The sequence below is a fragment of the Pan troglodytes genome, chromosome 20 (genome assembly GCF_028858775.2).
Source record: "Pan troglodytes isolate AG18354 chromosome 20, NHGRI_mPanTro3-v2.0_pri, whole genome shotgun sequence".
In the NCBI taxonomy this organism is placed as follows: Eukaryota; Metazoa; Chordata; class Mammalia; order Primates; family Hominidae; genus Pan; species Pan troglodytes.
Genome location: NC_072418.2, coordinates 29,156,554 through 29,228,642, shown reverse-complemented (window position 1 = coordinate 29,228,642; position 72,089 = coordinate 29,156,554).

Sequence of the window (72,089 nt, the reverse complement as noted above, 5' to 3'; positions counted from 1 at the left end):
TAAACGAGGATATTTCCTTTACTACAATTGGCCTCAAATCGCTTGAAATCTCCACTTGTAAAATCCACAAAAAGAGTGTTTCAAATCTGCTCTGTCTAAAGAAAGGTTCAACTCTGTGAGTTGAATACACACAACACAAAGAAGTTACTGAGAATTCATGTGTCTAGCTGTAGATGAAGAAATCCCGTTTCCAACGAAGGCGTCAAAGAGGTCTAAATATCCCCTTGCAGACGTAACAAACAGAGTGTTTCCAAACTGCTCTATGAAAAGAAAGGTTGAACTCTGTGAGTGGAACGCACACAACACAAAGTAGTTTCTGAGAATGGTTCTGTCTAGTTTTTATACAAAGATATTTCCCTTTCTAAGATTGGCCTGAAATCGCTTGAAATCTCCACTTGCAAATTCCACAAAAAGAGTGTTTGCAAACTGCTCTGTCTAAAGGAAGGTTCAACTCTGGCAGTTGAACAGACACAACACAAAGAAGTTACTGGGAATTCATCTGTCTAGCATTATCCTGAGAAATCCCGTTTCCAACGAAGGCCTCAAAGTGGTCCAAATATCCTCTTGCAAACTTAACAAACAGAGTGTTTCCCAACTGCTCTATGAAAAGAAAGGTGAAACTCTGTGAGTTGAACGCACACATCACACAGTAGTTTCTGAGAATGATTCTGTCTAGTTTTTAAACGAGGATATTTCCTTTACTACAATTGGCCTCAAATCGCTTGAAATCTCCACTTGTAAAATCCACAAAAAGAGTGTTTCAAATCTGCTCTGTCTAAAGAAAGGTTCAACTCTGTGAGTTGAATACACACAACACAAAGAAGTTACTGAGAATTCATGTGTCTAGCTGTAGATGAAGAAATCCCGTTTCCAACGAAGGCGTCAAAGAGGTCTAAATATCCCCTTGCAGACTTAACAAACAGAGTGTTTCCAAACTGCTCTATGAAAAGAAAGGTTGAACTCTGTGAGTGGAACGCACACAACACAAAGTAGTTTCTGAGAATGGTTCTGTCTAGTTTTTATACAAAGATATTTCCCTTTCTAAGATTGGCCTGAAGTCGCTTGAAATCTCCACTTGCAAATTCCATAAAAAGAGTGTTTGCAAACTGCTCTGTCTAAAGGAAGGTTCAACTCTGGCAGTTGAACAGACACAACACAAAGAAGTTACTGGGAATTCATCTGTCTAGCATTATACTGAGAAATCCCGTTTCCAACGAAGGCCTCAAAGTGGTCCAAATATCCTCTTGCAAACTTAACAAACAGAGTGTTTCCCAACTGCTCTATGAAAAGAAAGGTGAAACTCTGTGAGTTGAACGCACACATCACACAGTAGTTTCTGAGAATGATTCTGTCTAGTTTTTAAACGAGGATATTTCCTTTACTACAATTGGCCTCAAATCGCTTGAAATCTCCACTTGTAAAATCCACAAAAAGAGTGTTTCAAATCTGCTCTGTCTAAAGAAAGGTTCAACTCTGTGAGTTGAATACACACAACACAAAGAAGTTACTGAGAATTCATGTGTCTAGCTGTAGATGAAGAAATCCCGTTTCCAACGAAGGCGTCAAAGAGGTCTAAATATCCCCTTGCAGACGTAACAAACAGAGTGTTTCCAAACTGCTCTATGAAAAGAAAGGTTGAACTCTGTGAGTGGAACGCACACAACACAAAGTAGTTTCTGAGAATGGTTCTGTCTAGTTTTTATACAAAGATATTTCCCTTTCTAAGATTGGCCTGAAATCGCTTGAAATCTCCACTTGCAAATTCCACAAAAAGAGTGTTTGCAAACTGCTCTGTCTAAAGGAAGGTTCAACTCTGGCAGTTGAACAGACACAACACAAAGAAGTTACTGGGAATTCATCTGTCTAGCATTATCCTGAGAAATCCCGTTTCCAACGAAGGCCTCAAAGTGGTCCAAATATCCTCTTGCAAACTTAACAAACAGAGTGTTTCCCAACTGCTCTATGAAAAGAAAGGTGAAACTCTGTGAGTTGAACGCACACATCACACAGTAGTTTCTGAGAATGATTCTGTCTAGTTTTTAAACGAGGATATTTCCTTTACTACAATTGGCCTCAAATCGCTTGAAATCTCCACTTGTAAAATCCACAAAAAGAGTGTTTCAAATCTGCTCTGTCTAAAGAAAGGTTCAACTCTGTGAGTTGAATACACACAACACAAAGAAGTTACTGAGAATTCATGTGTCTAGCTGTAGATGAAGAAATCCCGTTTCCAACGAAGGCGTCAAAGAGGTCTAAATATCCCCTTGCAGACTTAACAAACAGAGTGTTTCCAAACTGCTCTATGAAAAGAAAGGTTGAACTCTGTGAGTGGAACGCACACAACACAAAGTAGTTTCTGAGAATGGTTCTGTCTAGTTTTTATACAAAGATATTTCCCTTTCTAAGATTGGCCTGAAATCGCTTGAAATCTCCACTTGCAAATTCCATAAAAAGAGTGTTTGCAAACTGCTCTGTCTAAAGGAAGGTTCAACTCTGGCAGTTGAACAGACACAACACAAAGAAGTTACTGGGAATTCATCTGTCTAGCATTATACTGAGAAATCCCGTTTCCAACGAAGGCCTCAAAGTGGTCCAAATATCCTCTTGCAAACTTAACAAACAGAGTGTTTCCCAACTGCTCTATGAAAAGAAAGGTGAAACTCTGTGAGTTGAACGCACACATCACACAGTAGTTTCTGAGAATGATTCTGTCTAGTTTTGAAACGAGGATATTTCCTTTACTACAATTGGCCTCAAATCGCTTGAAATCTCCACTTGTAAAATCCACAAAAAGAGTGTTTCAAATCTGCTCTGTCTAAAGAAAGGTTCAACTCTGTGAGTTGAATACACACAACACAAAGAAGTTACTGAGAATTCATGTGTCTAGCTGTAGATGAAGAAATCCCGTTTCCAACGAAGGCGTCAAACAGGTCTAAATATCCCCTTGCAGACTTAAGAAACAGAGTGTTTCCAAACTGCTCTATGAAAAGAAAGGTTGAACTCTGTGAGTGGAACGCACACAACACAAAGTAGTTTCTGAGAATGATTCTGTCTAGTTTTTATACAAAGATATTTCCCTTTCTAAGATTGGCCTGAAATCGCTTGAAATCTCCACTTGCAAATTCCACAAAAAGAGTGTTTGCAAACTGCTCTGTCTAAAGGAAGGTTCAACTCTGTGAGTTGAATAGACACAACACAAAGAAGTTACTGGGAATTCATCTGTCTAGCATTATACTGAGAAATCCCGTTTCCAACGAAGGCCTCAAAGTGGTCCAAATATCCTCTTGCAAACTTAACAAACAGAGTGTTTCCAAACCGCTCTATGAAAAGAAAGGTGAAACTCTGTGAGTTGAACGCACACATCACACAGTAGTTTCTGAGAATGATTCTGTCTAGTTTTTAAACGAGGATATTTCCTTTACTACAATTGGCCTGAAATCGCTTGAAATCTCCACTTGTAAAATCCACAAAAAGAGTGTTTCAAATCTGCTCTGTCTAAAGAAAGGTTCAACTCTGTGAGTTGAATACACACAACACAAAGAAGTTACTGAGAATTCATGTGTCTAGCTGTAGATGAAGAAATCCCGTTTCCAACGAAGGCGTCAAAGAGGTCTAAATATCCCCTTGCAGACTTAACAAACAGAGTGTTTCCAAACTGCTCTATGAAAAGAAAGGTTGAACTCTGTGAGTGGAACGCACACAACACAAAGTAGTTTCTGAGAATGATTCTGTCTAGTTTTTATACAAAGATATTTCCCTTTCTAAGATTGGCCTGAAATCGCTTGAAATCTCCACTTGCAAATTCCACAAAAAGAGTGTTTGCAAACTTCTCTGGTTAAAGGAAGGTTCAACTCTGGCAGTTGAACAGACACAACACAAAGAAGTTACTGGGAATTCATCTGTCTAGCATTATCCTGAGAAATCCCGTTTCCAACGAAGGCCTCAAAGTGGTCCAAATATCCTCTTGCAAACTTAACAAACAGAGTGTTTCCAAACTGCTCTATGAAAAGAAAGGTGAAACTCTGTGAGTTGAACGCACACATCACACAGTAGTTTCTGAGAATGATTCTGTCTAGTTTTTAAACGAGGATATTTCCTTTACTACAATTGGCCTCAAATCGCTTGAAATCTCCACTTGTAAAATCCACAAAAAGAGTGTTTCAAATCTGCTCTGTCTAAAGAAAGGTTCAACTCTGTGAGTTGAATACACACAACACAAAGAAGTGACTGAGAATTCATGTGTCTAGCTGTAGATGAAGAAATCTCGTTTCCAACGAAGGCGTCAAAGAGGTCTAAATATCCCCTTGCAGACTTAACAAACAGAGTGTTTCCAAACTGCTCTATGAAAAGAAAGGTTGAACTCTGTGAGTGGAACGCACACAACACAAAGTAGTTTCTGAGAATGGTTCTGTCTATTTTTTATACAAAGATATTTCCCTTTCTAAGATTGGCCTGAAATCGCTTGAAATCTCCACTTGCAAATTCCACAAAAAGAGTGTTTGCAAACTGCTCTGTCTAAAGGAAGGTTCAACTCTGGCAGTTGAACAGACACAACACAAAGAAGTTACTGGGAATTCATCTGTCTAGCATTATCCTGAGAAATCCCGTTTCCAACGAAGGCCTCAAAGTGGTCCAAATATCCTCTTGCAAACTTAATAAACAGAGTGTTTCCAAACTGCTCTATGAAAAGAAAGGTGAAACTCTGTGAGTTGAACGCGCACATCACACAGTAGTTTCTGAGAATTATTCTGTCTAATTTTTAAACGAGGATATTTCCTTTACTACAATTGGCCTCAAATCGCTTGAAATCTCCACTTGTAAAATCCACAAAAAGAGTGTTTCAAATCTGCTCTGTCTAAAGAAAGGTTCAACTCTGTGAGTTTAATACACACAATACAAAGAAGTTACTGCGAATTCATGTGTCTAGCTGTATATGAAGAAATCCCGTTTCCAACGAAGGCGTCAAAGAGGTCTAAATATCCCCTTGCAGACTTAACAAACAGAGTGTTTCCAAACTGCTCTATGAAAAGAAAGGTTAAACTCTGTGAGTGGAACGCACACAACACAAAGTAGTTTCTGAGAATGATTCTGTCTAGTTTTTATACAAAGATATTTCCCTTTCTAAGACTCGCCGGAAATCGCTTGAAATCTCCACTTGCAAATTCCACAAAAACAGTGTTTGCAAACTGCTCTGTCTAAAGGAAGGTTCAACTCTGTGAGTTGAATAGACACAACACAAAGAAGTTACTGGGAATTCATCTGTCTAGCATTATACTGAGAAATCCCGTTTCCAACGAAGGCCTCAAAGTGGTCCAAATATCCTCTTGCAAACTTAACAAACAGAGTGTTTCCAAACTGCTCTATGAAAAGAAAGGTGAAACTCTGTGAGTTGAACGCACACATCACACAGTAGTTTCTGAGAATGATTCTGTCTAGTTTTTAAACGAGGATATTTCCTTTACTACAATTGGCCTCAAATCGCTTGAAATCTCCACTTGTAAAATCCACAAAAAGAGTGTTTCAAATCTGCTCTGTCTAAAGAAAGGTTCAACTCTGTGAGTTGAATACACACAACACAAAGAAGTTACTGAGAATTCATGTGTCTAGCTGTAGATGAAGAAATCCCGTTTCCAACGAAGGCGTCAAACAGGTCTAAATATCCCCTTGCAGACTTAACAAACAGAGTGTTTCCAAACTGCTCTATGAAAAGAAAGGTTGAACTCTGTGAGTGGAACGCACACAACACAAAGTAGTTTCTGAGAATGGTTCTGTCTAGTTTTTATACAAAGATATTTCCCTTTCTAAGATTGGCCTGAAATCGCTTGAAATCTCCACTTGCAAATTCCACAAAAAGAGTGTTTGCAAACTGCTCTGTCTAAAGGAAGGTTCAACTCTGGCAGTTGAACAGACACAACACAAAGAAGTTACTGGGAATTCATCTGTCTAGCATTATACTGAGAAATCCCGTTTCCAACGAAGGCCTCAAAGTGGTCCAAATATCCTCTTGCAAACTTAACAAACAGAGTGTTTCCAAACCGCTCTATGAAAAGAAAGGTGAAACTCTGTGAGTTGAACGCACACATCACACAGTAGTTTCTGAGAATGATTCTGTCTAGTTTTTAAACGAGGGTATTTCCTTTACTACAATTGGCCTCAAATCGCTTGAAATCTCCACTTGTAAAATCCACAAAAAGAGTGTTTCAAATCTGCTCTGTCTAAAGAAAGGTTCAACTCTGTGAGTTGAATACACACAACACAAAGAAGTTACTGAGAATTCATGTGTCTAGCTGTAGATGAAGAAATCCCGTTTCCAACGAAGGCGTCAAAGAGGTCTAAATATCCCCTTGCAGACTTAACAAACAGAGTGTTTCCAAACTGCTCTATGAAAAGAAAGGTTGAACTCTGTGAGTGGAACGCACACAACACAAAGTAGTTTCTGAGAATGATTCTGTCTAGTTTTTATACAAAGATATTTCCCTTTCTAAGATTGGCCTGAAATCGCTTGAAATCTCCACTTGCAAATTCCACAAAAAGAGTGTTTGCAAACTTCTCTGGTTAAAGGAAGGTTCAACTCTGGCAGTTGAACAGACACAACACAAAGAAGTTACTGGGAATTCATCTGTCTAGCATTATCCTGAGAAATCCCGTTTCCAACGAAGGCCTCAAAGTGGTCCAAATATCCTCTTGCAAACTTAACAAACAGAGTGTTTCCAAACTGCTCTATGAAAAGAAAGGTGAAACTCTGTGAGTTGAACGCACACATCACACAGTAGTTTCTGAGAATGATTCTGTCTAGTTTTTAAACGAGGATATTTCCTTTACTACAATTGGCCTCAAATCGCTTGAAATCTCCACTTGTAAAATCCACAAAAAGAGTGTTTCAAATCTGCTCTGTCTAAAGAAAGGTTCAACTCTGTGAGTTGAATACACACAACACAAAGAAGTTACTGAGAATTCATGTGTCTAGCTGTAGATGAAGAAATCCCGTATCCAACGAAGGCGTCAAAGAGGTCTAAATATCCCCTTGCAGACTTAACAAACAGAGTGTTTCCAAACTGCTCTATGAAAAGAAAGGTTGAACTCTGTGAGTGGAACGCACACAACACAAAGTAGTTTCTGAGAATGGTTCTGTCTATTTTTTATACAAAGATATTTCCCTTTCTAAGATTGGCCTGAAATCGCTTGAAATCTCCACTTGCAAATTCCACAAAAAGAGTGTTTGCAAACTGCTCTGTCTAAAGGAAGGTTCAACTCTGGCAGTTGAACAGACACAACACAAAGAAGTTACTGGGAATTCATCTGTCTAGCATTATCCTGAGAAATCCCGTTTCCAACGAAGGCCTCAAAGTGGTCCAAATATCCTCTTGCAAACTTAATAAACAGAGTGTTTCCAAACTGCTCTATGAAAAGAAAGGTGAAACTCTGTGAGTTGAACGCGCACATCACACAGTAGTTTCTGAGAATTATTCTGTCTAATTTTTAAACGAGGATATTTCCTTTACTACAATTGGCCTCAAATCGCTTGAAATCTCCACTTGTAAAATCCACAAAAAGAGTGTTTCAAATCTGCTCTGTCTAAAGAAAGGTTCAACTCTGTGAGTTTAATACACACAATACAAAGAAGTTACTGCGAATTCATGTGTCTAGCTGTATATGAAGAAATCCCGTTTCCAACGAAGGCGTCAAAGAGGTCTAAATATCCCCTTGCAGACTTAACAAACAGAGTGTTTCCAAACTGCTCTATGAAAAGAAAGGTTAAACTCTGTGAGTGGAACGCACACAACACAAAGTAGTTTCTGAGAATGATTCTGTCTAGTTTTTATACAAAGATATTTCCCTTTCTAAGACTGGCCGGAAATCGCTTGAAATCTCCACTTGCAAATTCCACAAAAACAGTGTTTGCAAACTGCTCTGTCTAAAGGAAGGTTCAACTCTGTGAGTTGAATAGACACAACACAAAGAAGTTACTGGGAATTCATCTGTCTAGCATTATACTGAGAAATCCCGTTTCCAACGAAGGCCTCAAAGTGGTCCAAATATCCTCTTGCAAACTTAACAAACAGAGTGTTTCCAAACTGCTCTATGAAAAGAAAGGTGAAACTCTGTGAGTTGAACGCACACATCACACAGTAGTTTCTGAGAATGATTCTGTCTAGTTTTTAAACGAGGATATTTCCTTTACTACAATTGGCCTCAAATCGCTTGAAATCTCCACTTGTAAAATCCACAAAAAGAGTGTTTCAAATCTGCTCTGTCTAAAGAAAGGTTCAACTCTGTGAGTTGAATACACACAACACAAAGAAGTTACTGAGAATTCATGTGTCTAGCTGTAGATGAAGAAATCCCGTTTCCAACGAAGGCGTCAAAGAGGTCTAAATATCCCCTTGCAGACTTAAGAAACAGAGTGTTTCCAAACTGCTCTATGAAAAGAAAGGTGGAACTCTGTGAGTGGAACGCACACAACACAAAGTAGTTTCTGAGAATGATTCTGTCTAGTTTTTATACAAAGAGATTTCCCTTTCTAAGATTGGCCTGAAATCGCTTGAAATCTCCACTTGCAAATTCCACAAAAAGAGTGTTTGCAAACTGCTCTGTCTAAAGGAAGGTTCAACTCTGTGAGTTGAATAGACACAACACAAAGAAGTTACTGGGAATTCATCTGTCTAGCCTTATCCTGAGAAATCCCGTTTCCAACGAAGGCCTCAAAGTGCTCCAAATATCCTCTTGCAAACTTAACAAACAGAGTGTTTCCAAACTACTCTATGAAAAGAAAGGTGAAACTCTGTGAGTTGAACGCACACATCACAAAGTAGTTTCTGAGAATGATTTTGTCTACTTTTTAAACGAGGATACTTCCTTTACTACAATTGGCCTCAAATCGCTTGAAATCTCTACTTGTAAAATCCACAAAAAGAGTGTTTCAAATCTGCTCTGCTGAAGAAAGGTTCAACTCTGTGAGTTGAATACACACAACACAAAGAAGTTACTGAGAATTCATGTGTCTAGCTGTAGATGAAGAAATCCCGTTTCCAACGAAGGCGTCAAAGAGGTCTAAATATCCCCTTGCAGACTTAACAAACAGAGTGTTTCCAAACTGCTCTATGAAAAGAAAGGTTAAACTCTGTGAGTGGAACGCACACAACACAAAGTAGTTTCTGAGAATGATTCTGTCTAGTTTTTATACAAAGATATTTCCCTTTCTAAGATTGGCCTGAAATCGCTTGAAATCTCCACTTGCAAATTCCACAAAAACAGTGTTTGCAAACTGCTCTGTCTAAAGGAAGGTTCAACTCTGTGAGTTGAATAGACACAACACAAAGAAGTTACTGGGAATTCATCTGTCTAGCATTATACTGAGAAATCCCGTTTCCAACGAAGGCCTCAAAGTGGTCCAAATATCCTCTTGCAAACTTAACAAACAGAGGGTTTCCAAACTGCTCTATGAAAAGAAAGGTGAAACTCTGTGAGTTGAACGCACACATCACACAGTAGTTTCTGAGAATGATTCTGTCTAGTTTTTAAACGAGGATATTTCCTTTACTACAATTGGCCTCAAATCGCTTGAAATCTCCACTTGTAAAATCCACAAAAAGAGTGTTTCAAATCTGCTCTGTCTAAAGAAAGGTTCAACTCTGTGAGTTGAATACACACAACACAAAGAAGTTACTGAGAATTCATGTGTCTAGCTGTAGATGAAGAAATCCCGTTTCCAACGAAGGCGTCAAAGAGGTCTAAATATCCCCTTGCAGACTTAACAAACAGAGTGTTTCCAAACTGCTCTATGAAAAGAAAGGTTGAACTCTGTGAGTGGAACGCACACAACACAAAGTAGTTTCTGAGAATGATTCTGTCTAGTTTTTATACAAAGAGATTTCCCTTTCTAAGATTGGCCTGAAATCGCTTGAAATCTCCACTTGCAAATTCCACAAAAAGAGTGTTTGCAAACTGCTCTGTCTAAAGGAAGGTTCAACTCTGTGAGTTTAATAGACACAACACAAAGAAGTTACTGGGAATTCATCTGTCTAGCCTTATCCTGAGAAATCCCGTTTCCAACGAAGGCCTCAAAGTGCTCCAAATATCCTCTTGCAAACTTAACAAACAGAGTGTTTCCAAACTACTCTATGAAAAGAAAGGTGAAACTCTGTGAGTTGAACGCACACATCACAAAGTAGTTTCTGAGAATGATTTTGTCTACTTTTTAAACGAGGATATTTCCTTTACTACAATTGGCCTCAAATCGCTTGAAATCTCTACTTGTAAAATCCACAAAAAGAGTGTTTCAAATCTGCTCTGCTGAAGAAAGGTTCAACTCTGTGAGTTGAATACACACAACACAAAGAAGTTACTGAGAATTCATGTGTCTAGCTGTAGATGAAGAAATCCCGTTTCCAACGAAGGCGTCAAAGAGGTCTAAATATCCCCTTGCAGACTTAACAAACAGAGTGTTTCCAAACTGCTCTATGAAAAGAAAGGTTAAACTCTGTGAGTGGAACGCACACAACACAAAGTAGTTTCTGAGAATGATTCTGTCTAGTTTTTATACAAAGATATTTCCCTTTCTAAGATTGGCCTGAAATCGCTTGAAATCTCCACTTGCAAATTCCACAAAAACAGTGTTTGCAAACTGCTCTGTCTAAAGGAAGGTTCAACTCTGTGAGTTGAATAGACACAACACAAAGAAGTTACTGGGAATTCATCTGTCTAGCATTATACTGAGAAATCCCGTTTCCAACGAAGGCCTCAAAGTGGTCCAAATATCCTCTTGCAAACTTAACAAACAGAGGGTTTCCAAACTGCTCTATGAAAAGAAAGGTGAAACTCTGTGAGTTGAACGCACACATCACACAGTAGTTTCTGAGAATGATTCTGTCTAGTTTTTAAACGAGGATATTTCCTTTACTACAATTGGCCTCAAATCGCTTGAAATCTCCACTTGTAAAATCCACAAAAAGAGTGTTTCAAATCTGCTCTGTCTAAAGAAAGGTTCAACTCTGTGAGTTGAATACACACAACACAAAGAAGTTACTGAGAATTCATGTGTCTAGCTGTAGATGAAGAAATCCCGTTTCCAACGAAGGCGTCAAACAGGTCTAAATATCCCCTTGCAGACTTAACAAACAGAGTGTTTCCAAACTGCTCTATGAAAAGAAAGGTTGAACTCTGTGAGTGGAACGCACACAACACAAAGTAGTTTCTGAGAATGGTTCTGTCTAGTTTTTATACAAAGATATTTCCCTTTCTAAGATTGGCCTGAAATCGCTTGAAATCTCCACTTGCAAATTCCACAAAAAGAGTGTTTGCAAACTGCTCTGTCTAAAGGAAGGTTCAACTCTGGCAGTTGAACAGACACAACACAAAGAAGTTACTGGGAATTCATCTTTCTAGCATTATCCTGAGAAATCCCGTTTCCAACGAAGGCCTCAAAGTGGTCCAAATATCCTCTTGAAAACTTAACAAACAGAGTGTTTCCCAACTGCTCTATGAAAAGAAAGGTGAAACTCTGTGAGTTGAACGCACACATCACACAGTAGTTTCTGAGAATGATTCTGTCTAGTTTTGAAACGAGGATATTTCCTTTACTACAATTGGCCTCAAATCGCTTGAAATCTCCACTTGTAAAATCCACAAAAAGAGTGTTTCAAATCTGCTCTGTCTAAAGAAAGGTTCAACTCTGTGAGTTGAATACAGACAACACAAAGAAGTTACTGAGAATTCATGTGTCTAGCTGTATATGAAGAAATCCCGTTTCCAAAGAAGGCGTCAAAGAGGTCTAAATATCCCCTTGCAGACTTAACAAACAGAGTGTTTCCAAACTGCTCTATGAAAAGAAAGGTTAAACTCTGTGAGTGGAACGCACACAACACAAAGTAGTTTCTGAGAATGATTCTGTCTAGTTTTTATACAAAGATATTTCCCTTTCTAAGATTGGCCTGAAATCGCTTGAAATCTCCACTTGCAAATTCCACAAAAACAGTGTTTGCAAACTGCTCTGTCTAAAGGAAGGTTCAACTCTGGGAGTTGAATAGACACAACACAAAGAAGTTACTGGGAATTCATCTGTCTAGCATTATACTGAGAAATCCCGTTTCCAACGAAGGCCTCAAAGTGGTCCAAATATCCTCTTGCAAACATAACAAACAGAGTGTTTCCAAACTGCTCTATGAAAAGAAAGGTGAAACTCTGTGAGTTGAACGCACACATCACACAGTAGTTTCTGAGAATGATTCTGTCTAGTTTTTAAACGAGGATATTTCCTTTACTACAATTGGCCTCAAATCGCTTGAAATCTCCACTTGTAAAATCCACAAAAAGAGTGTTTCAAATCTGCTCTGTCTAAAGAAAGGTTCAACTCTGTGAGTTGAATACACACAACACAAAGAAGTTACTGAGAATTCATGTGTCTAGCTGTAGATGAAGAAATCCCGTTTCCAACAAAGGCGTCAAACAGGTCTAAATATCCCCTTGCAGACTTAACAAACAGAGTGTTGCCAAACTGCTCTATGAAAAGAAAGGTTGAACTCTGTGAGTGGAACGCACACAACACAAAGTAGTTTCTGAGAATGGTTCTGTCTAGTTTTTATACAAAGATATTTCCCTTTCTAAGATTGGCCTGAAACCGCTTGAAATCTCCACTTGCAAATTCCACAAAAAGAGTGTTTGCAAACTGCTCTGTCTAAAGGAAGGTTCAACTCTGGCAGTTGAACAGACAAAACACAAAGAAGTTACTGGGAATTCATGTGTCTAGCATTATCCTGAGAAATCCCGTTTCCAACGAAGACCTCAAAGTGGTCCAAATATCCTCTTGCAAACTTAACAAACAGAGTGTTTCCCAACTGCTCTATGAAAAGAAAGGTGAAACTCTGTGAGTTGAACACACACATCACACAGTAGTTTCTGAGAATGATTCTGTCTAGTTTTTAAACGAGGATATTTCCTTTACTACAATTGGCCTCAAATCGCTTGAAATCTCCACTTGTAAAATCCACAAAAAGAGTGTTTCAAATCTGCTCTGTCTAAAGAAAGGTTCAACTCTGTGAGTTGAATACACACAACACAAAGAAGTTACTGAGAATTCATGTGTCTAGCTGTAGATGAAGAAATCCCGTTTCCAACGAAGGCGTCAAAGAGGTCTAAATATCCCCTCGCAGACTTAACAGAGTGTTTCCAAACTGCTCTATGAAAAGAAAGGTTAAACTCTGTGAGTGGAACGCACACAACACAAAGTAGTTTCTGAGAATGATTCTGTCTAGTTTTTATACAAAGATATTTCCCTTTCTAAGATTGGCCTGAAATCGCTTGAAATCTCCACTTGCAAATTCCACAAAAACAGTGTTTGCAAACTGCTCTGTCTAAAGGAAGGTTCAACTCTGGGAGTTGAATAGACACAACACAAAGAAGTTACTGGGAATTCATCTGTCTAGCATTATACTGAGTAATCCCGTTTCCAACGAAGGCCTCAAAGTGGTCCAAATATCCTCTTGCAAACTTAAGAAACAGAGTGTTTCCCAACTGCTCTATGAAAAGAAAGGTGAAACTCTGTGAGTTGAACGCACACATCACAAAGTAGTTTCTAAGAATGATTCTGTCTAGTTTTGAAACGAGGATATTTCCTTTACTACAATTGGCCTCAAATCGCTTGAAATCTCCACTTGTAAAATCCACAAAAAGAGTGTTTCAAATCTGCTCTGTCTAAAGAAAGGTTCAACTCTGTGAGTTGAATACACACAACACAAAGAAGTTACTGAGAATTCATGTGTCTAGCTGTAGATGAAGAAATCCCGTTTCCAACGAAGGCGTCAAAGAGGTCTAAATATCCCCTTGCAGACTTAAGAAACAGAGTGTTTCCAAACTGCTCTATGAAAAGAAAGGTGGAACTCTGTGAGTGGAACGCACACAACACAAAGTAGTTTCTGAGAATGATTCTGTCTAGTTTTTATACAAAGAGATTTCCCTTTCTAAGATTGGCCTGAAATCGCTTGAAATCTCCACTTGCAAATTCCACAAAAAGAGTGTTTGCAAACTGCTCTGTCTAAAGGAAGGTTCAACTCTGTGAGTTGAATAGACACAACACAAAGAAGTTACTGGGAATTCATCTGTCTAGCCTTATCCTGAGAAATCCCGTTTCCAACGAAGGCCTCAAAGTGCTCCAAATATCCTCTTGCAAACTTAACAAACAGAGTGTTTCCAAACTACTCTATGAAAAGAAAGGTGAAACTCTGTGAGTTGAACGCACACATCACAAAGTAGTTTCTGAGAATGATTTTGTCTACTTTTTAAACGAGGATACTTCCTTTACTACAATTGGCCTCAAATCGCTTGAAATCTCTACTTGTAAAATCCACAAAAAGAGTGTTTCAAATCTGCTCTGCTGAAGAAAGGTTCAACTCTGTGAGTTGAATACACACAACACAAAGAAGTTACTGAGAATTCATGTGTCTAGCTGTAGATGAAGAAATCCCGTTTCCAACGAAGGCGTCAAAGAGGTCTAAATATCCCCTTGCAGACTTAACAAACAGAGTGTTTCCAAACTGCTCTATGAAAAGAAAGGTTAAACTCTGTGAGTGGAACGCACACAACACAAAGTAGTTTCTGAGAATGATTCTGTCTAGTTTTTATACAAAGATATTTCCCTTTCTAAGATTGGCCTGAAATCGCTTGAAATCTCCACTTGCAAATTCCACAAAAACAGTGTTTGCAAACTGCTCTGTCTAAAGGAAGGTTCAACTCTGTGAGTTGAATAGACACAACACAAAGAAGTTACTGGGAATTCATCTGTCTAGCATTATACTGAGAAATCCCGTTTCCAACGAAGGCCTCAAAGTGGTCCAAATATCCTCTTGCAAACTTAACAAACAGAGGGTTTCCAAACTGCTCTATGAAAAGAAAGGTGAAACTCTGTGAGTTGAACGCACACATCACACAGTAGTTTCTGAGAATGATTCTGTCTAGTTTTTAAACGAGGATATTTCCTTTACTACAATTGGCCTCAAATCGCTTGAAATCTCCACTTGTAAAATCCACAAAAAGAGTGTTTCAAATCTGCTCTGTCTAAAGAAAGGTTCAACTCTGTGAGTTGAATACACACAACACAAAGAAGTTACTGAGAATTCATGTGTCTAGCTGTATATGAAGAAATCCCGTTTCCAACGAAGGCGTCAAAGAGGTCTAAATATCCCCTTGCAGACTTAACAAACAGAGTGTTTCCAAACTGCTCTATGAAAAGAAAGGTTGAACTCTGTGAGTGGAACGCACACAACACAAAGTAGTTTCTGAGAATGATTCTGTCTAGTTTTTATACAAAGAGATTTCCCTTTCTAAGATTGGCCTGAAATCGCTTGAAATCTCCACTTGCAAATTCCACAAAAAGAGTGTTTGCAAACTGCTCTGTCTAAAGGAAGGTTCAACTCTGTGAGTTTAATAGACACAACACAAAGAAGTTACTGGGAATTCATCTGTCTAGCCTTATCCTGAGAAATCCCGTTTCCAACGAAGGCCTCAAAGTGCTCCAAATATCCTCTTGCAAACTTAACAAACAGAGTGTTTCCAAACTACTCTATGAAAAGAAAGGTGAAACTCTGTGAGTTGAACGCACACATCACAAAGTAGTTTCTGAGAATGATTTTGTCTACTTTTTAAACGAGGATATTTCCTTTACTACAATTGGCCTCAAATCGCTTGAAATCTCTACTTGTAAAATCCACAAAAAGAGTGTTTCAAATCTGCTCTGCTGAAGAAAGGTTCAACTCTGTGAGTTGAATACACACAACACAAAGAAGTTACTGAGAATTCATGTGTCTAGCTGTAGATGAAGAAATCCCGTTTCCAACGAAGGCGTCAAAGAGGTCTAAATATCCCCTTGCAGACTTAACAAACAGAGTGTTTCCAAACTGCTCTATGAAAAGAAAGGTTAAACTCTGTGAGTGGAACGCACACAACACAAAGTAGTTTCTGAGAATGATTCTGTCTAGTTTTTATACAAAGATATTTCCCTTTCTAAGATTGGCCTGAAATCGCTTGAAATCTCCACTTGCAAATTCCACAAAAACAGTGTTTGCAAACTGCTCTGTCTAAAGGAAGGTTCAACTCTGTGAGTTGAATAGACACAACACAAAGAAGTTACTGGGAATTCATCTGTCTAGCATTATACTGAGAAATCCCGTTTCCAACGAAGGCCTCAAAGTGGTCCAAATATCCTCTTGCAAACTTAACAAACAGAGGGTTTCCAAACTGCTCTATGAAAAGAAAGGTGAAACTCTGTGAGTTGAACGCACACATCACACAGTAGTTTCTGAGAATGATTCTGTCTAGTTTTTAAACGAGGATATTTCCTTTACTACAATTGGCCTCAAATCGCTTGAAATCTCCACTTGTAAAATCCACAAAAAGAGTGTTTCAAATCTGCTCTGTCTAAAGAAAGGTTCAACTCTGTGAGTTGAATACACACAACACAAAGAAGTTACTGAGAATTCATGTGTCTAGCTGTAGATGAAGAAATCCCGTTTCCAACGAAGGCGTCAAACAGGTCTAAATATCCCCTTGCAGACTTAACAAACAGAGTGTTTCCAAACTGCTCTATGAAAAGAAAGGTTGAACTCTGTGAGTGGAACGCACACAACACAAAGTAGTTTCTGAGAATGGTTCTGTCTAGTTTTTATACAAAGATATTTCCCTTTCTAAGATTGGCCTGAAATCGCTTGAAATCTCCACTTGCAAATTCCACAAAAAGAGTGTTTGCAAACTGCTCTGTCTAAAGGAAGGTTCAACTCTGGCAGTTGAACAGACACAACACAAAGAAGTTACTGGGAATTCATCTTTCTAGCATTATCCTGAGAAATCCCGTTTCCAACGAAGGCCTCAAAGTGGTCCAAATATCCTCTTGAAAACTTAACAAACAGAGTGTTTCCCAACTGCTCTATGAAAAGAAAGGTGAAACTCTGTGAGTTGAACGCACACATCACACAGTAGTTTCTGAGAATGATTCTGTCTAGTTTTGAAACGAGGATATTTCCTTTACTACAATTGGCCTCAAATCGCTTGAAATCTCCACTTGTAAAATCCACAAAAAGAGTGTTTCAAATCTGCTCTGTCTAAAGAAAGGTTCAACTCTGTGAGTTGAATACAGACAACACAAAGAAGTTACTGAGAATTCATGTGTCTAGCTGTATATGAAGAAATCCCGTTTCCAAAGAAGGCGTCAAAGAGGTCTAAATATCCCCTTGCAGACTTAACAAACAGAGTGTTTCCAAACTGCTCTATGAAAAGAAAGGTTAAACTCTGTGAGTGGAACGCACACAACACAAAGTAGTTTCTGAGAATGATTCTGTCTAGTTTTTATACAAAGATATTTCCCTTTCTAAGATTGGCCTGAAATCGCTTGAAATCTCCACTTGCAAATTCCACAAAAATAGTGTTTGCAAACTGCTCTGTCTAAAGGAAGGTTCAACTCTGGGAGTTGAATAGACACAACACAAAGAAGTTACTGGGAATTCATCTGTCTAGCATTATACTGAGAAATCCCGTTTCCAACGAAGGCCTCAAAGTGGTCCAAATATCCTCTTGCAAACATAACAAACAGAGTGTTTCCAAACTGCTCTATGAAAAGAAAGGTGAAACTCTGTGAGTTGAACGCACACATCACACAGTAGTTTCTGAGAATGATTCTGTCTAGTTTTTAAACGAGGATATTTCCTTTACTACAATTGGCCTCAAATCGCTTGAAATCTCCACTTGTAAAATCCACAAAAAGAGTGTTTCAAATCTGCTCTGTCTAAAGAAAGGTTCAACTCTGTGAGTTGAATACACACAACACAAAGAAGTTACTGAGAATTCATGTGTCTAGCTGTAGATGAAGAAATCCCGTTTCCAACAAAGGCGTCAAACAGGTCTAAATATCCCCTTGCAGACTTAACAAACAGAGTGTTGCCAAACTGCTCTATGAAAAGAAAGGTTGAACTCTGTGAGTGGAACGCACACAACACAAAGTAGTTTCTGAGAATGGTTCTGTCTAGTTTTTATACAAAGATATTTCCCTTTCTAAGATTGGCCTGAAACCGCTTGAAATCTCCACTTGCAAATTCCACAAAAAGAGTGTTTGCAAACTGCTCTGTCTAAAGGAAGGTTCAACTCTGGCAGTTGAACAGACAAAACACAAAGAAGTTACTGGGAATTCATGTGTCTAGCATTATCCTGAGAAATCCCGTTTCCAACGAAGACCTCAAAGTGGTCCAAATATCCTCTTGCAAACTTAACAAACAGAGTGTTTCCCAACTGCTCTATGAAAAGAAAGGTGAAACTCTGTGAGTTGAACACACACATCACACAGTAGTTTCTGAGAATGATTCTGTCTAGTTTTTAAACGAGGATATTTCCTTTACTACAATTGGCCTCAAATCGCTTGAAATCTCCACTTGTAAAATCCACAAAAAGAGTGTTTCAAATCTGCTCTGTCTAAAGAAAGGTTCAACTCTGTGAGTTGAATACACACAACACAAAGAAGTTACTGAGAATTCATGTGTCTAGCTGTAGATGAAGAAATCCCGTTTCCAACGAAGGCGTCAAAGAGGTCTAAATATCCCCTCGCAGACTTAACAAACAGAGTGTTTCCAAACTGCTCTATGAAAAGAAAGGTTAAACTCTGTGAGTGGAACGCACACAACACAAAGTAGTTTCTGAGAATGATTCTGTCTAGTTTTTATACAAAGATATTTCCCTTTCTAAGATTGGCCTGAAATCGCTTGAAATCTCCACTTGCAAATTCCACAAAAACAGTGTTTGCAAACTGCTCTGTCTAAAGGAAGGTTTAACTCTGGCAGTTGGACAGACACAACACAAAGAAGTTACTGGGAATTCATCTGTCTAGCATTATACTGAGTAATCCCGTTTCCAACGAAGGCCTCAAATTGGTCCAAATATCCTCTTGCAAACTTAAGAAACAGAGTGTTTCCCAACTGCTCTATGAAAAGAAAGGTGAAACTCTGTGAGTTGAACGCACACATCACAAAGTAGTTTCTGAGAATGATTCTGTCTAGTTTTGAAACGAGGATATTTCCTTTACTACAATTGGCCTCAAATCGCTTGAAATCTCCACTTGTAAAATCCACAAAAAGAGTGTTTCAAATCTGCTCTGTCTAAAGAAAGGTTCAACTCTGTGAGTTGACTACACACAACACAAAGAAGTTACTGAGAATTCATGTGTCTAGCTGTAGATGAAGAAATCCCGTTTCCAACGAAGGCGTCAAAGAGGTCTAAATATCCCCTTGCAGACTTAACAAACAGAGTGTTTCCAAACTGCTCTATGAAAAGAAAGGTTAAACTCTGTGAGTGGAACGCACACAACACAAAGTAGTTTCTGAGAATGATTCTGTCTAGTTTTTATACAAAGATATTTCCCTTTCTAAGATTGGCCTGAAATCGCTTGAAATCTCCACTTGCAAATTCCACAAAAACAGTGTTTGCAAACTGCTCTGTCTAAAGGAAGGTTCAACTCTGTGAGTTGAATAGACACAACACAAAGAAGTTACTGGGAATTCATCTGTCTAGCATTATACTGAGAAATCCCGTTTCCAACGAAGGCCTCAAAGTGGTCCAAATATCCTCTTGCAAACTTAACAAACAGAGTGTTTCCAAACTGCTCTATGAAAAGAAAGGTGAAACTCTGTGAGTTGAACGCACACATCACACAGTAGTTTCTGAGAATGATTCTGTCTAGTTTTGAAACGAGGATATTTCCTTTACTACAATTGGCCTCAAATCGCTTGAAATCTCCACTTGTAAAATCCACAAAAAGAGTGTTTCAAATCTGCTCTGTCTAAAGAAAGGTTCAACTCTGTGAGTTGAATACACACAACACAAAGAAGTTACTGAGAATTCATGTGTCTAGCTGTAGATGAAGAAATCCCGTTTCCAACGAAGGCGTCAAAGAGGTCTAAATATCCCCTTGCAGACTTAACAAACAGAGTGTTTCCAAACTGCTCTATGAAAAGAAAGGTTGAACTCTGTGAGTGGAACGCACACAACACAAAGTAGTTTCTGAGAATGGTTCTGTCTAGTTTTTATACAAAGATATTTCCCTTTCTAAGATTGGCCTGAAATCGCTTGAAATCTCCACTTGCAAATTCCATAAAAAGAGTGTTTGCAAACTGCTCTGTCTAAAGGAAGGTTCAACTCTGGCAGTTGAACAGACACAACACAAAGAAGTTACTGGGAATTCATCTGTCTAGCATTATCCTGAGAAATCCCGTTTCCAACGAAGGCCTCAAAGTGGTCCAAATATCCTCTTGCAAACTTAACAAACAGAGTGTTTCCCAACTGCTCTATGAAAAGAAAGGTGAAACTCTGTGAGTGGAACGCACACATCACACAGTAGTTTCTGAGAATGATTCTGTCTAGTTTTTAAACGAGGATATTTCCTTTACTTCAATTGGCCTCAAATCGCTTGAAATCTCCACTTGTAAAATCCACAAAAAGAGTGTTTCAAATCTGCTCTGTCTAAAGAAAGGTTCAACTCTGTGAGTTGAATACACACAACACAAAGAAGTTACTGAGAATTCATGTGTCTAGCTGTAGATGAAGAAATCCCGTTTCCAACGAAGGCGTCAAAGAGGTCTAAATATCCCCTTGCAGACTTAACAAACAGAGTGTTTCCAAACTGCTCTATGAAAAGAAAGGTTAAACTCTGTGAGTGGAACGCACACAACACAAAGTAGTTTCTGAGAATGATTCTGTCTAGTTTTTATACAAAGATATTTCCCTTTCTAAGATTGGCCTGAAATCGCTTGAAATCTCCACTTGCAAATTCCACAAAAACAGTGTTTGCAAACTGCTCTGTCTAAAGGAAGGTTCAACTCTGGGAGTTGAATAGACACAACACAAAGAAGTTACTGGGAATTCATCTGTCTAGCATTATACTGAGTAATCCCGTTTCCAACGAAGGCCTCAATGTGGTCCAAATATCCTCTTGCAAACTTAAGAAACAGAGTGTTTCCCAACTGCTCTATGAAAAGAAAGGTGAAACTCTGTGAGTTGAACGCACACATCACAAAGTAGTTTCTAAGAATGATTCTGTCTAGTTTTGAAACGAGGATATTTCCTTTACTACAATTGGCCTCAAATCGCTTGAAATCTCCACTTGTAAAATCCACAAAAAGAGTGTTTCAAATCTGCTCTGTCTAAAGAAAGGTTCAACTCTGTGAGTTGAATACACACAACACAAAGAAGTTACTGAGAATTCATGTGTCTAGCTGTAGATGAAGAAATCCCGTTTCCAACGAAGGCGTCAAAGAGGTCTAAATATCCCCTTGCAGACTTAAGAAACAGAGTGTTTCCAAACTGCTCTATGAAAAGAAAGGTTGAACTCTGTGAGTGGAACGCACACAACACAAAGTAGTTTCTGAGAATGATACTGTCTAGTTTTTGTACAAAGAGATTTCCCTTTCTAAGATTGGCCTGAAATCGCTTGAAATCTCCACTTGCAAATTCCACAAAAAGAGTGTTTGCGAACTGCTCTGTCTAAAGGAAGGTTCAACTCTGTGAGTTGAATAGACACAACACAAAGAAGTTACTGGGAATTCATCTGTCTAGCCTTATCCTGAGAAATCCCGTTTCCAACGAAGGCCTCAAAGTGCTCCAAATATCCTCTTGCAAACTTAACAAACAGAGTGTTTCCAAACTACTCTATGAAAAGAAAGGTGAAACTCTGTGAGTTGAACGCACACATCACAAAGTAGTTTCTGAGAATGATTTTGTCTACTTTTTAAACGAGGATACTTCCTTTACTGCAATTGGCCTCAAATCGCTTGAAATCTCTACTTGTAAAATCCACAAAAAGAGTGTTTCAAATCTGCTCTGCTGAAGAAAGGTTCAACTCTGTGAGTTGAATACACACAACACAAAGAAGTTACTGAGAATTCATGTGTCTAGCTGTAGATGAAGAAATCCCGTTTCCAACGAAGGCGTCAAAGAGGTCTAAATATCCCCTTGCAGACTTAACAAACAGAGTGTTTCCAAACTGCTCTATGAAAAGAAAGGTTAAACTCTGTGAGTGGAACGCACACAACACAAAGTAGTTTCTGAGAATGATTCTGTCTAGTTTTTATACAAAGATATTTCCCTTTCTAAGATTGGCCTGAAATCGCTTGAAATCTCCACTTGCAAATTCCACAAAAACAGTGTTTGCAAACTGCTCTGTCTAAAGGAAGGTTCAACTCTGTGAGTTGAATAGACACAACACAAAGAAGTTACTGGGAATTCATCTGTCTAGCATTATACTGAGAAATCCCGTTTCCAACGAAGGCCTCTAAGTGGTCCAAATATCCTCTTGCAAACTTAACAAACAGAGGGTTTCCAAACTGCTCTATGAAAAGAAAGGTGAAACTCTGTGAGTTGAACGCACACATCACACAGTAGTTTCTGAGAATGATTCTGTCTAGTTTTTAAACGAGGATATTTCCTTTACTACAATTGGCCTCAAATCGCTTGAAATCTCCACTTGTAAAATCCACAAAAAGAGTGTTTCAAATCTGCTCTGTCTAAAGAAAGGTTCAACTCTGTGAGTTGAATACACACAACACAAAGAAGTTACTGAGAATTCATGTGTCTAGCTGTAGATGAAGAAATCCCGTTTCCAACGAAGGCGTCAAAGAGGTCTAAATATCCCCTTGCAGACTTAACAAACAGAGTGTTTCCAAACTGCTCTATGAAAAGAAAGGTTGAACTCTGTGAGTGGAACGCACACAACACAAAGTAGTTTCTGAGAATGGTTCTGTCTAGTTTTTATACAAAGATATTTCCCTTTCTAAGATTGGCCTGAAATCGCTTGAAATCTCCACTTGCAAATTCCACAAAAAGAGTGTTTGCAAACTGCTCTGTCTAAAGGAAGGTTCAACTCTGGCAGTTGAACAGACACAACACAAAGAAGTTACTGGGAATTCATCTGTCTAGCATTATCCTGAGAAATCCCGTTTCCAACGAAGGCCTCAAAGTGGTCCAAATATCCTCTTGCAAACTTAACAAACAGAGTGTTTCCCAACTGCTCTATGAAAAGAAAGGTGAAACTCTGTGAGTTGAACGCACACATCACACAGTAGTTTCTGAGAATGATTCTGTCTAGTTTTTAAACGAGGATATTTCCTTTACTACAATTGGCCTCAAATCGCTTGAAATCTCCACTTGTAAAATCCACAAAAAGAGTGTTTCAAATCTGCTCTGTCTAAAGAAAGGTTCAACTCTGTGAGTTGAATACACACAACACAAAGAAGTTACTGAGAATTCATGTGTCTAGCTGTAGATGAAGAAATCCCGTTTCCAACGAAGGCGTCAAAGAGGTCTAAATATCCCCTTGCAGACTTAACAAACAGAGTGTTTCCAAACTGCTCTATGAAAAGAAAGGTTAAACTCTGTGAGTGGAACGCACACAACACAAAGTAGTTTCTGACAATGATTCTGTCTAGTTTTTATACAAAGATATTTCCCTTTCTAAGATTGGCCTGAAATCGCTTGAAATCTCCACTTGCAAATTCCACAAAAACAGTGTTTGCAAACTGCTCTGTCTAAAGGAAGGTTCAACTCTGGCAGTTGGACAGACACAACACAAAGAAGTTACTGAGAATTCATCTGTCTAGCATTATACTGAGTAATCCCGTTTCCAACGAAGGCCTCAAATTGGTCCAAATATCCTCTTGCAAACTTAAGAAACAGAGTGTTTCCCAACTGCTCTATGAAAAGAAAGGTGAAACTCTGTGAGTTGAACGCACACATCACAAAGTAGTTTCTGAGAATGATTCTGTCTAGTTTTGAAACGAGGATATTTCCTTTACTACAATTGGCCTCAAATCGCTTGAAATCTCCACTTGTAAAATCCACAAAAAGAGTGTTTCAAATCTGCTCTGTCTAAAGAAAGGTTCAACTCTGTGAGTTGAATACACACAACACAAAGAAGTTACTGAGAATTCATGTGTCTAGCTGTAGATGAAGAAATCCCGTTTCCAACGAAGGCGTCAAAGAGGTCTAAATATCCCCTTGCAGACTTAACAAACAGAGTGTTTCCAAACTGCTCTATGAAAAGAAAGGTTGAACTCTGTGAGTGGAACGCACACAACACAAAGTAGTTTCTGAGAATGGTTCTGTCTAGTTTTTATACAAAGATATTTCCCTTTCTAAGATTGGCCTGAAATCGCTTGAAATCTCCACTTGCAAATTCCATAAAAAGAGTGTTTGCAAACTGCTCTGTCTAAAGGAAGGTTCAACTCTGGCAGTTGAACAGACACAACACAAAGAAGTTACTGGGAATTCATCTGTCTAGCATTATCCTGAGAAATCCCGTTTCCAACGAAGGCCTCAAAGTGGTCCAAATATCCTCTTGCAAACTTAACAAACAGAGTGTTTCCCAACTGCTCTATGAAAAGAAAGGTGAAACTCTGTGAGTTGAACGCACACATCACACAGTAGTTTCTGAGAATGATTCTGTCTAGTTTTTAAACGAGGATATTTCCTTTACTACAATTGGCCTCAAATCGCTTGAAATCTCCACTTGTAAAATCCACAAAAAGAGTGTTTCAAATCTGCTCTGTCTAAAGAAAGGTTCAACTCTGTGAGTTGAATACACACAACACAAAGAAGTTACTGAGAATTCATGTGTCTAGCTGTAGATGAAGAAATCCCGTTTCCAACGAAGGCGTCAAAGAGGTCTAAATATCCCCTTGCAGACTTAAGAAACAGAGTGTTTCCAAACTGCTCTATGAAAAGAAAGGTTAAACTCTGTGAGTGGAACGCACACAACACAAAGTAGTTTCTGAGAATGATTCTGTCTAGTTTTTATACAAAGAGATTTCCCTTTCTAAGATTGGCCTGAAATCGCTTGAAATCTCCACTTGCAAATTCCACAAAAACAGTGTTTGCAAACTGCTCTGTCTAAAGGAAGGTTCAACTCTGGGAGTTGAATAGACACAACACAAAGAAGTTACTGGGAATTCATCTGTCTAGCCTTATCCTGAGAAATCCCGTTTCCAACGAAGGCCTCAAAGTGGTCCAAATATCCTCTTGCAAACTTAACAAACAGAGTGTTTCCAAACTACTCTATGAAAAGAAAGGTGAAACTCTGTGAGTTGAACGCACACATCACAAAGTAGTTTCTGAGAATGATTTTGTCTACTTTTTAAACGAGAATACTTCCTTTACTACAATTGGCCTCAAATCGCTTGAAATCTCTACTTGTAAAATCCACAAAAAGAGTGTTTCAAATCTGCTCTGCTGAAGAAAGGTTCAACTCTGTGAGTTGAATACACACAACACAAAGAAGTTACTGAGAATTCATGTGTCTAGCTGTAGATGAAGAAATCCCGTTTCCAACGAAGGCGTCAAAGAGGTCTAAATATCCCCTTGCAGACTTAACAAACAGAGTGTTTCCAAACTGCTCTATGAAAAGAAAGGTTAAACTCTGTGAGTGGAACGCACACAACACAAAGTAGTTTCTGAGAATGATTCTGTCTAGTTTTTATACAAAGATATTTCCCTTTCTAAGATTGGCCTGAAATCGCTTGAAATCTCCACTTGCAAATTCCACAAAAAGAGTGTTTGCAAACTGCTCTGTCTAAAGGAAGGTTCAACTCTGTGAGTTGAATAGACACAACACAAAGAAGTTACTGGGAATTCATCTGTCTAGCATTATACTGAGAAATCCCGTTTCCAACGAAGGCCTCAAAGTGGTCCAAATATCCTCTTGCAAACTTAACAAACAGAGTGTTTCCAAACTGCTCTATGAAAAGAAAGGTGAAACTCTGTGAGTTGAACGCACACATCACAGAGTAGTTTCTGAGAATGATTCTGTCTAGTTTTGAAACGAGGATATTTCCTTTACTACAATTGGCCTCAAATCGCTTGAAATCTCCACTTGTAAAATCCACAAAAAGAGTGTTTCAAATCTGCTCTGTCTAAAGAAAGGTTCAACTCTGTGAGTTGAATACACACAACACAAAGAAGTTACTGAGAATTCATGTGTCTAGCTGTAGATGAAGAAATCCCGTTTCCAACGAAGGCGTCAAAGAGGTCTAAATATCCCCTTGCAGACTTAACAAACAGAGTGTTTCCAAACTGCTCTATGAAAAGAAAGGTTGAACTCTGTGAGTGGAACGCACACAACACAAAGTAGTTTCTGAGAATGGTTCTGTCTAGTTTTTATACAAAGATATTTCCCTTTCTAAGATTGGCCTGAAATCGCTTGAAATCTCCACTTGCAAATTCCATAAAAAGAGTGTTTGCAAACTGCTCTGTCTAAAGGAAGGTTCAACTCTGGCAGTTGAACAGACACAACACAAAGAAGTTACTGGGAATTCATCTGTCTAGCATTATCCTGAGAAATCCCGTTTCCAACGAAGGCCTCAAAGTGGTCCAAATATCCTCTTGCAAACTTAAGAAACAGAGTGTTTCCCAACTGCTCTATGAAAAGAAAGGTGAAACTCTGTGAGTTGAACGCACACATCACACAGTAGTTTCTGAGAATGATTTTGTCTACTTTTTAAACGAGGATACTTCCTTTACTACAATTGGCCTCAAATCGCTTGAAATCTCTACTTGTAAAATCCACAAAAAGAGTGTTTCAAATCTGCTCTGTCTAAAGAAAGGTTCAACTCTGTGAGTTGAATACACACAACACAAAGAAGTTACTGAGAATTCATGTGTCTAGCTGTAGATGAAGAAATCCCGTTTCCAACGAAGGCGTCAAAGAGGTCTAAATATCCCCTTGCAGACTTAAGAAAGAGAGTGTTTCCAAACTGCTCTATGAAAAGAAAGGTTAAACTCTGTGAGTGGAACGCACACAACACAAAGTAGTTTCTGAGAATGATTCTGTCTAGTTTTTATACAAAGATATTTCCCTTTCTAAGATTGGCCTGAAATCGCTTGAAATCTCCACTTGCAAATTCCACAAAAACAGTGTTTGCAAACTGCTCTGTCTAAAGGAAGGTTCAACTCTGGGAGTTGAATAGACACAACACAAAGAAGTTACTGGGAATTCATCTGTCTAGCCTTATCCTGAGAAATCCCGTTTCCAACGAAGGCCTCAAAGTGCTCCAAATATCCTCTTGCAAACTTAACAAACAGAGTGTTTCCAAACTACTCTATGAAAAGAAAGGTGAAACTCTGTGAGTTGAACGCACACATCACAAAGTAGTTTCTGAGAATGATTTTGTCTACTTTTTAAACGAGGATACTTCCTTTACTACAATTGGCCTCAAATCGCTTGAAATCTCTACTTGTAAAATCCACAAAAAGAGTGTTTCAAATCTGCTCTGCTGAAGAAAGGTTCAACTCTGTGAGTTGAATACACACAACACAAAGAAGTTACTGAGAATTCATGTGTCTAGCTGTAGATGAAGAAATCCCGTTTCCAACGAAGGCGTCAAAGAGGTCTAAATATCCCCTTGCAGACTTAACAAACAGAGTGTTTCCAAACTGCTCTATGAAAAGAAAGGTTAAACTCTGTGAGTGGAACGCACACAACACAAAGTAGTTTCTGAGAATGATTCTGTCTAGTTTTTATACAAAGATATTTCCCTTTCTAAGATTGGCCTGAAATCGCTTGAAATCTCCACTTGCAAATTCCACAAAAACAGTGTTTGCAAACTGCTCTGTCTAAAGGAAGGTTCAACTCTGTGAGTTGAATAGACACAACACAAAGAAGTTACTGGGAATTCATCTGTCTAGCATTATACTGAGAAATCCCGTTTCCAACGAAGGCCTCAAAGTGGTCCAAATATCCTCTTGCAAACTTAAGAAACAGAGTGTTTCCCAACTGCTCTATGAAAAGAAAGGTGAAACTCTGTGAGTTGAACGCACACATCACACAGTAGTTTCTGAGAATGATTCTGTCTAGTTTTTAAACGAGGATATTTCCTTTACTACAATTGGCCTCAAATCGCTTGAAATCTCCACTTGTAAAATCCACAAAAAGAGTGTTTCAAATCTGCTCTGTCTAAAGAAAGGTTCAACTCTGTGAGTTGAATACACACAACACAAAGAAGTTACTGAGAATTCATGTGTCTAGCTGTAGATGAAGAAATCCCGTTTCCAACGAAGGCGTCAAAGAGGTCTAAATATCCCCTTGCAGACTTAACAAACAGAGTGTTTCCAAACTGCTCTATGAAAAGAAAGGTTGAACTCTGTGAGTGGAACGCACACAACACAAAGTAGTTTCTGAGAATGGTTCTGTCTAGTTTTTATACAAAGATATTTCCCTTTCTAAGATTGGCCTGAAATCGCTTGAAATCTCCACTTGCAAATTCCACAAAAAGAGTGTTTGCAAACTGCTCTGTCTAAAGGAAGGTTCAACTCTGGCAGTTGAACAGACACAACACAAAGAAGTTACTGGGAATTCATCTGTCTAGCATTATACTGAGAAATCCCGTTTCCAACGAAGGCCTCAAAGTGGTCCAAATATCCTCTTGCAAACTTAACAAACAGAGTGTTTCCCAACTGCTCTATGAAAAGAAAGGTGAAACTCTGTGAGTTGAACGCACACATCACACAGTAGTTTCTGAGAATGATTCTGTCTAGTTTTTAAACGAGGATATTTCCTTTACTACAATTGGCCTCAAATCGCTTGAAATCTCCACTTGTAAAATCCACAAAAAGAGTGTTTCAAATCTGCTCTGTCTAAAGAAAGGTTCAACTCTGTGAGTTGAATACACACAACACAAAGAAGTTACTGAGAATTCATGTGTCTAGCTGTAGATGAAGAAATCCCGTTTCCAACGAAGGCGTCAAAGAGGTCTAAATATCCCCTTGCAGACTTAAGAAACAGAGTGTTTCCAAACTGCTCTATGAAAAGAAAGGTTAAACTCTGTGAGTGGAACGCACACAACACAAAGTAGTTTCTGAGAATGATTCTGTCTAGTTTTTATACAAAGAGATTTCCCTTTCTAAGATTGGCCTGAAATCGCTTGAAATCTCCACTTGCAAATTCCACAAAAACAGTGTTTGCAAACTGCTCTGTCTAAAGGAAGGTTCAACTCTGGGAGTTGAATAGACACAACACAAAGAAGTTACTGGGAATTCATCTGTCTAGCCTTATCCTGAGAAATCCCGTTTCCAACGAAGGCCTCAAAGTGGTCCAAATATCCTCTTGCAAACTTAACAAACAGAGTGTTTCCAAACTACTCTATGAAAAGAAAGGTGAAACTCTGTGAGTTGAACGCACACATCACAAAGTAGTTTCTGAGAATGATTTTGTCTACTTTTTAAACGAGGATACTTCCTTTACTACAATTGGCCTCAAATCGCTTGAAATCTCTACTTGTAAAATCCACAAAAAGAGTGTTTCAAATCTGCTCTGCTGAAGAAAGGTTCAACTCTGTGAGTTGAATACACACAACACAAAGAAGTTACTGAGAATTCATGTGTCTAGCTGTAGATGAAGAAATCCCGTTTCCAACGAAGGCGTCAAAGAGGTCTAAATATCCCCTTGCAGACTTAACAAACAGAGTGTTTCCAAACTGCTCTATGAAAAGAAAGGTTAAACTCTGTGAGTGGAACGCACACAACACAAAGTAGTTTCTGAGAATGATTCTGTCTAGTTTTTATACAAAGATATTTCCCTTTCTAAGATTGGCCTGAAATCGCTTGAAATCTCCACTTGCAAATTCCACAAAAAGAGTGTTTGCAAACTGCTCTGTCTAAAGGAAGGTTCAACTCTGTGAGTTGAATAGACACAACACAAAGAAGTTACTGGGAATTCATCTGTCTAGCATTATCCTGAGAAATCCCGTTTCCAACGAAGGCCTCAAAGTGGTCCAAATATCCTCTTGCAAACTTAACAAACAGAGTGTTTCCAAACTGCTCTATGAAAAGAAAGGTGAAACTCTGTGAGTTGAACGCACACATCACAGAGTAGTTTCTGAGAATGATTCTGTCTAGTTTTGAAACGAGGATATTTCCTTTACTACAATTGGCCTCAAATCGCTTGAAATCTCCACTTGTAAAATCCACAAAAAGAGTGTTTCAAATCTGCTCTGTCTAAAGAAAGGTTCAACTCTGTGAGTTGAATACACACAACACAAAGAAGTTACTGAGAATTCATGTGTCTAGCTGTAGATGAAGAAATCCCGTTTCCAACGAAGGCGTCAAAGAGGTCTAAATATCCCCTTGCAGACTTAACAAACAGAGTGTTTCCAAACTGCTCTATGAAAAGAAAGGTTGAACTCTGTGAGTGGAACGCACACAACACAAAGTAGTTTCTGAGAATGGTTCTGTCTAGTTTTTATACAAAGATATTTCCCTTTCTAAGATTGGCCTGAAATCGCTTGAAATCTCCACTTGCAAATTCCATAAAAAGAGTGTTTGCAAACTGCTCTGTCTAAAGGAAGGTTCAACTCTGGCAGTTGAACAGACACAACACAAAGAAGTTACTGGGAATTCATCTGTCTAGCATTATACTGAGAAATCCCGTTTCCAACGAAGGCCTCAAAGTGGTCCAAATATCCTCTTGCAAACTTAACAAACAGAGTGTTTCCCAACTGCTCTATGAAAAGAAAGGTGAAACTCTGTGAGTTGAACGCACACATCACACAGTAGTTTCTGAGAATGATTCTGTCTAGTTTTGAAACGAGGATATTTCCTTTACTACAATTGGCCTCAAATCGCTTGAAATCTCCACTTGTAAAATCCACAAAAAGAGTGTTTCAAATCTGCTCTGTCTAAAGAAAGGTTCAACTCTGTGAGTTGAATACACACAACACAAAGAAGTTACTGAGAATTCATGTGTCTAGCTGTAGATGAAGAAATCCCGTTTCCAACGAAGGCGTCAAACAGGTCTAAATATCCCCTTGCAGACTTAAGAAACAGAGTGTTTCCAAACTGCTCTATGAAAAGAAAGGTTGAACTCTGTGAGTGGAACGCACACAACACAAAGTAGTTTCTGAGAATGATTCTGTCTAGTTTTTATACAAAGATATTTCCCTTTCTAAGATTGGCCTGAAATCGCTTGAAATCTCCACTTGCAAATTCCACAAAAAGAGTGTTTGCAAACTGCTCTGTCTAAAGGAAGGTTCAACTCTGTGAGTTGAATAGACACAACACAAAGAAGTTACTGGGAATTCATCTGTCTAGCATTATACTGAGAAATCCCGTTTCCAACGAAGGCCTCAAAGTGGTCCAAATATCCTCTTGCAAACTTAACAAACAGAGTGTTTCCAAACCGCTCTATGAAAAGAAAGGTGAAACTCTGTGAGTTGAACGCACACATCACACAGTAGTTTCTGAGAATGATTCTGTCTAGTTTTTAAACGAGGATATTTCCTTTACTACAATTGGCCTGAAATCGCTTGAAATCTCCACTTGTAAAATCCACAAAAAGAGTGTTTCAAATCTGCTCTGTCTAAAGAAAGGTTCAACTCTGTGAGTTGAATACACACAACACAAAGAAGTTACTGAGAATTCATGTGTCTAGCTGTAGATGAAGAAATCCCGTTTCCAACGAAGGCGTCAAAGAGGTCTAAATATCCCCTTGCAGACTTAACAAACAGAGTGTTTCCAAACTGCTCTATGAAAAGAAAGGTTGAACTCTGTGAGTGGAACGCACACAACACAAAGTAGTTTCTGAGAATGATTCTGTCTAGTTTTTATACAAAGATATTTCCCTTTCTAAGATTGGCCTGAAATCGCTTGAAATCTCCACTTGCAAATTCCACAAAAAGAGTGTTTGCAAACTTCTCTGGTTAAAGGAAGGTTCAACTCTGGCAGTTGAACAGACACAACACAAAGAAGTTACTGGGAATTCATCTGTCTAGCATTATCCTGAGAAATCCCGTTTCCAACGAAGGCCTCAAAGTGGTCCAAATATCCTCTTGCAAACTTAACAAACAGAGTGTTTCCAAACTGCTCTATGAAAAGAAAGGTGAAACTCTGTGAGTTGAACGCACACATCACACAGTAGTTTCTGAGAATGATTCTGTCTAGTTTTTAAACGAGGATATTTCCTTTACTACAATTGGCCTCAAATCGCTTGAAATCTCCACTTGTAAAATCCACAAAAAGAGTGTTTCAAATCTGCTCTGTCTAAAGAAAGGTTCAACTCTGTGAGTTGAATACACACAACACAAAGAAGTTACTGAGAATTCATGTGTCTAGCTGTAGATGAAGAAATCCCGTTTCCAACGAAGGCGTCAAAGAGGTCTAAATATCCCCTTGCAGACTTAACAAACAGAGTGTTTCCAAACTGCTCTATGAAAAGAAAGGTTGAACTCTGTGAGTGGAACGCACACAACACAAAGTAGTTTCTGAGAATGGTTCTGTCTATTTTTTATACAAAGATATTTCCCTTTCTAAGATTGGCCTGAAATCGCTTGAAATCTCCACTTGCAAATTCCACAAAAAGAGTGTTTGCAAACTGCTCTGTCTAAAGGAAGGTTCAACTCTGGCAGTTGAACAGACACAACACAAAGAAGTTACTGGGAATTCATCTGTCTAGCATTATCCTGAGAAATCCCGTTTCCAACGAAGGCCTCAAAGTGGTCCAAATATCCTCTTGCAAACTTAATAAACAGAGTGTTTCCAAACTGCTCTATGAAAAGAAAGGTGAAACTCTGTGAGTTGAACGCGCACATCACACAGTAGTTTCTGAGAATTATTCTGTCTAATTTTTAAACGAGGATATTTCCTTTACTACAATTGGCCTCAAATCGCTTGAAATCTCCACTTGTAAAATCCACAAAAAGAGTGTTTCAAATCTGCTCTGTCTAAAGAAAGGTTCAACTCTGTGAGTTTAATACACACAATACAAAGAAGTTACTGCGAATTCATGTGTCTAGCTGTATATGAAGAAATCCCGTTTCCAACGAAGGCGTCAAAGAGGTCTAAATATCCCCTTGCAGACTTAACAAACAGAGTGTTTCCAAACTGCTCTATGAAAAGAAAGGTTAAACTCTGTGAGTGGAACGCACACAACACAAAGTAGTTTCTGAGAATGATTCTGTCTAGTTTTTATACAAAGATATTTCCCTTTCTAAGACTGGCCGGAAATCGCTTGAAATCTCCACTTGCAAATTCCACAAAAACAGTGTTTGCAAACTGCTCTGTCTAAAGGAAGGTTCAACTCTGTGAGTTGAATAGACACAACACAAAGAAGTTACTGGGAATTCATCTGTCTAGCATTATACTGAGAAATCCCGTTTCCAACGAAGGCCTCAAAGTGGTCCAAATATCCTCTTGCAAACTTAACAAACAGAGTGTTTCCAAACTGCTCTATGAAAAGAAAGGTGAAACTCTGTGAGTTGAACGCACACATCACACAGTAGTTTCTGAGAATGATTCTGTCTAGTTTTTAAACGAGGATATTTCCTTTACTACAATTGGCCTCAAATCGCTTGAAATCTCCACTTGTAAAATCCACAAAAAGAGTGTTTCAAATCTGCTCTGTCTAAAGAAAGGTTCAACTCTGTGAGTTGAATACACACAACACAAAGAAGTTACTGAGAATTCATGTGTCTAGCTGTAGATGAAGAAATCCCGTTTCCAACGAAGGCGTCAAACAGGTCTAAATATCCCCTTGCAGACTTAACAAACAGAGTGTTTCCAAACTGCTCTATGAAAAGAAAGGTTGAACTCTGTGAGTGGAACGCACACAACACAAAGTAGTTTCTGAGAATGGTTCTGTCTAGTTTTTATACAAAGATATTTCCCTTTCTAAGATTGGCCTGAAATCGCTTGAAATCTCCACTTGCAAATTCCACAAAAAGAGTGTTTGCAAACTGCTCTGTCTAAAGGAAGGTTCAACTCTGGCAGTTGAACAGACACAACACAAAGAAGTTACTGGGAATTCATCTGTCTAGCATTATACTGAGAAATCCCGTTTCCAACGAAGGCCTCAAAGTGGTCCAAATATCCTCTTGCAAACTTAACAAACAGAGTGTTTCCAAACCGCTCTATGAAAAGAAAGGTGAAACTCTGTGAGTTGAACGCACACATCACACAGTAGTTTCTGAGAATGATTCTGTCTAGTTTTTAAACGAGGATATTTCCTTTACTACAATTGGCCTCAAATCGCTTGAAATCTCCACTTGTAAAATCCACAAAAAGAGTGTTTCAAATCTGCTCTGTCTAAAGAAAGGTTCAACTCTGTGAGTTGAATACACACAACACAAAGAAGTTACTGAGAATTCATGTGTCTAGCTGTAGATGAAGAAATCCCGTTTCCAACGAAGGCGTCAAAGAGGTCTAAATATCCCCTTGCAGACTTAACAAACAGAGTGTTTCCAAACTGCTCTATGAAAAGAAAGGTTGAACTCTGTGAGTGGAACGCACACAACACAAAGTAGTTTCTGAGAATGATTCTGTCTAGTTTTTATACAAAGATATTTCCCTTTCTAAGATTGGCCTGAAATCGCTTGAAATCTCCACTTGCAAATTCCACAAAAAGAGTGTTTGCAAACTTCTCTGGTTAAAGGAAGGTTCAACTCTGGCAGTTGAACAGACACAACACAAAGAAGTTACTGGGAATTCATCTGTCTAGCATTATCCTGAGAAATCCCGTTTCCAACGAAGGCCTCAAAGTGGTCCAAATATCCTCTTGCAAACTTAACAAACAGAGTGTTTCCAAACTGCTCTATGAAAAGAAAGGTGAAACTCTGTGAGTTGAACGCACACATCACACAGTAGTTTCTGAGAATGATTCTGTCTAGTTTTTAAACGAGGATATTTCCTTTACTACAATTGGCCTCAAATCGCTTGAAATCTCCACTTGTAAAATCCACAAAAAGAGTGTTTCAAATCTGCTCTGTCTAAAGAAAGGTTCAACTCTGTGAGTTGAATACACACAACACAAAGAAGTTACTGAGAATTCATGTGTCTAGCTGTAGATGAAGAAATCCCGTATCCAACGAAGGCGTCAAAGAGGTCTAAATATCCCCTTGCAGACTTAACAAACAGAGTGTTTCCAAACTGCTCTATGAAAAGAAAGGTTGAACTCTGTGAGTGGAACGCACACAACACAAAGTAGTTTCTGAGAATGGTTCTGTCTATTTTTTATACAAAGATATTTCCCTTTCTAAGATTGGCCTGAAATCGCTTGAAATCTCCACTTGCAAATTCCACAAAAAGAGTGTTTGCAAACTGCTCTGTCTAAAGGAAGGTTCAACTCTGGCAGTTGAACAGACACAACACAAAGAAGTTACTGGGAATTCATCTGTCTAGCATTATCCTGAGAAATCCCGTTTCCAACGAAGGCCTCAAAGTGGTCCAAATATCCTCTTGCAAACTTAATAAACAGAGTGTTTCCAAACTGCTCTATGAAAAGAAAGGTGAAACTCTGTGAGTTGAACGCGCACATCACACAGTAGTTTCTGAGAATTATTCTGTCTAATTTTTAAACGAGGATATTTCCTTTACTACAATTGGCCTCAAATCGCTTGAAATCTCCACTTGTAAAATCCACAAAAAGAGTGTTTCAAATCTGCTCTGTCTAAAGAAAGGTTCAACTCTGTGAGTTTAATACACACAATACAAAGAAGTTACTGCGAATTCATGTGTCTAGCTGTATATGAAGAAATCCCGTTTCCAACGAAGGCGTCAAAGAGGTCTAAATATCCCCTTGCAGACTTAACAAACAGAGTGTTTCCAAACTGCTCTATGAAAAGAAAGGTTAAACTCTGTGAGTGGAACGCACACAACACAAAGTAGTTTCTGAGAATGATTCTGTCTAGTTTTTATACAAAGATATTTCCCTTTCTAAGATTGGCCTGAAATCGCTTGAAATCTCCACTTGCAAATTCCACAAAAACAGTGTTTGCAAACTGCTCTGTCTAAAGGAAGGTTCAACTCTGTGAGTTGAATAGACACAACACAAAGAAGTTACTGGGAATTCATCTGTCTAGCATTATACTGAGAAATCCCGTTTCCAACGAAGGCCTCAAAGTGGTCCAAATATCCTCTTGCAAACTTAACAAACAGAGTGTTTCCAAACTGCTCTATGAAAAGAAAGGTGAAACTCTGTGAGTTGAACGCACACATCACACAGTAGTTTCTGAGAATGATTCTGTCTAGTTTTTAAACGAGGATATTTCCTTTACTACAATTGGCCTCAAATCGCTTGAAATCTCCACTTGTAAAATCCACAAAAAGAGTGTTTCAAATCTGCTCTGTCTAAAGAAAGGTTCAACTCTGTGAGTTGAATACACACAACACAAAGAAGTTACTGAGAATTCATGTGTCTAGCTGTAGATGAAGAAATCCCGTTTCCAACGAAGGCGTCAAAGAGGTCTAAATATCCCCTTGCAGACTTAACAAACAGAGTGTTTCCAAACTGCTCTATGAAAAGAAAGGTTGAACTCTGTGAGTGGAACGCACACAACACAAAGTAGTTTCTGAGAATGATTCTGTCTAGTTTTTATACAAAGATATTTCCCTTTCTAAGATTGGCCTGAAATCGCTTGAAATCTCCACTTGCAAATTCCACAAAAAGAGTGTTTGCAAACTTCTCTGGTTAAAGGAAGGTTCAACTCTGGCAGTTGAACAGACACAACACAAAGAAGTTACTGGGAATTCATCTGTCTAGCATTATCCTGAGAAATCCCGTTTCCAACGAAGGCCTCAAAGTGGTCCAAATATCCTCTTGCAAACTTAACAAACAGAGTGTTTCCAAACTGCTCTATGAAAAGAAAGGTGAAACTCTGTGAGTTGAACGCACACATCACACAGTAGTTTCTGAGAATGATTCTGTCTAGTTTTTAAACGAGGATATTTCCTTTACTACAATTGGCCTCAAATCGCTTGAAATCTCCACTTGTAAAATCCACAAAAAGAGTGTTTCAAATCTGCTCTGTCTAAAGAAAGGTTCAACTCTGTGAGTTGAATACACACAACACAAAGAAGTTACTGAGAATTCATGTGTCTAGCTGTAGATGAAGAAATCCCGTATCCAACGAAGGCGTCAAAGAGGTCTAAATATCCCCTTGCAGACTTAACAAACAGAGTGTTTCCAAACTGCTCTATGAAAAGAAAGGTTGAACTCTGTGAGTGGAACGCACACAACACAAAGTAGTTTCTGAGAATGGTTCTGTCTATTTTTTATACAAAGATATTTCCCTTTCTAAGATTGGCCTGAAATCGCTTGAAATCTCCACTTGCAAATTCCACAAAAAGAGTGTTTGCAAACTGCTCTGTCTAAAGGAAGGTTCAACTCTGGCAGTTGAACAGACACAACACAAAGAAGTTACTGGGAATTCATCTGTCTAGCATTATCCTGAGAAATCCCGTTTCCAACGAAGGCCTCAAAGTGGTCCAAATATCCTCTTGCAAACTTAATAAACAGAGTGTTTCCAAACTGCTCTATGAAAAGAAAGGGGAAACTCTGTGAGTTGAACGCGCACATCACACAGTAGTTTCTGAGAATTATTCTGTCTAATTTTTAAACGAGGATATTTCCTTTACTACAATTGGCCTCAAATCGCTTGAAATCTCCACTTGTAAAATCCACAAAAAGAGTGTTTCAAATCTGCTCTGTCTAAAGAAAGGTTCAACTCTGTGAGTTTAATACACACAATACAAAGAAGTTACTGCGAATTCATGTGTCTAGCTGTATATGAAGAAATCCCGTTTCCAACGAAGGCGTCAAAGAGGTCTAAATATCCCCTTGCAGACTTAACAAACAGAGTGTTTCCAAACTGCTCTATGAAAAGAAAGGTTAAACTCTGTGAGTGGAACGCACACAACACAAAGTAGTTTCTGAGAATGATTCTGTCTAGTTTTTATACAAAGATATTTCCCTTTCTAAGACTGGCCGGAAATCGCTTGAAATCTCCACTTGCAAATTCCACAAAAACAGTGTTTGCAAACTGCTCTGTCTAAAGGAAGGTTCAACTCTGTGAGTTGAATAGACACAACACAAAGAAGTTACTGGGAATTCATCTGTCTAGCATTATACTGAGAAATCCCGTTTCCAACGAAGGCCTCAAAGTGGTCCAAATATCCTCTTGCAAACTTAACAAACAGAGTGTTTCCAAACTGCTCTATGAAAAGAAAGGTGAAACTCTGTGAGTTGAACGCACACATCACACAGTAGTTTCTGAGAATGATTCTGTCTAGTTTTTAAACGAGGATATTTCCTTTACTACAATTGGCCTCAAATCGCTTGAAATCTCCACTTGTAAAATCCACAAAAAGAGTGTTTCAAATCTGCTCTGTCTAAAGAAAGGTTCAACTCTGTGAGTTGAATACACACAACACAAAGAAGTTACTGAGAATTCATGTGTCTAGCTGTAGATGAAGAAATCCCGTTTCCAACGAAGGCGTCAAACAGGTCTAAATATCCCCTTGCAGACTTAACAAACAGAGTGTTTCCAAACTGCTCTATGAAAAGAAAGGTTGAACTCTGTGAGTGGAACGCACACAACACAAAGTAGTTTCTGAGAATGGTTCTGTCTAGTTTTTATACAAAGATATTTCCCTTTCTAAGATTGGCCTGAAATCGCTTGAAATCTCCACTTGCAAATTCCACAAAAAGAGTGTTTGCAAACTGCTCTGTCTAAAGGAAGGTTCAACTCTGGCAGTTGAACAGACAAAACACAAAGAAGTTACTGGGAATTCATGTGTCTAGCATTATCCTGAGAAATCCCGTTTCCAACGAAGACCTCAAAGTGGTCCAAATATCCTCTTGCAAACTTAACAAACAGAGTGTTTCCCAACTGCTCTATGAAAAGAAAGGTGAAACTCTGTGAGTTGAACACACACATCACACAGTAGTTTCTGAGAATGATTCTGTCTAGTTTTTAAACGAGGATATTTCCTTTACTACAATTGTCCTCAAATCGCTTGAAATCTCCACTTGTAAAATCCACAAAAAGAGTGTTTCAAATCTGCTCTGTCTAAAGAAAGGTTCAACTCTGTGAGTTGAATACACACAACACAAAGAAGTTACTGAGAATTCATGTGTCTAGCTGTATATGAAGAAATCCCGTTTCCAACGAAGGCGTCAAAGAGGTCTAAATATCCCCTTGCAGACTTAACAAACAGAGTGTTTCCAAACTGCTCTATGAAAAGAAAGGTTAAACTCTGTGAGTGGAACGCACACAACACAAAGTAGTTTCTGACAATGATTCTGTCTAGTTTTTATACAAAGATATTTCCCTTTCTAAGATTGGCCTGAAATCGCTTGAAATCTCCACTTGCAAATTCCACAAAAACAGTGTTTGCAAACTGCTCTGTCTAAAGGAAGGTTCAACTCTGGCAGTTGGACAGACACAACACAAAGAAGTTACTGGGAATTCATCTGTCTAGCATTATACTGAGTAATCCCGTTTCCAACGAAGGCCTCAAATTGGTCCAAATATCCTCTTGCAAACTTAAGAAACAGAGTGTTTCCCAACTGCTGTATGAAAAGAAAGGTGAAACTCTGTGAGTTGAACGCACACATCACAAAGTAGTTTCTGAGAATGATTCTGTCTAGTTTTTATACAAAGATATTTCCCTTTCTAAGATTGGCCTGAAATCGCTTGAAATCTCCACTTGCAAATTCCACAAAAAGAGTGTTTGCAAACTGCTCTGTCTAAAGGAAGGTTCAACTCTGGCAGTTGAACAGACACAACACAAAGAAGTTACTGGGAATTCATCTGTCTAGCATTATCCTGAGAAATCCCGTTTCCAACGAAGGCCTCAAAGTGGTCCAAATATCCTCTTGCAAACTTAACAAACAGAGTGTTTCCCAACTGCTCTATGAAAAGAAAGGTGAAACTCTGTGAGTTGAACGCACACATCACACAGTAGTTTCTGAGAATGATTCTGTCTAGTTTTTAAACGAGGATATTTCCTTTACTACAATTGGCCTCAAATCGCTTGAAATCTCCACTTGTAAAATCCACAAAAAGAGTGTTTCAAATCTGCTCTGTCTAAAGAAAGGTTCAACTCTGTGAGTTGAATACACACAACACAAAGAAGTTACTGAGAATTCATGTGTCTAGCTGTAGATGAAGAAATCTCGTTTCCAACGAAGGCGTCAAAGAGGTCTAAATATCCCCTTGCAGACTTAACAAACAGAGTGTTTCCAAACTGCTCTATGAAAAGAAAGGTTGAACTCTGTGAGTGGAACGCACACAACACAAAGTAGTTTCTGAGAATGGTTCTGTCTAGTTTTTATACAAAGATATTTCCCTTTCTAAGATTGGCCTGAAATCGCTTGAAATCTCCACTTGCAAATTCCATAAAAAGAGTGTTTGCAAACTGCTCTGTCTAAAGGAAGGTTCAACTCTGGCAGTTGAACAGACACAACACAAAGAAGTTACTGGGAATTCATCTGTCTAGCATTATCCTGAGAAATCCCGTTTCCAACGAAGGCCTCAAAGTGGTCCAAATATCCTCTTGCAAACTTAACAAACAGAGTGTTTCCCAACTGCTCTATGAAAAGAAAGGTGAAACTCTGTGAGTTGAACGCACACATCACACAGTAGTTTCTGAGAATGATTCTGTCTAGTTTTTAAACGAGGATATTTCCTTTACTACAATTGGCCTCAAATCGCTTGAAATCTCCACTTGTAAAATCCACAAAAAGAGTGTTTCAAATCTGCTCTGTCTAAAGAAAGGTTCAACTCTGTGAGTTGAATACACACAACACAAAGAAGTTACTGAGAATTCATGTGTCTAGCTGTAGATGAAGAAATCCCGTTTCCAACGAAGGCGTCAAAGAGGTCTAAATATCCCCTTGCAGACTTAAGAAACAGAGTGTTTCCAAACTGCTCTATGAAAAGAAAGGTTGAACTCTGTGAGTGGAACGCACACAACACAAAGTAGTTTCTGAGAATGATTCTGTCTAGTTTTTATACAAAGATATTTCCCTTTCTAAGATTGGCCTGAAATCGCTTGAAATCTCCACTTGCAAATTCCACAAAAAGAGTGTTTGCAAACTGCTCTGTCTAAAGGAAGGTTCAACTCTGTGAGTTGAATAGACACAACACAAAGAAGTTACTGGGAATTCATCTGTCTAGCATTATACGGAGAAATCCCGTTTCCAACGAAGGCCTCAAAGTGGTCCAAATATCCTCTTGCAAACTTAACAAACAGAGTGTTTCCAAACCGCTCTATGAAAAGAAAGGTGAAACTCTGTGAGTTGAACGCACACATCACACAGTAGTTTCTGAGAATGATTCTGTCTAGTTTTTAAACGAGGATATTTCCTTTACTACAATTGGCCTCAAATCGCTTGAAATCTCCACTTGTAAAATCCACAAAAAGAGTGTTTCAAATCTGCTCTGTCTAAAGAAAGGTTCAACTCTGTGAGTTGAATACACACAACACAAAGAAGTTACTGAGAATTCATGTGTCTAGCTGTAGATGAAGAAATCCCGTTTCCAACGAAGGCGTCAAAGAGGTCTAAATATCCCCTTGCAGACTTAACAAACAGAGTGTTTCCAAACTGCTCTATGAAAAGAAAGGTTGAACTCTGTGAGTGGAACGCACACAACACAAAGTAGTTTCTGAGAATGATTCTGTCTAGTTTTTATACAAAGATATTTCCCTTTCTAAGATTGGCCTGAAATCGCTTGAAATCTCCACTTGCAAATTCCACAAAAAGAGTGTTTGCAAACTTCTCTGGTTAAAGGAAGGTTCAACTCTGGCAGTTGAACAGACACAACACAAAGAAGTTACTGGGAATTCATCTGTCTAGCATTATCCTGAGAAATCCCGTTTCCAACGAAGGCCTCAAAGTGGTCCAAATATCCTCTTGCAAACTTAACAAACAGAGTGTTTCCGAACTGCTCTATGAAAAGAAAGGTGAAACTCTGTGAGTTGAACGCACACATCACACAGTAGTTTCTGAGAATGATTCTGTCTAGTTTTTAAACGAGGATATTTCCTTTACTACAATTGGCCTCAAATCGCTTGAAATCTCCACTTGTAAAATCCACAAAAAGAGTGTTTCAAATCTGCTCTGTCTAAAGAAAGGTTCAACTCTGTGAGTTGAATACACACAACACAAAGAAGTTACTGAGAATTCATGTGTCTAGCTGTAGATGAAGAAATCCCGTATCCAACGAAGGCGTCAAAGAGGTCTAAATATCCCCTTGCAGACTTAACAAACAGAGTGTTTCCAAACTGCTCTATGAAAAGAAAGGTTGAACTCTGTGAGTGGAACGCACACAACACAAAGTAGTTTCTGAGAATGGTTCTGTCTATTTTTTATACAAAGATATTTCCCTTTCTAAGATTGGCCTGAAATCGCTTGAAATCTCCACTTGCAAATTCCACAAAAAGAGTGTTTGCAAACTGCTCTGTCTAAAGGAAGGTTCAACTCTGGCAGTTGAACAGACACAACACAAAGAAGTTACTGGGAATTCATCTGTCTAGCATTATCCTGAGAAATCCCGTTTCCAACGAAGGCCTCAAAGTGGTCCAAATATCCTCTTGCAAACTTAATAAACAGAGTGTTTCCAAACTGCTCTATGAAAAGAAAGGTGAAACTCTGTGAGTTGAACGCGCACATCACACAGTAGTTTCTGAGAATTATTCTGTCTAATTTTTAAACGAGGATATTTCCTTTACTACAATTGGCCTCAAATCGCTTGAAATCTCCACTTGTAAAATCCACAAAAAGAGTGTTTCAAATCTGCTCTGTCTAAAGAAAGGTTCAACTCTGTGAGTTTAATACACACAATACAAAGAAGTTACTGCGAATTCATGTGTCTAGCTGTATATGAAGAAATCCCGTTTCCAACGAAGGCGTCAAAGAGGTCTAAATATCCCCTTGCAGACTTAACAAACAGAGTGTTTCCAAACTGCTCTATGAAAAGAAAGGTTAAACTCTGTGAGTGAAACGCACACAACACAAAGTAGTTTCTGAGAATGATTCTGTCTAGTTTTTATACAAAGATATTTCCCTTTCTAAGACTGGCCGGAAATCGCTTGAAATCTCCACTTGCAAATTCCACAAAAACAGTGTTTGCAAACTGCTCTGTCTAAAGGAAGGTTCAACTCTGTGAGTTGAATAGACACAACACAAAGAAGTTACTGGGAATTCATCTGTCTAGCATTATACTGAGAAATCCCGTTTCCAACGAAGGCCTCAAAGTGGTCCAAATATCCTCTTGCAAACTTAACAAACAGAGTGTTTCCAAACTGCTCTATGAAAAGAAAGGTGAAACTCTGTGAGTTGAACGCACACATCACACAGTAGTTTCTGAGAATGATTCTGTCTAGTTTTTAAACGAGGATATTTCCTTTACTACAATTGGCCTCAAATCGCTTGAAATCTCCACTTGTAAAATCCACAAAAAGAGTGTTTCAAATCTGCTCTGTCTAAAGAAAGGTTCAACTCTGTGAGTTGAATACACACAACACAAAGAAGTTACTGAGAATTCATGTGTCTAGCTGTAGATGAAGAAATCCCGTTTCCAACGAAGGCGTCAAACAGGTCTAAATATCCCCTTGCAGACTTAACAAACAGAGTGTTTCCAAACTGCTCTATGAAAAGAAAGGTTGAACTCTGTGAGTGGAACGCACACAACACAAAGTAGTTTCTGAGAATGGTTCTGTCTAGTTTTTATACAAAGATATTTCCCTTTCTAAGATTGGCCTGAAATCGCTTGAAATCTCCACTTGCAAATTCCACAAAAAGAGTGTTTGCAAACTGCTCTGTCTAAAGGAAGGTTCAACTCTGGCAGTTGAACAGACACAACACAAAGAAGTTACTGGGAATTCATCTGTCTAGCATTATACTGAGAAATCCCGTTTCCAACGAAGGCCTCAAAGTGGTCCAAATATCCTCTTGCAAACTTAACAAACAGAGTGTTTCCAAACCGCTCTATGAAAAGAAAGGTGAAACTCTGTGAGTTGAACGCACACATCACACAGTAGTTTCTGAGAATGATTCTGTCTAGTTTTTAAACGAGGATATTTCCTTTACTACAATTGGCCTCAAATCGCTTGAAATCTCCACTTGTAAAATCCACAAAAAGAGTGTTTCAAATCTGCTCTGTCTAAAGAAAGGTTCAACTCTGTGAGTTGAATACACACAACACAAAGAAGTTACTGAGAATTCATGTGTCTAGCTGTAGATGAAGAAATCCCGTTTCCAACGAAGGCGTCAAAGAGGTCTAAATATCCCCTTGCAGACTTAACAAACAGAGTGTTTCCAAACTGCTCTATGAAAAGAAAGGTTGAACTCTGTGAGTGGAACGCACACAACACAAAGTAGTTTCTGAGAATGATTCTGTCTAGTTTTTATACAAAGATATTTCCCTTTCTAAGATTGGCCTGAAATCGCTTGAAATCTCCACTTGCAAATTCCACAAAAAGAGTGTTTGCAAACTTCTCTGGTTAAAGGAAGGTTCAACTCTGGCAGTTGAACAGACACAACACAAAGAAGTTACTGGGAATTCATCTGTCTAGCATTATCCTGAGAAATCCCGTTTCCAACGAAGGCCTCAAAGTGGTCCAAATATCCTCTTGCAAACTTAACAAACAGAGTGTTTCCAAACTGCTCTATGAAAAGAAAGGTGAAACTCTGTGAGTTGAACGCACACATCACACAGTAGTTTCTGAGAATGATTCTGTCTAGTTTTTAAACGAGGATATTTCCTTTACTACAATTGGCCTCAAATCGCTTGAAATCTCCACTTGTAAAATCCACAAAAAGAGTGTTTCAAATCTGCTCTGTCTAAAGAAAGGTTCAACTCTGTGAGTTGAATACACACAACACAAAGAAGTTACTGAGAATTCATGTGTCTAGCTGTAGATGAAGAAATCCCGTATCCAACGAAGGCGTCAAAGAGGTCTAAATATCCCCTTGCAGACTTAACAAACAGAGTGTTTCCAAACTGCTCTATGAAAAGAAAGGTTGAACTCTGTGAGTGGAACGCACACAACACAAAGTAGTTTCTGAGAATGGTTCTGTCTATTTTTTATACAAAGATATTTCCCTTTCTAAGATTGGCCTGAAATCGCTTGAAATCTCCACTTGCAAATTCCACAAAAAGAGTGTTTGCAAACTGCTCTGTCTAAAGGAAGGTTCAACTCTGGCAGTTGAACAGACACAACACAAAGAAGTTACTGGGAATTCATCTGTCTAGCATTATCCTGAGAAATCCCGTTTCCAACGAAGGCCTCAAAGTGGTCCAAATATCCTCTTGCAAACTTAATAAACAGAGTGTTTCCAAACTGCTCTATGAAAAGAAAGGTGAAACTCTGTGAGTTGAACGCGCACATCACACAGTAGTTTCTGAGAATTATTCTGTCTAATTTTTAAACGAGGATATTTCCTTTACTACAATTGGCCTCAAATCGCTTGAAATCTCCACTTGTAAAATCCACAAAAAGAGTGTTTCAAATCTGCTCTGTCTAAAGAAAGGTTCAACTCTGTGAGTTTAATACACACAATACAAAGAAGTTACTGCGAATTCATGTGTCTAGCTGTATATGAAGAAATCCCGTTTCCAACGAAGGCGTCAAAGAGGTCTAAATATCCCCTTGCAGACTTAACAAACAGAGTGTTTCCAAACTGCTCTATGAAAAGAAAGGTTAAACTCTGTGAGTGGAACGCACACAACACAAAGTAGTTTCTGAGAATGATTCTGTCTAGTTTTTATACAAAGATATTTCCCTTTCTAAGACTGGCCGGAAATCGCTTGAAATCTCCACTTGCAAATTCCACAAAAACAGTGTTTGCAAACTGCTCTGTCTAAAGGAAGGTTCAACTCTGTGAGTTGAATAGACACAACACAAAGAAGTTACTGGGAATTCATCTGTCTAGCATTATACTGAGAAATCCCGTTTCCAACGAAGGCCTCAAAGTGGTCCAAATATCCTCTTGCAAACTTAACAAACAGAGTGTTTCCAAACTGCTCTATGAAAAGAAAGGTGAAACTCTGTGAGTTGAACGCACACATCACACAGTAGTTTCTGAGAATGATTCTGTCTAGTTTTTAAACGAGGATATTTCCTTTACTACAATTGGCCTCAAATCGCTTGAAATCTCCACTTGTAAAATCCACAAAAAGAGTGTTTCAAATCTGCTCTGTCTAAAGAAAGGTTCAACTCTGTGAGTTGAATACACACAACACAAAGAAGTTACTGAGAATTCATGTGTCTAGCTGTAGATGAAGAAATCCCGTTTCCAACGAAGGCGTCAAACAGGTCTAAATATCCCCTTGCAGACTTAACAAACAGAGTGTTTCCAAACTGCTCTATGAAAAGAAAGGTTGAACTCTGTGAGTGGAACGCACACAACACAAAGTAGTTTCTGAGAATGGTTCTGTCTAGTTTTTATACAAAGATATTTCCCTTTCTAAGATTGGCCTGAAATCGCTTGAAATCTCCACTTGCAAATTCCACAAAAAGAGTGTTTGCAAACTGCTCTGTCTAAAGGAAGGTTCAACTCTGGCAGTTGAACAGACAAAACACAAAGAAGTTACTGGGAATTCATGTGTCTAGCATTATCCTGAGAAATCCCGTTTCCAACGAAGACCTCAAAGTGGTCCAAATATCCTCTTGCAAACTTAACAAACAGAGTGTTTCCCAACTGCTCTATGAAAAGAAAGGTGAAACTCTGTGAGTTGAACACACACATCACACAGTAGTTTCTGAGAATGATTCTGTCTAGTTTTTAAACGAGGATATTTCCTTTACTACAATTGTCCTCAAATCGCTTGAAATCTCCACTTGTAAAATCCACAAAAAGAGTGTTTCAAATCTGCTCTGTCTAAAGAAAGGTTCAACTCTGTGAGTTGAATACACACAACACAAAGAAGTTACTGAGAATTCATGTGTCTAGCTGTATATGAAGAAATCCCGTTTCCAACGAAGGCGTCAAAGAGGTCTAAATATCCCCTTGCAGACTTAACAAACAGAGTGTTTCCAAACTGCTCTATGAAAAGAAAGGTTAAACTCTGTGAGTGGAACGCACACAACACAAAGTAGTTTCTGACAATGATTCTGTCTAGTTTTTATACAAAGATATTTCCCTTTCTAAGATTGGCCTGAAATCGCTTGAAATCTCCACTTGCAAATTCCACAAAAACAGTGTTTGCAAACTGCTCTGTCTAAAGGAAGGTTCAACTCTGGCAGTTGGACAGACACAACACAAAGAAGTTACTGGGAATTCATCTGTCTAGCATTATACTGAGTAATCCCGTTTCCAACGAAGGCCTCAAATTGGTCCAAATATCCTCTTGCAAACTTAAGAAACAGAGTGTTTCCCAACTGCTGTATGAAAAGAAAGGTGAAACTCTGTGAGTTGAACGCACACATCACAAAGTAGTTTCTGAGAATGATTCTGTCTAGTTTTTATACAAAGATATTTCCCTTTCTAAGATTGGCCTGAAATCGCTTGAAATCTCCACTTGCAAATTCCACAAAAAGAGTGTTTGCAAACTGCTCTGTCTAAAGGAAGGTTCAACTCTGGCAGTTGAACAGACACAACACAAAGAAGTTACTGGGAATTCATCTGTCTAGCATTATCCTGAGAAATCCCGTTTCCAACGAAGGCCTCAAAGTGGTCCAAATATCCTCTTGCAAACTTAACAAACAGAGTGTTTCCCAACTGCTCTATGAAAAGAAAGGTGAAACTCTGTGAGTTGAACGCACACATCACACAGTAGTTTCTGAGAATGATTCTGTCTAGTTTTTAAACGAGGATATTTCCTTTACTACAATTGGCCTCAAATCGCTTGAAATCTCCACTTGTAAAATCCACAAAAAGAGTGTTTCAAATCTGCTCTGTCTAAAGAAAGGTTCAACTCTGTGAGTTGAATACACACAACACAAAGAAGTTACTGAGAATTCATGTGTCTAGCTGTAGATGAAGAAATCTCGTTTCCAACGAAGGCGTCAAAGAGGTCTAAATATCCCCTTGCAGACTTAACAAACAGAGTGTTTCCAAACTGCTCTATGAAAAGAAAGGTTGAACTCTGTGAGTGGAACGCACACAACACAAAGTAGTTTCTGAGAATGGTTCTGTCTAGTTTTTATACAAAGATATTTCCCTTTCTAAGATTGGCCTGAAATCGCTTGAAATCTCCACTTGCAAATTCCATAAAAAGAGTGTTTGCAAACTGCTCTGTCTAAAGGAAGGTTCAACTCTGGCAGTTGAACAGACACAACACAAAGAAGTTACTGGGAATTCATCTGTCTAGCATTATCCTGAGAAATCCCGTTTCCAACGAAGGCCTCAAAGTGGTCCAAATATCCTCTTGCAAACTTAACAAACAGAGTGTTTCCCAACTGCTCTATGAAAAGAAAGGTGAAACTCTGTGAGTTGAACGCACACATCACACAGTAGTTTCTGAGAATGATTCTGTCTAGTTTTTAAACGAGGATATTTCCTTTACTACAATTGGCCTCAAATCGCTTGAAATCTCCACTTGTAAAATCCACAAAAAGAGTGTTTCAAATCTGCTCTGTCTAAAGAAAGGTTCAACTCTGTGAGTTGAATACACACAACACAAAGAAGTTACTGAGAATTCATGTGTCTAGCTGTAGATGAAGAAATCCCGTTTCAAACGAAGGCGTCAAAGAGGTCTAAATATCCCCTTGCAGACTTAAGAAACAGAGTGTTTCCAAACTGCTCTATGAAAAGAAAGGTTGAACTCTGTGAGTGGAACGCACACAACACAAAGTAGTTTCTGAGAATGATTCTGTCTAGTTTTTATACAAAGATATTTCCCTTTCTAAGATTGGCCTGAAATCGCTTGAAATCTCCACTTGCAAATTCCACAAAAAGAGTGTTTGCAAACTGCTCTGTCTAAAGGAAGGTTCAACTCTGTGAGTTGAATAGACACAACACAAAGAAGTTACTGGGAATTCATCTGTCTAGCATTATACGGAGAAATCCCGTTTCCAACGAAGGCCTCAAAGTGGTCCAAATATCCTCTTGCAAACTTAACAAACAGAGTGTTTCCCAACTGCTCTATGAAAAGAAAGGTGAAACTCTGTGAGTTGAACGCACACATCACACAGTAGTTTCTGAGAATGATTCTGTCTAGTTTTTAAACGAGGATATTTCCTTTACTACAATTGGCCTCAAATCGCTTGAAATCTCCACTTGTAAAATCCACAAAAAGAGTGTTTCAAATCTGCTCTGTCTAAAGAAAGGTTCAACTCTGTGAGTTGAATACACACAACACAAAGAAGTTACTGAGAATTCATGTGTCTAGCTGTAGATGAAGAAATCCCGTTTCCAACGAAGGCGTCAAAGAGGTCTAAATATCCCCTTGCAGACTTAACAAACAGAGTGTTTCCAAACTGCTCTATGAAAAGAAAGGTTGAACTCTGTGAGTGGAACGCACACAACACAAAGTAGTTTCTGAGAATGATTCTGTCTAGTTTTTATACAAAGATATTTCCCTTTCTAAGATTGGCCTGAAATCGCTTGAAATCTCCACTTGCAAATTCCACAAAAAGAGTGTTTGCAAACTTCTCTGGTTAAAGGAAGGTTCAACTCTGGCAGTTGAACAGACACAACACAAAGAAGTTACTGGGAATTCATCTGTCTAGCATTATCCTGAGAAATCCCGTTTCCAACGAAGGCCTCAAAGTGGTCCAAATATCCTCTTGCAAACTTAACAAACAGAGTGTTTCCGAACTGCTCTATGAAAAGAAAGGTGAAACTCTGTGAGTTGAACGCACACATCACACAGTAGTTTCTGAGAATGATTCTGTCTAGTTTTTAAACGAGGATATTTCCTTTACTACAATTGGCCTCAAATCGCTTGAAATCTCCACTTGTAAAATCCACAAAAAGAGTGTTTCAAATCTGCTCTGTCTAAAGAAAGGTTCAACTCTGTGAGTTGAATACACACAACACAAAGAAGTTACTGAGAATTCATGTGTCTAGCTGTAGATGAAGAAATCCCGTATCCAACGAAGGCGTCAAAGAGGTCTAAATATCCCCTTGCAGACTTAACAAACAGAGTGTTTCCAAACTGCTCTATGAAAAGAAAGGTTGAACTCTGTGAGTGGAACGCACACAACACAAAGTAGTTTCTGAGAATGGTTCTGTCTAGTTTTTATACAAAGATATTTCCCTTTCTAAGATTGGCCTGAAATCGCTTGAAATCTCCACTTGCAAATTCCACAAAAAGAGTGTTTGCAAACTGCTCTGTCTAAAGGAAGGTTCAACTCTGGCAGTTGAACAGACACAACACAAAGAAGTTACTGGGAATTCATCTGTCTAGCATTATCCTGAGAAATCCCGTTTCCAACGAAGGCCTCAAAGTGGTCCAAATATCCTCTTGCAAACTTAATAAACAGAGTGTTTCCAAACTGCTCTATGAAAAGAAAGGTGAAACTCTGTGAGTTGAACGCGCACATCACACAGTAGTTTCTGAGAATTATTCTGTCTAATTTTTAAACGAGGATATTTCCTTTACTACAATTGGCCTCAAATCGCTTGAAATCTCCACTTGTAAAATCCACAAAAAGAGTGTTTCAAATCTGCTCTGTCTAAAGAAAGGTTCAACTCTGTGAGTTTAATACACACAATACAAAGAAGTTACTGCGAATTCATGTGTCTAGCTGTATATGAAGAAATCCCGTTTCAAACGAAGGCGTCAAAGAGGTCTAAATATCCCCTTGCAGACTTAACAAACAGAGTGTTTCCAAACTGCTCTATGAAAAGAAAGGTTAAACTCTGTGAGTGGAACGCACACAACACAAAGTAGTTTCTGAGAATGATTCTGTCTAGTTTTTATACAAAGATATTTCCCTTTCTAAGACTGGCCGGAAATCGCTTGAAATCTCCACTTGCAAATTCCACAAAAACAGTGTTTGCAAACTGCTCTGTCTAAAGGAAGGTTCAACCCTGTGAGTTGAATAGACACAACACAAAGAAGTTACTGGGAATTCATCTGTCTAGCATTATACTGAGAAATCCCGTTTCCAACGAAGGCCTCAAAGTGCTCCAAATATCCTCTTGCAAACTTAACAAACAGAGTGTTTCCAAACTGCTCTATGAAAAGAAAGGTGAAACTCTGTGAGTTGAACGCACACATCACACAGTAGTTTCTGAGAATGATTCTGTCTAGTTTTTAAACGAGGATATTTCCTTTACTACAATTGGCCTCAAATCGCTTGAAATCTCCACTTGTAAAATCCACAAAAAGAGTGTTTCAAATCTGCTCTGTCTAAAGAAAGGTTCAACTCTGTGAGTTGAATACACACAACACAAAGAAGTTACTGAGAATTCATGTGTCTAGCTGTAGATGAAGAAATCCCGTTTCCAACGAAGGCGTCAAACAGGTCTAAATATCCCCTTGCAGACTTAACAAACAGAGTGTTTCCAAACTGCTCTATGAAAAGAAAGGTTGAACTCTGTGAGTGGAACGCACACAACACAAAGTAGTTTCTGAGAATGGTTCTGTCTAGTTTTTATACAAAGATATTTCCCTTTCTAAGATTGGCCTGAAATCGCTTGAAATCTCCACTTGCAAATTCCACAAAAAGAGTGTTTGCAAACTGCTCTGTCTAAAGGAAGGTTCAACTCTGGCAGTTGAACAGACAAAACACAAAGAAGTTACTGGGAATTCATGTGTCTAGCATTATCCTGAGAAATCCCGTTTCCAACGAAGACCTCAAAGTGGTCCAAATATCCTCTTGCAAACTTAACAAACAGAGTGTTTCCCAACTGCTCTATGAAAAGAAAGGTGAAACTCTGTGAGTTGAACACACACATCACACAGTAGTTTCTGAGAATGATTCTGTCTAGTTTTTAAACGAGGATATTTCCTTTACTACAATTGTCCTCAAATCGCTTGAAATCTCCACTTGTAAAATCCACAAAAAGAGTGTTTCAAATCTGCTCTGTCTAAAGAAAGGTTCAACTCTGTGAGTTGAATACACACAACACAAAGAAGTTACTGAGAATTCATGTGTCTAGCTGTATATGAAGAAATCCCGTTTCCAACGAAGGCGTCAAAGAGGTCTAAATATCCCCTTGCAGACTTAACAAACAGAGTGTTTCCAAACTGCTCTATGAAAAGAAAGGTTAAACTCTGTGAGTGGAACGCACACAACACAAAGTAGTTTCTGACAATGATTCTGTCTAGTTTTTATACAAAGATATTTCCCTTTCTAAGATTGGCCTGAAATCGCTTGAAATCTCCACTTGCAAATTCCACAAAAACAGTGTTTGCAAACTGCTCTGTCTAAAGGAAGGTTCAACTCTGGCAGTTGGACAGACACAACACAAAGAAGTTACTGGGAATTCATCTGTCTAGCATTATACTGAGTAATCCCGTTTCCAACGAAGGCCTCAAATTGGTCCAAATATCCTCTTGCAAACTTAAGAAACAGAGTGTTTCCCAACTGCTGTATGAAAAGAAAGGTGAAACTCTGTGAGTTGAACGCACACATCACAAAGTAGTTTCTGAGAATGATTCTGTCTAGTTTTGAAACGAGGATATTTCCTTTACTACAATTGGCCTCAAATCGCTTGAAATCTCCACTTGTAAAATCCACAAAAAGAGTGTTTCAAATCTGCTCTGTCTAAAGAAAGGTTCAACTCTGTGAGTTGAATACACACAACACAAAGAAGTTACTGAGAATTCATGTGTCTAGCTGTAGATGAAGAAATCCCGTTTCCAACGAAGGCGTCAAAGAGGTCTAAATATCCCCTTGCAGACTTAACAAACAGAGTGTTTCCAAACTGCTCTATGAAAAGAAAGGTTGAACTCTGTGAGTGGAACGCACACAACACAAAGTAGTTTCTGAGAATGATTCTGTCTAGTTTTTATACAAAGATATTTCCCTTTCTAAGATTGGCCTGAAATCGCTTGAAATCTCCACTTGCAAATTCCACAAAAAGAGTGTTTGCAAACTTCTCTGGTTAAAGGAAGGTTCAACTCTGGCAGTTGAACAGACACAACACAAAGAAGTTACTGGGAATTCATCTGTCTAGCATTATCCTGAGAAATCCCGTTTCCAACGAAGGCCTCAAAGTGGTCCAAATATCCTCTTGCAAACTTAACAAACAGAGTGTTTCCGAACTGCTCTATGAAAAGAAAGGTGAAACTCTGTGAGTTGAACGCACACATCACACAGTAGTTTCTGAGAATGATTCTGTCTAGTTTTTAAACGAGGATATTTCCTTTACTACAATTGGCCTCAAATCGCTTGAAATCTCCACTTGTAAAATCCACAAAAAGAGTGTTTCAAATCTGCTCTGTCTAAAGAAAGGTTCAACTCTGTGAGTTGAATACACACAACACAAAGAAGTTACTGAGAATTCATGTGTCTAGCTGTAGATGAAGAAATCCCGTATCCAACGAAGGCGTCAAAGAGGTCTAAATATCCCCTTGCAGACTTAACAAACAGAGTGTTTCCAAACTGCTCTATGAAAAGAAAGGTTGAACTCTGTGAGTGGAACGCACACAACACAAAGTAGTTTCTGAGAATGGTTCTGTCTATTTTTTATACAAAGATATTTCCCTTTCTAAGATTGGCCTGAAATCGCTTGAAATCTCCACTTGCAAATTCCACAAAAAGAGTGTTTGCAAACTGCTCTGTCTAAAGGAAGGTTCAACTCTGGCAGTTGAACAGACACAACACAAAGAAGTTACTGGGAATTCATCTGTCTAGCATTATCCTGAGAAATCCCGTTTCCAACGAAGGCCTCAAAGTGGTCCAAATATCCTCTTGCAAACTTAATAAACAGAGTGTTTCCAAACTGCTCTATGAAAAGAAAGGTGAAACTCTGTGAGTTGAACGCGCACATCACACAGTAGTTTCTGAGAATTATTCTGTCTAATTTTTAAACGAGGATATTTCCTTTACTACAATTGGCCTCAAATCGCTTGAAATCTCCACTTGTAAAATCCACAAAAAGAGTGTTTCAAATCTGCTCTGTCTAAAGAAAGGTTCAACTCTGTGAGTTTAATACACACAATACAAAGAAGTTACTGCGAATTCATGTGTCTAGCTGTATATGAAGAAATCCCGTTTCAAACGAAGGCGTCAAAGAGGTCTAAATATCCCCTTGCAGACTTAACAAACAGAGTGTTTCCAAACTGCTCTATGAAAAGAAAGGTTAAACTCTGTGAGTGGAACGCACACAACACAAAGTAGTTTCTGAGAATGATTCTGTCTAGTTTTTATACAAAGATATTTCCCTTTCTAAGACTGGCCGGAAATCGCTTGAAATCTCCACTTGCAAATTCCACAAAAACAGTGTTTGCAAACTGCTCTGTCTAAAGGAAGGTTCAACCCTGTGAGTTGAATAGACACAACACAAAGAAGTTACTGGGAATTCATCTGTCTAGCATTATACTGAGAAATCCCGTTTCCAACGAAGGCCTCAAAGTGCTCCAAATATCCTCTTGCAAACTTAACAAACAGAGTGTTTCCAAACTGCTCTATGAAAAGAAAGGTGAAACTCTGTGAGTTGAACGCACACATCACACAGTAGTTTCTGAGAATGATTCTGTCTAGTTTTTAAACGAGGATATTTCCTTTACTACAATTGGCCTCAAATCGCTTGAAATCTCCACTTGTAAAATCCACAAAAAGAGTGTTTCAAATCTGCTCTGTCTAAAGAAAGGTTCAACTCTGTGAGTTGAATACACACAACACAAAGAAGTTACTGAGAATTCATGTGTCTAGCTGTAGATGAAGAAATCCCGTTTCCAACGAAGGCGTCAAACAGGTCTAAATATCCCCTTGCAGACTTAACAAACAGAGTGTTTCCAAACTGCTCTATGAAAAGAAAGGTTGAACTCTGTGAGTGGAACGCACACAACACAAAGTAGTTTCTGAGAATGGTTCTGTCTAGTTTTTATACAAAGATATTTCCCTTTCTAAGATTGGCCTGAAATCGCTTGAAATCTCCACTTGCAAATTCCACAAAAAGAGTGTTTGCAAACTGCTCTGTCTAAAGGAAGGTTCAACTCTGGCAGTTGAACAGACAAAACACAAAGAAGTTACTGGGAATTCATGTGTCTAGCATTATCCTGAGAAATCCCGTTTCCAACGAAGACCTCAAAGTGGTCCAAATATCCTCTTGCAAACTTAACAAACAGAGTGTTTCCCAACTGCTCTATGAAAAGAAAGGTGAAACTCTGTGAGTTGAACACACACATCACACAGTAGTTTCTGAGAATGATTCTGTCTAGTTTTTAAACGAGGATATTTCCTTTACTACAATTGTCCTCAAATCGCTTGAAATCTCCACTTGTAAAATCCACAAAAAGAGTGTTTCAAATCTGCTCTGTCTAAAGAAAGGTTCAACTCTGTGAGTTGAATACACACAACACAAAGAAGTTACTGAGAATTCATGTGTCTAGCTGTATATGAAGAAATCCCGTTTCCAACGAAGGCGTCAAAGAGGTCTAAATATCCCCTTGCAGACTTAACAAACAGAGTGTTTCCAAACTGCTCTATGAAAAGAAAGGTTAAACTCTGTGAGTGGAACGCACACAACACAAAGTAGTTTCTGACAATGATTCTGTCTAGTTTTTATACAAAGATATTTCCCTTTCTAAGATTGGCCTGAAATCGCTTGAAATCTCCACTTGCAAATTCCACAAAAACAGTGTTTGCAAACTGCTCTGTCTAAAGGAAGGTTCAACTCTGGCAGTTGGACAGACACAACACAAAGAAGTTACTGGGAATTCATCTGTCTAGCATTATACTGAGTAATCCCGTTTCCAACGAAGGCCTCAAATTGGTCCAAATATCCTCTTGCAAACTTAAGAAACAGAGTGTTTCCCAACTGCTGTATGAAAAGAAAGGTGAAACTCTGTGAGTTGAACGCACACATCACAAAGTAGTTTCTGAGAATGATTCTGTCTAGTTTTGAAACGAGGATATTTCCTTTACTACAATTGGCCTCAAATCGCTTGAAATCTCCACTTGTAAAATCCACAAAAAGAGTGTTTCAAATCTGCTCTGTCTAAAGAAAGGTTCAACTCTGTGAGTTGAATACACACAACACAAAGAAGTTACTGAGAATTCATGTGTCTAGCTGTAGATGAAGAAATCCCGTTTCCAACGAAGGCGTCAAAGAGGTCTAAATATCCCCTTGCAGACTTAACAAACAGAGTGTTTCCAAACTGCTCTATGAAAAGAAAGGTTAAACTCTGTGAGTGGAACGCACACAACACAAAGTAGTTTCTGAGAATGATTCTGTCTAGTTTTTATACAAAGATATTTCCCTTTCTAAGATTGGCCTGAAATCGCTTGAAATCTCCACTTGCAAATTCCACAAAAACAGTGTTTGCAAACTGCTCTGTCTAAAGGAAGGTTCAACTCTGTGAGTTGAATAGACACAACACAAAGAAGTTACTGGGAATTCATCTGTCTAGCATTATACTGAGAAATCCCGTTTCCAACGAAGGCCTCAAAGTGGTCCAAATATCCTCTTGCAAACTTAACAAACAGAGTGTTTCCAAACTGCTCTATGAAAAGAAAGGTGAAACTCTGTGAGTTGAACGCACACATCACACAGTAGTTTCTGAGAATGATTCTGTCTAGTTTTTAAACGAGGATATTTCCTTTACTACAATTGGCCTCAAATCGCTTGAAATCTCCACTTGTAAAATCCACAAAAAGAGTGTTTCAAATCTGCTCTGTCTAAAGAAAGGTTCAACTCTGTGAGTTGAATACACACAACACAAAGAAGTTACTGAGAATTCATGTGTCTAGCTGTAGATGAAGAAATCCCGTTTCCAACGAAGGCGTCAAAGAGGTCTAAATATCCCCTTGCAGACTTAACAAACAGAGTGTTTCCAAACTGCTCTATGAAAAGAAAGGTTGAACTCTGTGAGTGGAACGCACACAACACAAAGTAGTTTCTGAGAATGGTTCTGTCTAGTTTTTATACAAAGATATTTCCCTTTCTAAGATTGGCCTGAAATCGCTTGAAATCTCCACTTGCAAATTCCATAAAAAGAGTGTTTGCAAACTGCTCTGTCTAAAGGAAGGTTCAACTCTGGCAGTTGAACAGACACAACACAAAGAAGTTACTGGGAATTCATCTGTCTAGCATTATCCTGAGAAATCCCGTTTCCAACGAAGGCCTCAAAGTGGTCCAAATATCCTCTTGCAAACTTAACAAACAGAGTGTTTCCCAACTGCTCTATGAAAAGAAAGGTGAAACTCTGTGAGTTGAACGCACACATCACACAGTAGTTTCTGAGAATGATTCTGTCTAGTTTTTAAACGAGGATATTTCCTTTACTACAATTGGCCTCAAATCGCTTGAAATCTCCACTTGTAAAATCCACAAAAAGAGTGTTTCAAATCTGCTCTGTCTAAAGAAAGGTTCAACTCTGTGAGTTGAATACACACAACACAAAGAAGTTACTGAGAATTCATGTGTCTAGCTGTAGATGAAGAAATCCCGTTTCCAACGAAGGCGTCAAAGAGGTCTAAATATCCCCTTGCAGACTTAACAAACAGAGTGTTTCCAAACTGCTCTATGAAAAGAAAGGTTAAACTCTGTGAGTGGAACGCACACAACACAAAGTAGTTTCTGAGAATGATTCTGTCTAGTTTTTATACAAAGATATTTCCCTTTCTAAGATTGGCCTGAAATCGCTTGAAATCTCCACTTGCAAATTCCATAAAAAGAGTGTTTGCAAACTGCTCTGTCTAAAGGAAGGTTCAACTCTGGCAGTTGAACAGACACAACACAAAGAAGTTACTGGGAATTCATCTGTCTAGCATTATCCTGAGAAATCCCGTTTCCAACGAAGACCTCAAAGTGGTCCAAATATCCTCTTGCAAACTTAACAAACAGAGTGTTTCCCAACTGCTCTATGAAAAGAAAGGTGAAACTCTGTGAGTTGAACGCACACATCACACAGTAGTTTCTGAGAATGATTCTGTCTAGTTTTGAAACGAGGATATTTCCTTTACTACAATTGGCCTCAAATCGCTTGAAATCTCCACTTGTAAAATCCACAAAAAGAGTGTTTCAAATCTGCTCTGTCTAAAGAAAGGTTCAACTCTGTGAGTTGAATACACACAACACAAAGAAGTTACTGAGAATTCATGTGTCTAGCTGTAGATGAAGAAATCCCGTTTCCAACGAAGGCGTCAAAGAGGTCTAAATATCCCCTTGCAGACTTAACAAACAGAGTGTTTCCAAACTGCTCTATGAAAAGAAAGGTTAAACTCTGTGAGTGGAACGCACACAACACAAAGTAGTTTCTGAGAATGATTCTGTCTAGTTTTTATACAAAGATATTTCCCTTTCTAAGATTGGCCTGAAATCGCTTGAAATCTCCACTTGCAAATTCCACCAAAACAGTGTTTGCAAACTGCTCTGTCTAAAGGAAGGTTCAACTCTGGGAGTTGAATAGACACAACACAAAGAAGTTACTGGGAATTCATCTGTCTAGCATTATACTGAGTAATCCCGTTTCCAACGAAGGCCTCAAAGTGGTCCAAATATCCTCTTGCAAACTTAAGAAAAAGAGTGTTTCCCAACTGCTCTATGAAAAGAAAGGTGAAACTCTGTGAGTTGAATGCACACATCACAAAGTAGTTTCTGAGAATGATTCTGTCTAGTTTTGAAACGAGGATATTTCCTTTACTACAATTGGCCTCAAATCGCTTGAAATCTCCACTTGTAAAATCCACAAAAAGAGTGTTTCAAATCTGCTCTGTCTAAAGAAAGCTTCAACTCTGTGAGTTGAATACACACAACACAAAGAAGTTACTGAGAATTCATGTGTCTAGCTGTAGATGAAGAAATCCCGTTTCCAACGAAGGCGTCAAAGAGGTCTAAATATCCCCTTGCAGACTTAAGAAACAGAGTGTTTCCAAACTGCTCTATGAAAAGAAAGGTTGAACTCTGTGAGTGGAACGCACACAACACAAAGTAGTTTCTGAGAATGGTTCTGTCTAGTTTTTATACAAAGATATTTCCCTTTCTAAGATTGGCCTGAAATCGCTTGAAATCTCCACTTGCAAATTCCATAAAAAGAGTGTTTGCAAACTGCTCTGTCTAAAGGAAGGTTCAACTCTGGCAGTTGAACAGACACAACACAAAGAAGTTACTGGGAATTCATCTGTCTAGCATTATCCTGAGAAATCCCGTTTCCAACGAAGGCCTCAAAGTGGTCCAAATATCCTCTTGCAAACTTAACAAACAGAGTGTTTCCCAACTGCTCTATGAAAAGAAAGGTGAAACTCTGTGAGTTGAACGCACACATCACACAGTAGTTTCTGAGAATGATTCTGTCTAGTTTTTAAACGAGGATATTTCCTTTACTACAATTGGCCTCAAATCGCTTGAAATCTCCACTTGTAAAATCCACAAAAAGAGTGTTTCAAATCTGCTCTGTCTAAAGAAAGGTTCAACTCTGTGAGTTGAATACACACAACACAAAGAAGTTACTGAGAATTCATGTGTCTAGCTGTAGATGAAGAAATCCCGTTTCCAACGAAGGCGTCAAAGAGGTCTAAATATCCCCTTGCAGACTTAACAAACAGAGTGTTTCCAAACTGCTCTATGAAAAGAAAGGTTAAACTCTGTGAGTGGAACGCACACAACACAAAGTAGTTTCTGAGAATGATTCTGTCTAGTTTTTATACAAAGATATTTCCCTTTCTAAGATTGGCCTGAAATCGCTTGAAATCTCCACTTGCAAATTCCACAAAAACAGTGTTTGCAAACTGCTCTGTCTAAAGGAAGGTTCAACTCTGGCAGTTGGACAGACACAACACAAAGAAGTTACTGGGAATTCATCTGTCTAGCATTATACTGAGTAATCCCGTTTCCAACGAAGGCCTCAAATTGGTCCAAATATCCTCTTGCAAACTTAAGAAACAGAGTGTTTCCCAACTGCTCTATGAAAAGAAAGGTGAAACTCTGTGAGTTGAACGCACACATCACAAAGTAGTTTCTGAGAATGATTCTGTCTAGTTTTGAAACGAGGATATTTCCTTTACTACAATTGGCCTCAAATCGCTTGAAATCTCCACTTGTAAAATCCACAAAAAGAGTGTTTCAAATCTGCTCTGTCTAAAGAAAGGTTCAACTCTGTGAGTTGAATACACACAACACAAAGAAGTTACTGAGAATTCATGTGTCTAGCTGTAGATGAAGAAATCCCGTTTCCAACGAAGGCGTCAAAGAGGTCTAAATATCCCCTTGCAGACTTAACAAACAGAGTGTTTCCAAACTGCTCTATGAAAAGAAAGGTTGAACTCTGTGAGTGGAACGCACACAACACAAAGTAGTTTCTGAGAATGGTTCTGTCTAGTTTTTATACAAAGATATTTCCCTTTCTAAGATTGGCCTGAAATCGCTTGAAATCTCCACTTGCAAATTCCACAAAAAGAGTGTTTGCAAACTGCTCTGTCTAAAGGAAGGTTCAACTCTGGCAGTTGAACAGACACAACACAAAGAAGTTACTGGGAATTCATCTGTCTAGCATTATCCTGAGAAATCCCGTTTCCAACGAAGGCCTCAAAGTGGTCCAAATATCCTCTTGCAAACTTAACAAACAGAGTGTTTCCCAACTGCTCTATGAAAAGAAAGGTGAAACTCTGTGAGTTGAACGCACACATCACACAGTAGTTTCTGAGAATGATTCTGTCTAGTTTTGAAACGAGGATATTTCCTTTACTACAATTGGCCTCAAATCGCTTGAAATCTCCACTTGTAAAATCCACAAAAAGAGTGTTTCAAATCTGCTCTGTCTAAAGAAAGGTTCAACTCTGTGAGTTGAATACACACAACACAAAGAAGTTACTGAGAATTCATGTGTCTAGCTGTACATGAAGAAATCCCGTTTCCAACGAAGGCGTCAAAGAGGTCTAAATATCCCCTTGCAGACTTAACAAACAGAGTGTTTCCAAACTGCTCTATGAAAAGAAAGGTTAAACTCTGTGAGTGGAACGCACACAACACAAAGTAGTTTCTGAGAATGATTCTGTCTAGTTTTTATACAAAGATATTTCCCTTTCTAAGATTGGCCTGAAATCGCTTGAAATCTCCACTTGCAAATTCCACAAAAACAGTGTTTGCAAACTGCTCTGTCTAAAGGAAGGTTCAACTCTGGGAGTTGAATAGACACAACACAAAGAAGTTACTGGGAATTCATCTGTCTAGCATTATACTGAGAAATCCCGTTTCCAACGAAGGCCTCAAAGTGGTCCAAATATCCTCTTGCAAACATAACAAACAGAGTGTTTCCAAACTGCTCTATGAAAAGAAAGGTGAAACTCTGTGAGTTGAACGCACACATCACACAGTAGTTTCTGAGAATGATTCTGTCTAGTTTTTAAACGAGGATATTTCCTTTACTACAATTGGCCTCAAATCGCTTGAAATCTCCACTTGTAAAATCCACAAAAAGAGTGTTTCAAATCTGCTCTGTCTAAAGAAAGGTTCAACTCTGTGAGTTGAATACACACAACACAAAGAAGTTACTGAGAATTCATGTGTCTAGCTGTAGATGAAGAAATCCCGTTTCCAACAAAGGCGTCAAACAGGTCTAAATATCCCCTTGCAGACTTAACAAACAGAGTGTTGCCAAACTGCTCTATGAAAAGAAAGGTTAAACTCTGTGAGTGGAACGCACACAACACAAAGTAGTTTCTGAGAATGGTTCTGTCTAGTTTTTATACAAAGATATTTCCCTTTCTAAGATTGGCCTGAAACCGCTTGAAATCTCCACTTGCAAATTCCACAAAAAGAGTGTTTGCAAACTGCTCTGTCTAAAGGAAGGTTCAACTCTGGCAGTTGAACAGACAAAACACAAAGAAGTTACTGGGAATTCATGTGTCTAGCATTATCCTGAGAAATCCCGTTTCCAACGAAGACCTCAAAGTGGTCCAAATATCCTCTTGCAAACTTAACAAACAGAGTGTTTCCCAACTGCTCTATGAAAAGAAAGGTGAAACTCTGTGAGTTGAACACACACATCACACAGTAGTTTCTGAGAATGATTCTGTCTAGTTTTTAAACGAGGATATTTCCTTTACTACAATTGTCCTCAAATCGCTTGAAATCTCCACTTGTAAAATCCACAAAAAGAGTGTTTCAAATCTGCTCTGTCTAAAGAAAGGTTCAACTCTGTGAGTTGAATACACACAACACAAAGAAGTTACTGAGAATTCATGTGTCTAGCTGTATATGAAGAAATCCCGTTTCCAACGAAGGCGTCAAAGAGGTCTAAATATCCCCTTGCAGACTTAACAAACAGAGTGTTTCCAAACTGCTCTATGAAAAGAAAGGTTAAACTCTGTGAGTGGAACGCACACAACACAAAGTAGTTTCTGACAATGATTCTGTCTAGTTTTTATACAAAGATATTTCCCTTTCTAAGATTGGCCTGAAATCGCTTGAAATCTCCACTTGCAAATTCCACAAAAACAGTGTTTGCAAACTGCTCTGTCTAAAGGAAGGTTCAACTCTGGCAGTTGGACAGACACAACACAAAGAAGTTACTGGGAATTCATCTGTCTAGCATTATACTGAGTAATCCCGTTTCCAACGAAGGCCTCAAATTGGTCCAAATATCCTCTTGCAAACTTAAGAAACAGAGTGTTTCCCAACTGCTGTATGAAAAGAAAGGTGAAACTCTGTGAGTTGAACGCACACATCACAAAGTAGTTTCTGAGAATGATTCTGTCTAGTTTTTATACAAAGATATTTCCCTTTCTAAGATTGGCCTGAAATCGCTTGAAATCTCCACTTGCAAATTCCACAAAAAGAGTGTTTGCAAACTGCTCTGTCTAAAGGAAGGTTCAACTCTGGCAGTTGAACAGACACAACACAAAGAAGTTACTGGGAATTCATCTGTCTAGCATTATCCTGAGAAATCCCGTTTCCAACGAAGGCCTCAAAGTGGTCCAAATATCCTCTTGCAAACTTAACAAACAGAGTGTTTCCCAACTGCTCTATGAAAAGAAAGGTGAAACTCTGTGAGTTGAACGCACACATCACACAGTAGTTTCTGAGAATGATTCTGTCTAGTTTTTAAACGAGGATATTTCCTTTACTACAATTGGCCTCAAATCGCTTGAAATCTCCACTTGTAAAATCCACAAAAAGAGTGTTTCAAATCTGCTCTGTCTAAAGAAAGGTTCAACTCTGTGAGTTGAATACACACAACACAAAGAAGTTACTGAGAATTCATGTGTCTAGCTGTAGATGAAGAAATCTCGTTTCCAACGAAGGCGTCAAAGAGGTCTAAATATCCCCTTGCAGACTTAACAAACAGAGTGTTTCCAAACTGCTCTATGAAAAGAAAGGTTGAACTCTGTGAGTGGAACGCACACAACACAAAGTAGTTTCTGAGAATGGTTCTGTCTAGTTTTTATACAAAGATATTTCCCTTTCTAAGATTGGCCTGAAATCGCTTGAAATCTCCACTTGCAAATTCCATAAAAAGAGTGTTTGCAAACTGCTCTGTCTAAAGGAAGGTTCAACTCTGGCAGTTGAACAGACACAACACAAAGAAGTTACTGGGAATTCATCTGTCTAGCATTATCCTGAGAAATCCCGTTTCCAACGAAGGCCTCAAAGTGGTCCAAATATCCTCTTGCAAACTTAACAAACAGAGTGTTTCCCAACTGCTCTATGAAAAGAAAGGTGAAACTCTGTGAGTTGAACGCACACATCACACAGTAGTTTCTGAGAATGATTCTGTCTAGTTTTTAAACGAGGATATTTCCTTTACTACAATTGGCCTCAAATCGCTTGAAATCTCCACTTGTAAAATCCACAAAAAGAGTGTTTCAAATCTGCTCTGTCTAAAGAAAGGTTCAACTCTGTGAGTTGAATACACACAACACAAAGAAGTTACTGAGAATTCATGTGTCTAGCTGTAGATGAAGAAATCCCGTTTCCAACGAAGGCGTCAAAGAGGTCTAAATATCCCCTTGCAGACTTAAGAAACAGAGTGTTTCCAAACTGCTCTATGAAAAGAAAGGTTGAACTCTGTGAGTGGAACGCACACAACACAAAGTAGTTTCTGAGAATGATTCTGTCTAGTTTTTATACAAAGATATTTCCCTTTCTAAGATTGGCCTGAAATCGCTTGAAATCTCCACTTGCAAATTCCACAAAAAGAGTGTTTGCAAACTGCTCTGTCTAAAGGAAGGTTCAACTCTGTGAGTTGAATAGACACAACACAAAGAAGTTACTGGGAATTCATCTGTCTAGCATTATACGGAGAAATCCCGTTTCCAACGAAGGCCTCAAAGTGGTCCAAATATCCTCTTGCAAACTTAACAAACAGAGTGTTTCCCAACTGCTCTATGAAAAGAAAGGTGAAACTCTGTGAGTTGAACGCACACATCACACAGTAGTTTCTGAGAATGATTCTGTCTAGTTTTTAAACGAGGATATTTCCTTTACTACAATTGGCCTCAAATCGCTTGAAATCTCCACTTGTAAAATCCACAAAAAGAGTGTTTCAAATCTGCTCTGTCTAAAGAAAGGTTCAACTCTGTGAGTTGAATACACACAACACAAAGAAGTTACTGAGAATTCATGTGTCTAGCTGTAGATGAAGAAATCCCGTTTCCAACGAAGGCGTCAAAGAGGTCTAAATATCCCCTTGCAGACGTAACAAACAGAGTGTTTCCAAACTGCTCTATGAAAAGAAAGGTTGAACTCTGTGAGTGGAACGCACACAACACAAAGTAGTTTCTGAGAATGGTTCTGTCTAGTTTTTATACAAAGATATTTCCCTTTCTAAGATTGGCCTGAAATCGCTTGAAATCTCCACTTGCAAATTCCACAAAAAGAGTGTTTGCAAACTGCTCTGTCTAAAGGAAGGTTCAACTCTGGCAGTTGAACAGACACAACACAAAGAAGTTACTGGGAATTCATCTGTCTAGCATTATCCTGAGAAATCCCGTTTCCAACGAAGGCCTCAAAGTGGTCCAAATATCCTCTTGCAAACTTAACAAACAGAGTGTTTCCCAACTGCTCTATGAAAAGAAAGGTGAAACTCTGTGAGTTGAACGCACACATCACACAGTAGTTTCTGAGAATGATTCTGTCTAGTTTTTAAACGAGGATATTTCCTTTACTACAATTGGCCTCAAATCGCTTGAAATCTCCACTTGTAAAATCCACAAAAAGAGTGTTTCAAATCTGCTCTGTCTAAAGAAAGGTTCAACTCTGTGAGTTGAATACACACAACACAAAGAAGTTACTGAGAATTCATGTGTCTAGCTGTAGATGAAGAAATCCCGTTTCCAACGAAGGCGTCAAAGAGGTCTAAATATCCCCTTGCAGACTTAACAAACAGAGTGTTTCCAAACTGCTCTATGAAAAGAAAGGTTGAACTCTGTGAGTGGAACGCACACAACACAAAGTAGTTTCTGAGAATGGTTCTGTCTAGTTTTTATACAAAGATATTTCCCTTTCTAAGATTGGCCTGAAGTCGCTTGAAATCTCCACTTGCAAATTCCATAAAAAGAGTGTTTGCAAACTGCTCTGTCTAAAGGAAGGTTCAACTCTGGCAGTTGAACAGACACAACACAAAGAAGTTACTGGGAATTCATCTGTCTAGCATTATACTGAGAAATCCCGTTTCCAACGAAGGCCTCAAAGTGGTCCAAATATCCTCTTGCAAACTTAACAAACAGAGTGTTTCCCAACTGCTCTATGAAAAGAAAGGTGAAACTCTGTGAGTTGAACGCACACATCACACAGTAGTTTCTGAGAATGATTCTGTCTAGTTTTTAAACGAGGATATTTCCTTTACTACAATTGGCCTCAAATCGCTTGAAATCTCCACTTGTAAAATCCACAAAAAGAGTGTTTCAAATCTGCTCTGTCTAAAGAAAGGTTCAACTCTGTGAGTTGAATACACACAACACAAAGAAGTTACTGAGAATTCATGTGTCTAGCTGTAGATGAAGAAATCCCGTTTCCAACGAAGGCGTCAAAGAGGTCTAAATATCCCCTTGCAGACGTAACAAACAGAGTGTTTCCAAACTGCTCTATGAAAAGAAAGGTTGAACTCTGTGAGTGGAACGCACACAACACAAAGTAGTTTCTGAGAATGGTTCTGTCTAGTTTTTATACAAAGATATTTCCCTTTCTAAGATTGGCCTGAAATCGCTTGAAATCTCCACTTGCAAATTCCACAAAAAGAGTGTTTGCAAACTGCTCTGTCTAAAGGAAGGTTCAACTCTGGCAGTTGAACAGACACAACACAAAGAAGTTACTGGGAATTCATCTGTCTAGCATTATCCTGAGAAATCCCGTTTCCAACGAAGGCCTCAAAGTGGTCCAAATATCCTCTTGCAAACTTAACAAACAGAGTGTTTCCCAACTGCTCTATGAAAAGAAAGGTGAAACTCTGTGAGTTGAACGCACACATCACACAGTAGTTTCTGAGAATGATTCTGTCTAGTTTTTAAACGAGGATATTTCCTTTACTACAATTGGCCTCAAATCGCTTGAAATCTCCACTTGTAAAATCCACAAAAAGAGTGTTTCAAATCTGCTCTGTCTAAAGAAAGGTTCAACTCTGTGAGTTGAATACACACAACACAAAGAAGTTACTGAGAATTCATGTGTCTAGCTGTAGATGAAGAAATCCCGTTTCCAACGAAGGCGTCAAAGAGGTCTAAATATCCCCTTGCAGACTTAACAAACAGAGTGTTTCCAAACTGCTCTATGAAAAGAAAGGTTGAACTCTGTGAGTGGAACGCACACAACACAAAGTAGTTTCTGAGAATGGTTCTGTCTAGTTTTTATACAAAGATATTTCCCTTTCTAAGATTGGCCTGAAATCGCTTGAAATCTCCACTTGCAAATTCCATAAAAAGAGTGTTTGCAAACTGCTCTGTCTAAAGGAAGGTTCAACTCTGGCAGTTGAACAGACACAACACAAAGAAGTTACTGGGAATTCATCTGTCTAGCATTATACTGAGAAATCCCGTTTCCAACGAAGGCCTCAAAGTGGTCCAAATATCCTCTTGCAAACTTAACAAACAGAGTGTTTCCCAACTGCTCTATGAAAAGAAAGGTGAAACTCTGTGAGTTGAACGCACACATCACACAGTAGTTTCTGAGAATGATTCTGTCTAGTTTTGAAACGAGGATATTTCCTTTACTACAATTGGCCTCAAATCGCTTGAAATCTCCACTTGTAAAATCCACAAAAAGAGTGTTTCAAATCTGCTCTGTCTAAAGAAAGGTTCAACTCTGTGAGTTGAATACACACAACACAAAGAAGTTACTGAGAATTCATGTGTCTAGCTGTAGATGAAGAAATCCCGTTTCCAACGAAGGCGTCAAACAGGTCTAAATATCCCCTTGCAGACTTAAGAAACAGAGTGTTTCCAAACTGCTCTATGAAAAGAAAGGTTGAACTCTGTGAGTGGAACGCACACAACACAAAGTAGTTTCTGAGAATGATTCTGTCTAGTTTTTATACAAAGATATTTCCCTTTCTAAGATTGGCCTGAAATCGCTTGAAATCTCCACTTGCAAATTCCACAAAAAGAGTGTTTGCAAACTGCTCTGTCTAAAGGAAGGTTCAACTCTGTGAGTTGAATAGACACAACACAAAGAAGTTACTGGGAATTCATCTGTCTAGCATTATACTGAGAAATCCCGTTTCCAACGAAGGCCTCAAAGTGGTCCAAATATCCTCTTGCAAACTTAACAAACAGAGTGTTTCCAAACCGCTCTATGAAAAGAAAGGTGAAACTCTGTGAGTTGAACGCACACATCACACAGTAGTTTCTGAGAATGATTCTGTCTAGTTTTTAAACGAGGATATTTCCTTTACTACAATTGGCCTGAAATCGCTTGAAATCTCCACTTGTAAAATCCACAAAAAGAGTGTTTCAAATCTGCTCTGTCTAAAGAAAGGTTCAACTCTGTGAGTTGAATACACACAACACAAAGAAGTTACTGAGAATTCATGTGTCTAGCTGTAGATGAAGAAATCCCGTTTCCAACGAAGGCGTCAAAGAGGTCTAAATATCCCCTTGCAGACTTAACAAACAGAGTGTTTCCAAACTGCTCTATGAAAAGAAAGGTTGAACTCTGTGAGTGGAACGCACACAACACAAAGTAGTTTCTGAGAATGATTCTGTCTAGTTTTTATACAAAGATATTTCCCTTTCTAAGATTGGCCTGAAATCGCTTGAAATCTCCACTTGCAAATTCCACAAAAAGAGTGTTTGCAAACTTCTCTGGTTAAAGGAAGGTTCAACTCTGGCAGTTGAACAGACACAACACAAAGAAGTTACTGGGAATTCATCTGTCTAGCATTATCCTGAGAAATCCCGTTTCCAACGAAGGCCTCAAAGTGGTCCAAATATCCTCTTGCAAACTTAACAAACAGAGTGTTTCCAAACTGCTCTATGAAAAGAAAGGTGAAACTCTGTGAGTTGAACGCACACATCACACAGTAGTTTCTGAGAATGATTCTGTCTAGTTTTTAAACGAGGATATTTCCTTTACTACAATTGGCCTCAAATCGCTTGAAATCTCCACTTGTAAAATCCACAAAAAGAGTGTTTCAAATCTGCTCTGTCTAAAGAAAGGTTCAACTCTGTGAGTTGAATACACACAACACAAAGAAGTGACTGAGAATTCATGTGTCTAGCTGTAGATGAAGAAATCTCGTTTCCAACGAAGGCGTCAAAGAGGTCTAAATATCCCCTTGCAGACTTAACAAACAGAGTGTTTCCAAACTGCTCTATGAAAAGAAAGGTTGAACTCTGTGAGTGGAACGCACACAACACAAAGTAGTTTCTGAGAATGGTTCTGTCTATTTTTTATACAAAGATATTTCCCTTTCTAAGATTGGCCTGAAATCGCTTGAAATCTCCACTTGCAAATTCCACAAAAAGAGTGTTTGCAAACTGCTCTGTCTAAAGGAAGGTTCAACTCTGGCAGTTGAACAGACACAACACAAAGAAGTTACTGGGAATTCATCTGTCTAGCATTATCCTGAGAAATCCCGTTTCCAACGAAGGCCTCAAAGTGGTCCAAATATCCTCTTGCAAACTTAATAAACAGAGTGTTTCCAAACTGCTCTATGAAAAGAAAGGTGAAACTCTGTGAGTTGAACGCGCACATCACACAGTAGTTTCTGAGAATTATTCTGTCTAATTTTTAAACGAGGATATTTCCTTTACTACAATTGGCCTCAAATCGCTTGAAATCTCCACTTGTAAAATCCACAAAAAGAGTGTTTCAAATCTGCTCTGTCTAAAGAAAGGTTCAACTCTGTGAGTTTAATACACACAATACAAAGAAGTTACTGCGAATTCATGTGTCTAGCTGTATATGAAGAAATCCCGTTTCCAACGAAGGCGTCAAAGAGGTCTAAATATCCCCTTGCAGACTTAACAAACAGAGTGTTTCCAAACTGCTCTATGAAAAGAAAGGTTAAACTCTGTGAGTGGAACGCACACAACACAAAGTAGTTTCTGAGAATGATTCTGTCTAGTTTTTATACAAAGATATTTCCCTTTCTAAGACTCGCCGGAAATCGCTTGAAATCTCCACTTGCAAATTCCACAAAAACAGTGTTTGCAAACTGCTCTGTCTAAAGGAAGGTTCAACTCTGTGAGTTGAATAGACACAACACAAAGAAGTTACTGGGAATTCATCTGTCTAGCATTATACTGAGAAATCCCGTTTCCAACGAAGGCCTCAAAGTGGTCCAAATATCCTCTTGCAAACTTAACAAACAGAGTGTTTCCAAACTGCTCTATGAAAAGAAAGGTGAAACTCTGTGAGTTGAACGCACACATCACACAGTAGTTTCTGAGAATGATTCTGTCTAGTTTTTAAACGAGGATATTTCCTTTACTACAATTGGCCTCAAATCGCTTGAAATCTCCACTTGTAAAATCCACAAAAAGAGTGTTTCAAATCTGCTCTGTCTAAAGAAAGGTTCAACTCTGTGAGTTGAATACACACAACACAAAGAAGTTACTGAGAATTCATGTGTCTAGCTGTAGATGAAGAAATCCCGTTTCCAACGAAGGCGTCAAACAGGTCTAAATATCCCCTTGCAGACTTAACAAACAGAGTGTTTCCAAACTGCTCTATGAAAAGAAAGGTTGAACTCTGTGAGTGGAACGCACACAACACAAAGTAGTTTCTGAGAATGGTTCTGTCTAGTTTTTATACAAAGATATTTCCCTTTCTAAGATTGGCCTGAAATCGCTTGAAATCTCCACTTGCAAATTCCACAAAAAGAGTGTTTGCAAACTGCTCTGTCTAAAGGAAGGTTCAACTCTGGCAGTTGAACAGACACAACACAAAGAAGTTACTGGGAATTCATCTGTCTAGCATTATACTGAGAAATCCCGTTTCCAACGAAGGCCTCAAAGTGGTCCAAATATCCTCTTGCAAACTTAACAAACAGAGTGTTTCCAAACCGCTCTATGAAAAGAAAGGTGAAACTCTGTGAGTTGAACGCACACATCACACAGTAGTTTCTGAGAATGATTCTGTCTAGTTTTTAAACGAGGATATTTCCTTTACTACAATTGGCCTCAAATCGCTTGAAATCTCCACTTGTAAAATCCACAAAAAGAGTGTTTCAAATCTGCTCTGTCTAAAGAAAGGTTCAACTCTGTGAGTTGAATACACACAACACAAAGAAGTTACTGAGAATTCATGTGTCTAGCTGTAGATGAAGAAATCCCGTTTCCAACGAAGGCGTCAAAGAGGTCTAAATATCCCCTTGCAGACTTAACAAACAGAGTGTTTCCAAACTGCTCTATGAAAAGAAAGGTTGAACTCTGTGAGTGGAACGCACACAACACAAAGTAGTTTCTGAGAATGATTCTGTCTAGTTTTTATACAAAGATATTTCCCTTTCTAAGATTGGCCTGAAATCGCTTGAAATCTCCACTTGCAAATTCCACAAAAAGAGTGTTTGCAAACTTCTCTGGTTAAAGGAAGGTTCAACTCTGGCAGTTGAACAGACACAACACAAAGAAGTTACTGGGAATTCATCTGTCTAGCATTATCCTGAGAAATCCCGTTTCCAACGAAGGCCTCAAAGTGGTCCAAATATCCTCTTGCAAACTTAACAAACAGAGTGTTTCCAAACTGCTCTATGAAAAGAAAGGTGAAACTCTGTGAGTTGAACGCACACATCACACAGTAGTTTCTGAGAATGATTCTGTCTAGTTTTTAAACGAGGATATTTCCTTTACTACAATTGGCCTCAAATCGCTTGAAATCTCCACTTGTAAAATCCACAAAAAGAGTGTTTCAAATCTGCTCTGTCTAAAGAAAGGTTCAACTCTGTGAGTTGAATACACACAACACAAAGAAGTTACTGAGAATTCATGTGTCTAGCTGTAGATGAAGAAATCCCGTATCCAACGAAGGCGTCAAAGAGGTCTAAATATCCCCTTGCAGACTTAACAAACAGAGTGTTTCCAAACTGCTCTATGAAAAGAAAGGTTGAACTCTGTGAGTGGAACGCACACAACACAAAGTAGTTTCTGAGAATGGTTCTGTCTATTTTTTATACAAAGATATTTCCCTTTCTAAGATTGGCCTGAAATCGCTTGAAATCTCCACTTGCAAATTCCACAAAAAGAGTGTTTGCAAACTGCTCTGTCTAAAGGAAGGTTCAACTCTGGCAGTTGAACAGACACAACACAAAGAAGTTACTGGGAATTCATCTGTCTAGCATTATCCTGAGAAATCCCGTTTCCAACGAAGGCCTCAAAGTGGTCCAAATATCCTCTTGCAAACTTAATAAACAGAGTGTTTCCAAACTGCTCTATGAAAAGAAAGGTGAAACTCTGTGAGTTGAACGCGCACATCACACAGTAGTTTCTGAGAATTATTCTGTCTAATTTTTAAACGAGGATATTTCCTTTACTACAATTGGCCTCAAATCGCTTGAAATCTCCACTTGTAAAATCCACAAAAAGAGTGTTTCAAATCTGCTCTGTCTAAAGAAAGGTTCAACTCTGTGAGTTTAATACACACAATACAAAGAAGTTACTGCGAATTCATGTGTCTAGCTGTATATGAAGAAATCCCGTTTCCAACGAAGGCGTCAAAGAGGTCTAAATATCCCCTTGCAGACTTAACAAACAGAGTGTTTCCAAACTGCTCTATGAAAAGAAAGGTTAAACTCTGTGAGTGGAACGCACACAACACAAAGTAGTTTCTGAGAATGATTCTGTCTAGTTTTTATACAAAGATATTTCCCTTT